The sequence below is a fragment of the Lynx canadensis genome, chromosome B4 (assembly GCF_007474595.2).
Source record: "Lynx canadensis isolate LIC74 chromosome B4, mLynCan4.pri.v2, whole genome shotgun sequence".
Lineage (NCBI taxonomy): Eukaryota > Metazoa > Chordata > Mammalia > Carnivora > Felidae > Lynx > Lynx canadensis.
The window spans coordinates 99,157,231-99,229,319 of NC_044309.1; the positions used below are offsets into that span (position 1 = coordinate 99,157,231).

The window sequence follows — 72,089 nt, forward strand, 5'->3', positions numbered from 1 at the left end:
GAAAGATGAAATGAGCTGCCTAATGTCACATGACTGAGCAGAGTCAGAACTAGAATCCACATCCCTGCTCTTTTCAATATGATGAACACGTGAAGATATTTATTGCAGCAATATTGATAATAGCATATAAACGGGAACTAATGGGGCACCTGGGTGGCTCAATCGGTTGAGCATCTGACTCTTGATTATGGCTCAGGTCATGATCTCATGGTTGGTGGGTTGAGCCCCAAGTCGGGCTACGCACTGACAGCATGGAACCTGCTTGGGATTCTTTCTCCCTTTCTCTCTGCCCCTCCCCCGCTCATGCAAGTGCTCTCTCTCTCTCTCTCTCTCTGTTTCTCAAAATAAATAAATAAACTTTAAAAAGGAAAACATGAACTCACTAGATGACAGTAGGAAAATTGATGAAATAATATATCAAAACAATGGGATACTATGTTGCCATATGACTTTAAATAATAATAATTAGGATGGCAGTTACCATGCTTATTTGTTGAATAAGGAATAGCAATAGCCCTTTATGTGAACCACCTAGTGTTGGGTTCACAACTCTGCGAGACAGGTACTATCATTGTCTGCATTTCACACATGAAAACTGAAGCTGAAATAAATTACTTGCCAAAGGGGACTCAACTAATAAGAACGAGACGATCTGATTCTAAAGCATGGTTTCTCAACTTTGGCACTATTGACATTTTGAGCTAAATAATTCTTTGTTGTGAAGGTGTGTCCTGAGCACTGTGAACACTGATACCCAACCAGTTGTGAAAACCAGAGGGTTTTGAAAACAGTTCTGGAAAACCACCAGTTGTAAACACCAAAAATGTCTCCAAATATTGTCAAATGTCTCCTGGGGAACGAAATCTCCCCAGGTTGAGAGCTTCCACTCTAAAGCATAGGCCTAACCATTATGTTATGTATATACATTTATAAATACACATATATATATACATACATATATAAATATGTGTATTCATACATTCTTCCTATATATCTTCATGCACAGACATAATCATAGATGGGGTTCCCTGAGAAATAGGTTCTGAGACTCTCAGATTTGATTGCAGGAGATTTTGGGGGGAAGAAGGGGAGGGGGGTCAGGGTTCCTGGGAACCTCAGCTGTGAGGGAACAAAGGAAACAAGATTGGGCAGAGGGGAAGTTGAACTGCGGTGCAAAATCACTGTTGAGACCGGCCCCAACAATTCTATGGGGGTGCACCCAGGTGGCTCAGTTGGCTGAGTGTCCAACTCTTGATTTCAGTTCAGGTCATGATCCCAGGGTCTCGGGATAGAGTCCCATGCTGAGAATGGAGCCTGCTTAACATTCCCTCTCTCTTTCCTCTCTCTCTCTCTCTCTCTCTCTCTCTCTCTCCCTCTGCCCCTCCCACCCTGTTCCTGCACACTCTCTCTCAAGAAAAAATTTTAAACATTAAAAGAATAAACACCAAAAACCAATTCTATAGGGAGCTATAGAATTTTCAGAGAAAATTGCCTTCAAGCTAATCACTAGGTACCATTTCTCATCCTCTGGGGGGCTATGGAAAATTCAACACATATTCATTAGCATTCTGGAAGCTAGTTGTTTCATCAAAAGATCTTAGGGAATTACTATCTTCTTTATTAAAAACTCCCAGGTAATTTTTCAAAAAGAATTCCCAACCTTGAAAACGGTCCTTTCCTTCCCAGAATGGCCATGGCCTTCATAACAGCCAAGGCCTTTAGAACTTTTCTCCTAGGGGGACCACACTGTACGCACCACGTAAGGCCGCCAAAAGATGCACAGATCGGTCATCTCCATAGATACTTTATTTGAAATGGAATGCATTTTGAAAATATGAAAAATAAATCACATCTCTCCAAAATCATTTGAGACATATTTATACAAACTATGACCACACTATTGAGTTCACAAATGGGATACTTTCTAAAGCATTTGGTACCTGGTGATGCTTGGTTTTCAGAAGCTGACATCTGCATATTCTAAGACTTTAAGATCGACAGCAGCATGTAACGGACCATCGCGTCCTCTTCTCAAAATAAATACAGTGATCTCGAAGAACCACCTCTTATTAAAATCTTCCTCAAAGCCTAACTGATCACCGACAGGTCGGCTGAAGAGCAGGCTGGGGAAGGTCTCATCTGCTTTTCTGCGGATGTTTCCAGAACCCTTCCGCTGCCCTCACTGGACAATAATGCCCTGGCAGGAAAACCCTGTTGGCTCCTATCCTCCATTCGGCAAATGTCCTGCCAACAAAGTCACAGACCACTTTGTCATCCAATCTCCTGTAAATCTAGATTGGCTGCTCAACACCGCAGATGAAAAAGTCACCCTTCAAATTGTGTCAAGAATTTAGAAAACAGTTCTTTAAAACCCATTCACCAGAATCCCACAATTAATACATCTTAGGTTGCTTTAAGTGAACAGGTATATTTCTCTTGGGAGAATCGCTGATATACTCAATATCAAGCTCTGTAATCCCCAAATTTAAATATGATTCTGCTGCTGAAGGCAGTTTATTGGTAAAGCAAAAGCAAATTAGTTTGACCCAACGAAGAGAGAAGGGATGTTCATAGGCCTGGTTTCACCTACAGAGCTCTGGGATCCATGGGATTGCTGGCTCCAGCTTCACTCAAGCCTCAGACCCTCTTCTCAGCCTGCAAATGATTGGAGCCAAGCTAAAACCAAGTCGCTTTCCCCGGGGAACAGAAAACAAGCCAGTGTGCTCCCACCCACACACTGGCAACAGGCTCGCGGAGCGTCAGATTTAAAGTGAGGGGTCTGTAGGAGAAATACAGCATTAGTACACCAGAGCAGGAAGGAGTTAAAGCAGGCCTTTGGGTTTAAGCCAGATTTCCTCACGGTGTTTACGTGGAAAGGGATCTCCTTTAAGCAATGAGTTGAGGTTGAGTTTTTTGTTGTTGTTTAAACCTCCATTGGAAAAAAAACATGTGAAGTGAAATTATACAGTTAGTTTGGTTTCTGCCATGATGAGAGAATCCCAACTTCCTCTATGACGAAAATGTTCATTTTGAAAGGGTCCTTTATAACCGTTTACTCCCTGACCTCAGCACTCCCTGTAGGGCATACGCAGATACATCTACGTGCATTTCTGCTAAGAAAGTATGTCTAAGGAGCTTCATCGTGAGGCTTAGCCTGCCCAGTATTACTTGTTCTTGGGGAACGACAAGAAAGCAAGTGAAGGAAGCACTGTGTGAGGCAAGAGAAACCACCTCCTGGATACTGGGAGTTACGTATTTATTCCTTCTTTCATTAATTTGTCTCCACAAATAGTTACTGAGCTCGCTGTGTACAAGGCCGCGGTGTCAATCCAAGTTCAAGGACAAAAGTTCAGTTTCCAGATGGGGACATTCCTTTTAGTTTTTCCAACTTTTTACATTGTGTTTATTTAAGGGGTGCATCTTCTATGGACCTGCCCCTTCCCCTTTCCTTGTCTTGGATTGAAAGAATCATTTTTACCTTTTCCCACGAAGGTGATTTGTCAGGCCTCAGAATACCTTAAGTGGTTTGTATCGTTTTCTTAGAGAATATGGTAGAATTCCGCCACTGCAAATCACATTAAGTGATTTGCATTTGTGTTTTGTTTTGGTAAGCGTGCTTTTTTTGTTGTTGTTATTCTGAAAAAATTATTCAGCCACAATCATTTCAAAGTGTCAAACAACAAAAAACATCCTATTCCTCTCCTTCCTAATTTCTGAGGTTTCACAGGTAAATGCTAAGAGGGGTTCAGACTAGAGAGCCACTAAGAGGGCCAACTCAATGTAAATATCACAGCAGACCAAGGAATAAGTGCTGTGGAAAGACAAGATAAGGAACCATGATTCTGGTGGCCCTGTTAACAACCATATCCATTGTGGTGGGGGAGGGGAGGGAGTGCCAGAGGAACCCAGCAGCCGGGAGGGAGCCCAGGCAGATTTTTTTTTCAACAATACTACCTGGCCTATATGTAATCTAACAACGTAACAAATGTCTTTTAAAAGCCCACGTGAATCTCAATGTTTAAAATATTTGGTATGGACTTTACTATTTTTATAGCACAAAACTTGACATAAAAAACTGTGGTTTAATTGGGGGTTATATGATCTGCATGTATTAAAATGACAGTACAAAGAGGCATTCTCTAAAATGCACAGCAGTAGTTTCTCAGAAGCCAAATCACACTTAAGAACTCTTCAGATTTGCTGTCTGAGTTGCCTGTATCCTGTGTATATAAAATCTTTACAGCGTATTTTCACAACCGTGCCTTAGCCACTGAAAGCGAGAGCCCAGTTCAGTTCTGCATGCCATTTGCCTGACTTGTAGTCTTGCCCCACAACTTTTCAGATTCGGGTTGTGATCTCAAAGTTTCATCATTTCAATATTGTGCTAAACAGGAATCTGATCTTGAGACTCCTTTCTAGATGGAAGGAGAATAAAGACATCTCTAGCATAAAATTCTATTTTCATTTCTTGACCACATAACATAGCAATCACCTAATCCTGACCATTCCAATTTGGGTGCTGGAAAAATACTGATCAAGACTTTGCAGAAAAGGTAATGGGAAACAGAGACTGTCAGTAAAGCCATGCAGATAGGAAGTGATTTTCAGCCCCAGGAAGATTTGGTATCAAGTATGCTCTTTTTAAGCTTAAGTAGCATCTGCCCTTGTGAATTCTGACCATCCTTTTGATTTGACACAGAGGAGGGCTTGTTCTACCTTTAAAAGCACATCCTCCCCCCTCCACCCCGCCCCTCAGACTCCTGAACAAGTGGCTGCTAAAACAAGACTGGGTTGTTTTCTCACTGAAAATCCAGTGTTTATCCTGTCCTTCCTTTTTCAATTTCTGAGTTTAGCTAACCTAACTACAAAACATAGAACCCTCAAATTTCTCACAGAGCCATGAAAAGTAAAACAGTGAGTTTCTCTGATCAATGTTATTTTCAGTATGAATACCTAAAAGCAATGACCCCTGGTCCTTTGAAATATTTACAAACTGTATTTTAAGCTATGAGATTCTAGGGTGTATTTCTAGACCCTAGGGTAAAAGGGTCAGAAAATGTGGTTCAAGCGGAGCGTGCAAAGATCTTGGAGAAGGGTAATCTCTCGTGTGGATAAGAGCACAAATGTTCTCTTAAGCAAGCTGAATGGTTTTCTTTCCCCCCACTGTGTTTTTTGAAAGGAAACACCTAAGGCAGTCTTACTCAGAAACCATGGAAATCTCCTTACTAAGCCCTTCAAACGGATGATACAAGCAAAGCTTTTTCTACATTACACCCAGCCCTACCGTACATTCAAGATATGCTCATCCTGCTGTCACCTTGGGTTATGGTTTAAATATTTGGAATTAGATATCACTACTATGAATTTCCTTTTAGAAAAGCAGTTAGATTTTCATAATTACACAATTTTGAACACTTAGCTTTCTTAAACTTCTACAGAAAATATATGTCTAAAGAAAAAATCTCAAAAAAAAATGAAGTAATATCAGAGTTTAATTTCAACCACCTGGCATAACAATGAAAGTGTCAGACCTTCTGAAAATGCCTAGGAATAACGAATGAGTTCTTAATGGTTTTCCCCTCCACCGCCCTTCTACTTTTTTCTTTTCCAGGATTAGAACTTACTAGGGAATAGGTTTTTGAAAATAAAAGTTTCCCTTTTGGAAAACGGCCTACATTCAGAAATGTCTTAAAACAAGCATTAAAAAAACTAATAAATAATCATAAATCAAAATACATTAAAATAAAATTACAGTACATCATCGCTCCTAGAAGGTCCACCATACTGGAAGAGCCTTTCAAAGGTTCATAAATAAAGCCTTCCGGACTGAAACCGTCTCCTGCATTGTGATGAAGAGTATGCAGAAAACTAAGAGGAATCTCAAGTTATCAGTCGGGTGAGGTCCAAACTACTCGATCTCGTGCAGGGCGGGGAGACTTTTGTTTTCGATTCAAGTGAAGACAATAGACAGGTGTTCGTCCCACTTCAAGTCCTCAAAACCTGGAAAGAAATGACAGGCAATGAAGTAAGTGGCTCAGAATCCTCCACGACCCAGTTCTCTTCGGGCCAGTCCGGTGCACAGAGCGTGCTCGGAAAGACACCGGGGTCTCTCCCTCGAGTGTCTCGAGTGCTCCCTCGAGTGCGAGCGAAGCGGCGCACGTGGGAAGCGACGGAGGGAGCCCGCGGCGTGGCTGGGAAGCGCACCACGGACCCCCGCGCGGGCCAGGGTCGGGAGGAGGCCAGTCCGCGAGGCCTCCCAGCCTGGCCCGAGTTCCCCATCCTCCCCTCTCTGCCCGGCCTTTCCAGGCTCCAGCTTGCTTCCCTTCTTTCCGCATCTGGAGAAACTTGTAATAATTTCTCATTTTCCTCTTCAAGCGCAAACCCGTGACTTAGGCTTCCTACTCCTCTGCACAAGACCTACTCCCCCCGCCCGCCCCGAGACCTACTCCTCGGAAAGGCCCTGAGTAGCCCGCGTTGCCGGGACCTTACCTTGTCTGGCCCGGGTGCTGCCCCCTTCAGGCAGAGTTGGAGGTGCTGCGGAGGAGCCGGTGGCCGTGCGGCTGCGAGAGCGGTTGTGAGAGCGGTTGTTGGTGCGAGTGCGGTAGTTGGTGCGGGTGCGGGTGAGGGTGCGGATGCGGATATGGGTGGAGCGGCTGGGGCTTGGGTTGGGGCTGCGGCTGAGATTGTGTCTGGGGCTGAGGCTGAGGCTGGGGCTGAGGCTGAGGCTGGGGCTGGGGCTGGGGCTGGGGTTGGGGTTGGGGCTGCGGCTGCGGGGGCTGTTGCTGGACCAGGTGCTGCTGCTTCTGCCGCGTGGACTTGACCGCCAGGATAGCCTGACGGTTCTTGTACTGCACCATCTGCAGCGTGATCTCGGCGTTCCAGCCCTGGTCCTGCGGGCACCGAAAGTCGATCTCCTTGCCCTCGGCCATCACCACAGTGAAGTACATATACTTGCCCTTGCGCTCCACGCAGTCCACGGTCTTCATGTTGGAAAAGTGCAATTCCTTGAGCTTGACCGGCGGCTCGAGGCTGGCCACGGCGGGCCCTCCGGGTTGGGACGGTTCGGCCGGCCCCTGCCCGGGCTGTTGTTGCTGCTGCTGCTGCTGCTGCTGCTGCTGGTGTTGGAGCTGCTTGGGCGGGATGAGCAGCAGCCCCTCCTCAGTGAGGATGCAGCACTTTTTCTTCCAGAGCTGCAGCAACCCGTCGCTGCGCTTCTCCAACACACCCTCCTTCAGCGCTTTGCAGCCGCTGCTCTCCAACATCCTCCCGGCATAGGGAGGGGCGCCGATCGGCTCGGCCTCTCCACTTCCAGCCGCCCGGGCCGGGGGCAGCAGCAACAGCCGCGCGCCGTCCTCGCCCCAGCGGCTCCCGCGGCCGCCTGCCCGGAGCGCGCAGAGAAGGCTAACGCGCAGGAAGCAGAGCGACGGCGGCGGAGGCGGCTCGGGGTCCGGGCAGGAGGGCAGCCGCGTCCTGATGCGCCACAAGGTCCCGGAGCAGCGAGCCTCCGGGCCTCTGCCGTCCTCTTGCGAGCGCTCACTGAAAGGCACTGGCCGGGCCCCCTCGCGGCGCTTTTGAATGGGCCATCCCCCCCACCCCCGAGTGACACCCAGCGGAAAAGGCGGCTCCTGGCGCCCGCACCGCGGGGGAAAGCCCAGCTCGGAAAGGCGCTCTGCCGCCGGCGCACGCCTCATTAACTTGGGGCCTTTCCAAAGCGGGCCGCGTCCACGCCCCCCGCATCTCTTGCTCCGCCTCCCGCCGCCCACTCTCTTCCGCGCTCGTTCCCTGCGCTGGCTGCAGGGACTCCAGCCCCGGAAACTCCTCGTCTGTGCGTAGGGCGACGGCCCTGGGCGCCCCAGCTGCCCGGCGACGAATGCCGACACCCAGGGGGCGCCGAGAGGCCATCCTACCTTCCCGCCTATCCCGGCCGGCGGGGCTCTGTGCTAACAGCCTCAGAGAATGAACATAGGGCTGCGAGGGTGGGTACGGCTACCAGACAGTGCCTGGAATGCCGAGCTGTCTCGCTGCCCTCGGGGACCAAACCCAGGCATTCGCGATGAGCCCGGAGATCTCGCAAAGCCAGTGTCCGAGGGAGGAGGCTGGGGATAAGGCTCGCGAGCCGCGGAGTCCCGCGGAAGTGTGAGTCCCCCGGACCCTACGTAAACAGCTCAGGGCACAAAGACCCCAGAGGACACGCTGTCTTCACACTCCTATTTGCTCACAGTCATTAACTAGCTCTTCTTGGAGCAGAGAGGGCGATCAAGGCCATAGCGCTACGTATGTCCGGTTTGGAAGGGTTAGAGAAGGGGGACTCACTTCACAGGACGTCTGGCCTTCCTTTTCTCGACCCGGGACCTCCGGCACTAGCCAATCTTTACCCGGGACACAAGCTCTCCGGATTCCTTCTTGACCCATCCGTACGGCCTGCAACACCTCACAAAATTAATTCAACTCCAGTTACAAATCCGGGAAATGTCCAGGGCTGAGACACCTCACACTTTAAGGCACAGCTTAGCGCTCCAAACAGCCGGTTGGCCTCCACGGGTCTCTCTCTTTGGGAACGCCTAACGGGCCAGATCTGTTTTTGCAATCTCACTTATCTGTGACCTGGGGGAGGTAATGCTGTACTCGCCCGTAGCTCCCTCCTACTACACTCATTTTTAAAAAATTCTATAGAAATTCTGGAAAACAAAATAGAGCACAAACCGAAACCAAACCTCTTGGTGGGGAAATTCATCCATTAAGTAAACAGACCCAACTGTGAATCGACCCTGAGGATACAAAGAAGAAACACACGAAGAAATGAGGAATGGACAAACCCCGAGTTGGCCAAAGTAAGAGGAAAAGACTGCTCCTTGTGCCCAAGAAAGACGGGAGGAGTTAGCTCATCAGCTAGTTTCCTATGGCTGAAACAAAGAATTCAACAAGGGAAGAAATGAGAGATGAGCTTGTGGGAGGAAGAGTCAAATCCTTTATGTCATGCGAAAAATTTCCAACTGAATCCCAAAGTAATTGAAAACACAGGATAACTTTTAAACACGGGAGGGTCCTGAATCTTAATGTAAGAAAGTCTTAGCAAATGAGACAATTCCAGCACCGTCCTTAGTCCCACTGAATTGCATTTGGCAGGTTCTCAGCGCCTTCCAATTGTTAATGGAGAAAGGCAAGCATTCGAATCATATAAAGATTTCTAGTAAGATTGTTTAAAAATTAACAATTCCGTGTACCAGTGACAAACCCTGCACCTCACAGCTCGCTTCTCTGCCTGCCTTCGCAGGACAAGTGAACATTCCAGGGAATTTCTACATGACCAGCTGTTCATCTTTTTAACAGAATGCCATTCTTCTGCTCATTTGGGAAGGATAGTGTGCGATTCAGAGTCTCTGAGAGAAGGTGTAGTTGAGGAAGACGGTTCATGTGGAGAAAGGATACAATACAAACCTTGGGTAAAAAACTAAGATGTAATCTTGAAGTGGCAAGCCATTTTCTTAGGAGAAGGGATATTTGGTGTTATCTAACCTTTCGCAGCTAATCAGGATGGGGCAGATGCATTCTGAATTACTTCAAAATGTCTGAAAACCAGCATGGTTTTCAAAAGCACTTACTTTAACTAGATACCTTACCACTCCATTTCCAGCTGGGTATTTCACAATGATTTAGTCAGTCTACAATGTGCCTTCTCTGACCACAGTGCATCGATTATTGGAAATCGCAAGTGTGTAGGAATCTTGGAGCTCAGTGACAACTTTGCTTAGTTTACTTCAAAAGTCACTACCAATTCACAAAATGGCCCCCTTGGCCATTTTTTAAAAAGACCATGAAATAAATTCGCACACACATACAAAAATAAATTACAGGAAATAACTGTAACCCAAATACTGCAACTTTAGCCATAGATATAATGAGACTCTACAACTGTCACAAGTTACTAAAGTTGAGAAAGCACACTAATGAAATCATTGCTTTGGTAACCAATTTGAAATGGCAGATTTAAACTGTCTACATCAGGTTGCACATCAGCCAACACCTGACCCAGTTGATGATTTTCCCCTCTTGGATAGCTCTTCACCTGGCTTCCAGAACATTGCTCTAGTTTCCCTTCTACCTCCCTGGTCACTGTCTCCGGATCCTCTGCAGCTTCCTCCTCTTCCCCCATCTTTTAGTCTTAGAATGCTCCGGAGCACAGTCCCTGCTTCTCCTTATCTCTACTCACTTATTGGTCTCGACCACTCTCATCATTTTCAGTGACATGCCAGACTCCCCAATCTGTATCCAACTACTTGTTGCTAAAGAAGAAAACAAAGGCCACCACACTTAAAAAAAAATAATAATACTAACATGCCAGGCAAGAGAACAAATACTGGTGAACACATTCACGAGAGTTTACTAGAAGGAAGAGTCTAAGGGGATTTTTAGGCTATAGAAAGTAGGGTTCACAGAGCTTTTGCTAATAAAAAAAAAATAGAAAAATCTCTCTCTGGGTAGGATGAAGTCCACCATAGGTTTATATACAACTGGTTAAATTCCTGGATGGAACTGATTCAGCAAGGATCTGGGGTTAAAGCCATGGTGTGTTTTTTAAGTTTGTTTTGTTTCATTTAAAAATTTTTTAATGTTTTATTTAAGACAGACAGAGACAGAGCATGAGTGGGGATGGGGCAGAGAGGGAGGGAGACCCAGAATCAGAAGCAGGCTCCAGGCTCTGAGCTGTCAGCACAGAGCCCAATGCGGGGCTCGAACTCACGAACCGTGAGATCATGACCTGGGCTGAAGTCAGACGCTCAACCGACCGAGCCACCCAGGCGCCCCTATTTTGCTTCATTTAACAGCCTTCAGTTCTGATATGTTCAGGCCATGGTTACTGTAAATTGAAATTTTTTTGTTTTTACTCTTCTGTACAGTATCATTTGGATGTCTAGTAAAGGACTCAAATATATGTCCTCCCAAACTTGTCTCCTCACCCTGATCTGTTCTACCTGCAGCCCTTTTCTCAGCTGATGGCAATTCCACCAGTACAGTGGCTCAGGCCAAAACCCTTGAAGCAGTATTGCCCTTAAAAGTTGAAAGGCCCTTATCCAGAGCCCTGAGCTTTAGACGAGTCAAAATGACATGCGTATCTGGAGTTCATACTCATTTTAGACCAACTCCAGGTACTCAGGATCCCAAATACCCTGCCTAAATGGCCTCAACTATTGCAGAGAATGCATTACATCACCAGTGTGTGTGCACTGGTGTGTTAAAGGGGTGGACAGATTTTGAACATGCAGGCTAGTATATCAAAACAGAGGTGTAGGAGGCCCCTTGCCACACAATTCAGACAGGGATAGGAAGAGAAGGAAGGACTGAGGATCCGCTCTACTCTCAAGTAATGTTGTGGCACTGGACTTTAATAAATCAGACCTGGCTTTTCAGGTGCTTATGTAGATATAATTGTCAAGATATGTGCATTGAATATATTTTCATTCAATGAAGCTTTTAAGTATTTAACCATTTGTGTCTCCATTGCAGTCTCGCCCCAGGACTGCAAATATATAGAAGCGTGCCTCCCTTGTAGTATATCCTTCACTCATGTGGATTGATACTCAATCCACAAATTTAGTCAGGAAATTCCATCAACTAGGCCTTCAAACTATATACCTTGTCCATATCTCTCCACTTCTTTCATTACTGTCTTATAGTTTTCAACAAAGCAGTCAGGGTCATCTCACTTCCTCCAAGTCTGCTCAAGTATCATCTCAATGAGGCCTATACTATCACTCTAAAATTGCCACCACCCCATTCCCCTTTTCTCCACAGTATGTATTACCTCCTAACATCTACTGAATAATTTATTATGCCTATAACTTCAGTTCCCCTTCCTATAGAATGTAAGTTCTTCAATAGAGCAAGGATCATTGTTTTAATGTGTCTCAATCACCTCATACAATTCTTGGCAAATAGGAGCCCAGTATATGTACAATTTAAACTGAATCAGAAGCCCCTATCTGTCCTAAAAAGAAAACCAGGGGTGCCTGGGTGGCTCAGTCGGTTAAGTGTCTGACTTTGGCTGAGGTTGTGATCTCATGGTTCGTGGGTTCCAGCCCCGCATCGGGCTCTGTGCTGATAGCTCAGAACCTGGAGCCTGCTTTGGATTCTGTCTCCCTCTCTTAAGTAAGTAAGTAAGTAAATAAATAAAACATTAAAAAAGAAATATAAAAGGAAAATCAAGCTCTTCAAAGGCTTGTAACGGATTTTTCATAATGCATCCCCTTCAAAAGCTTTCAAACTGTAAAAGACTTTATGGAAAATTTTCCAAAACTTTCCATACCAATATGTACTTGGTATAATCTTTTAAAATGGATAACTACTACACACACTGGGCCTCTCTCTAGAGCTTACATGCTTTTATATTCTATAGGCGCTATCTAGAAGTCCTACAAACTTTTCTGAGCAACATGCAATTTAACATTATGAGAGGTATTTATACAAACTGTCATCCTACTGGTTTCTAATAAGAGTAATCAAAAAGAGGCAAAAATAATGGAACTGAGTTGTAGCAGTTTCTCCTATTTGGCATATAGCCAACTACTTGTTTAAAAGTCCATTAGGGGCGCCTGGGTGGCTCAGTCAGTTAAGCATCTGACTTGGGCTCAGGTCTTGATCTCACAGTTCGTGGGTTCAAGCCCCGCATTGGGCTCTGTGCTGACAGCTTGGAGCCTGGAGCCTGCTGCAGATACTGTGTCTCTCTCTCTGCCCCTTCCCCGCTCACACTCTGTCTCTGTCTCTCAAACATAAACAAACATTTAAAAAATTAAAAAAAAAAAGTCCATTAATCAATATTGACTTAAAGCCATTCAACAGAACTTGGTAATTTAATAACAAAAACTACTTACTTTCACTTACAACTTGATTACAAGGTTATAAAATCTATGAACTTCCTAATTTGCAACACACAGTAGACTCTCAGCAATGATTAAAGATTTGGATACAGCAAAGTTCAAGTATCTTTCAAAAAATAGCTAAAAGTTCAATGATCTATGAAAATGTCTGGTCACTCTAACACCTAAAGGTCTTACACTGTAATTTAACACTTTTTAGCCATTCAGTTCATTTTAAGATACTACTCAGCAGAAATCCTTTCTTGAAGACTCTAATCTCCAAAATGCAGTTGGAAATGTTAAGTATTCTCAATTAGATACAGGACTATCCAGACTTCATGGGTGCATCTGCCTACCTGCCTTTTTCAGCTTCTTAGTTGATGAACTGATGCCTCCTAGCGATCAATTTGTAGAACACAGCTTAGAACAAGTGGGAATTTGAAAAGGGTGTTTGGTGCCCTATATACAAGGGTTTTAAAAACTATTACAACCCATTTATGGTTAAAACATTGCCAATCAGCTGTCTCTGTCCTTTCTGCCAATAGCCCAATTCAGGTTTTTTCTCTCATCTACTCTCGTAATAGCCTAACCACTTGAATCTATACCATTCCTGATGTTACATTGCTACTAGTTCCATTCCTAGAATGATAGAAAACTTTTAATCGCCTCCCACTGTATAGAACATTCCAACTCCTTACCCTGGCATGGAAAGCCAGGCTTTCTCAGACTAAGTCCTACCTGCCTTTACAATTTAGTTTCCTTCCAATCAACCCTACATTAGGTCGTCACTTACTCGTGCCGTCTTACTTCACCAAGTCTTTTCCAACCTTGTCAAGTCCTTTGTTCTCCAAAGCCCAATTCAAATCCCACATCTTAGATTTCTTTAGGCTGAGTTGATTCCTTCCTAATCAGATCCCTGTACTTGTAATCAGTAGCTAACATCTCAAATGAGTGTTTTTAAATTGGACCTAGTAGCACAATGGATCATGCTAGAGGTTGGTGATGGTGCTGATTGACAGCACTGGCACCAAAGGTCTCTAAACGTTAGATCTGGTGGAAATAGATTATTCAAAATAGAGAAGGCAGGCTGAAGACACTATTGACGAGGTCCAACAAATAACTGAGTTCAGGACTAATTTACTTATTTTAGCTTTGAAGCGACGAATGAAAATATGAGTGGGTGACATGGAGCAGGGATCCAGCTCTCCTTTTTACCCTGAATCCAGAACGTAGGGGATATTAAATCTGAGCAGAGAGGGAAGTAGTCCAATGAACTCTAAGAGGATATGATAAACTTGCTTGGGTACTGTAAATACTGTCAGAAAACTGCTACTCCTCAAAAGTATTGATACTCTAGCCTTTAGGGTGGTAGTAGGGAAGCATCAGGTACTCTAATGATTGACAGTGAGAGCACTGGCGAACTTGCTTTAAATTTACTTTAAGCATTGCCCTAGCTGAATAGCATTCAAGTCTCTGCCCTCCATTAGCACCTAATATCCTTTCCGAAGTCTGCTTCTATTCAAAGGAGGTAAACGCTCTTGTTCGCAACTCAAATATTTATCTCAGTCACTTGGACTAGATTCCGAAGATGACTCCTTCTTTTGCAGTCTTCTATTACAACACAGCACATAGTCTGAGAGAATATTCAATTTGACCATCATTGATTATCCATTAAAAAAAAACACATTTAGTAAATGAGCAAAGGCCTTTGTTGGGCATTAGAGGAAAAGACAAGCAGTATAGATAATGCTTTCCAAAAATTGAAGGATGAAGGAAAACCGGTATGATAAACTTGAGTGCTGTAAATGGCAGGGTTACTTTAGAAGAGGAACTCAGGCTATAGGCCAAGACTTGGAGGGCAGAGGTTGTGTCACAGATGACAGGATTGACAGGATAACCGACGGAAGACAGGTGAGTGAAAGGGATAAAATGAATTCTGTGGGGTAGCCAAGCCCCCCAAAACGGAGGTGCTTTTAACTGACAGAACCCAAGAAATCTTTTTATGGCAAGCTTTCACATTGCCATTAAACCTAAAAGCAACCTCATGGTTGGAGGAAAACAAAATTGCTACCCAACTCCTAACTACATGAGAAACTACATTTGAGTTTTTAACAGGTCAGAATCTAGATCATCAATAGTTTTTTTTAATGAGATCCCATTTACACTTCTGCTAAAGTCATTGTCTCAGCCTCATTTGTGTACCCAGTTCCAAAGAAAGCATCATGTGAGATCAAGTGAAAAGCCTCAGATGAAGTATAGGACTCTGGTCAGAACGCAATTCTTTGGACTGTATTCCTAAATGTTAACCTTACCAGGGCCCATTTACCTATGTAGTAGTTACTTGCCTCATGTGCTCAGGATATACATGATCAAACAATCCTTTTCTAAACCTGAAACTCTTTGGTGTATGTGACCAATGTGGCTATCTTAACCTCCCTCCTCCCAATTCCTCACAAACTCAGCTTTGGCTCTAGATGTCCAGGTCTACCCTGTTTACCAGTCTCCCTCTGGAGCTCTAAACCAGGAATCACAGGCTCTTTTTTGAAGATAACTGCCGAAAATCTTTTGCCTACTTTAGCCCCACTGCTGCCTGAAACCTGGACATGATGGATAAGAGCCTCAGAAGCCATTTCAGCCAATAAAACAATAAAACAAACAAAAAAGATGGAAGCCATATGCCAAGGACAGGAAAGCAGAAGCCTGAGAGCTATGAAGCTCTCAAACCAGCCCCAGCGTCTATGTTTACACCTAGGAGAAAACGCTTTTTAACTCTCATTGCATTTGGTTTGTTTGGCCAGCATGTCTATGCAAACCAGGTACATATCTGAATGCTGTTTAAAATTAAGTCTGGATTAATCTCTAAAGTACATATCCTGAAATCTCCAGCTTAATTAAAGTGCTATATAACCACTAGTGCACACATAATACCTGCAAGGAAGCCAGTGAAGGCTTCTCAGTGTGGGTAGGAGCATAGACAGAGGCCAAACAAGTGGACATCAATTACTGGCTCCAAAATAGCCCAATGGTGAGAACTTGTTAAAGTTACTTAACCATCCTCAATCAAGTATAAAGAGTAAATAAAGCATTATTTCTATTATCTTGGTTTTGGATCTTTCAAAAATGATTAAGATTTATGCTATAAAAAGTCGCACCTAGTTTTAAAACAGTATAGCAATGTTCTTCTCTGAACTCCTCATATATTACACCTAACCTTTAGAAATCTATACTTAATAGTCACCTTATACTTGCCATTTAAGGTTACTTTACTCATCAACCTCGACGATTTTATAATTAAGAATAAGCTAATTATGGGGCACCTGGGTGGCTCAGTCGGTTAAGCATCCGACTTTGGCTCAAGTCATGATCTCACAGCTCGTGAGTTTGAGCCCCGTATTGGGCTGTGTGCTCCAGGTCCAAGCCTGGAGGCTGCGAGTTCTGGGTCTCCCCTCCCTCTACGCCTCCCCCACTCACACCCTGTCCCTCTCTCAAAAATTAAAAAAAAAAAAAAATTCTTTTTAAAAGAGCTAATTATGTGTATGTTTGGGAACCTCAATTATCAAGAATAAAGTCAAATGATAAAAGATTCTAATATGATAGAATAAAACATTCTTTCTCCATTAACAGGCATACAGTATTTTAATACAGTAATTTAAACTTTCTAGGTTGCTGGTCATTTTGGAAAACTGTTGTAGCCAACTCTATTTTCAAAACATTAAAAAAAAAAAAAAAACATGGCCATTAAAAGATTTGTTCATTTACTCAAAATCTTATCATTCTTCCAGCAAGGTGTAGAGTCCCCTTCCAGAATTAAACCTGGGTGGATTTGTGACTGATTCTATAACCAATAGCGTACAGAAGTGATGACCTCCCAGAGTAGATCACAAAAAAGATGCAACTCTTGGAACCCAGGTATGGTACTAGAAAGCAGTGATCCAGCCACATCCCAGCTGAGGGCTCATCCAGCATCAACCACCTGCACCTGTGCATGAAGAGCCTTCTGATGATTCCAGTCGCTATCCTTCAAAAGCTGCCCCTAATGTTGCTCAGTACAGCAGACATTAACTATCAAGCAGAGTCAACAAAATGAATCTCAATGTTTAAAGTTTTGAGAGTGGTTTGTTATGCAGTACTAGGTAACTGCAACTACCGATACTCTCCAGGATCTCCTAAAACCCAACCCAACACAACCCAACTTTGTCTATTTTCTCAATATAAGCCACCCAGCATGTAGGAATTTCACTAAAAAGGAACTTGGGAGTATCTTGATTGACTTAGGGAGACTGAACTAATGAGAACCCATCATTATCTTGCTATATGACCTCATACAATAGAATGGCTTGGTATAATGGAAAAGCGTCCTGATAAATCCTACTTGATCTACATGTACAAAAACTTATTGTACACCTACCATCTTCCAGGCCCAGTACTACACGTTGGGAAATTCAACAGTGAGCACGCATCCCTAAATTTCTTAAACTGGGAGAACCAATTCAGAACTGAAGGACAACCACAGTAGGTATTAAATCAATGCAAAGAGACTCTATGTTGAGTAAGATACATGCACAAGACTAGTGCCAGGAAAAAGGTGAAAGAAAAGGTAGCCAAGCAGGGCTGACAGACTGTGCAAATGCAGGTTACATAGGCTGGGCTGTTGATATCGAAGTTAATCCTAAAGGTTGTAGGCCCACTCACCAAGCCAAGTGAACAGCAAGGAGTTTTTGCTTTTAGTTTTGAAACTTACATTGACTAGCTTAACTTAAGTCTAAAATCACATCTGATTTCAAAACAGACACCTGTCTCATTGTCCACCTTTAGGTCCTCTGTTGCAATGTCCAGAGTCCCAGGTAAAAGTCAGGGCTGAACAGTGACAACTTGGGTGTTTTGGAGCATTATCTAAATACTATCAGACTTCATAAATTTTACCCTAGTTTCTGGATGCAGGCCAAGGCAAAAAAATCAGCATATGAAAACAAAATATAGGTAATGAGATTTTTTAAAAACCTAGCTGATTTCAGAAAACAAATTTTCTATTTTAATTTTTACATCGAAAATTTTAAAACGGGGGAATAGGTTTATTGTCTATCATCCAGTCTTAGCCTCCCTGTTCTTTTGTAAACCAAGTAGGGCACTTCTTAGCCAAGAGCCATTTTGCCTTTAGAAAAACAAAACCACATCAACTATTTCTAAAATTAAATGCCAAAAATCAATGTAAAAGGTGATCCCAACTGTAAGTCCTAGATTTTCTTGTTTAGGAAGAAAATTTACTAAATGCTTATTACATACGTATCTATATGTAGACAGACACCGAGCACTCCAAGCACAAACACGTTATTAGTGCTCACCACAATCTTCACAAATCAAAACAATGAAGCTGGCTGAACAGTGATAGATGAACCTCAAAGCCTGTATTTAACCATTCTACTACCCAATTTAAAACTATTTTATTCCTACATTTATTTAAAAATGAGTCACTAGATTAGGGGCTTATAAGGCTTTACTCTAAAGTTAGATCTTTTCCATTTTTATCCATAGTTTCTTATTCCTACAAAGCAACCTCACCTACAATTCTCATTCCTAGGTCCACCTATTTGATGATGGTAGTTACAAATATGGACTGGAGAAAGGGTAGGAAAAAATACTGTGTTGGAATACCTTACAAGTATTCAGTGTGCATTCAGTTTTTAAATCTATTTTCACTGGCCAAAACGAATTTTATTGCACAGTAACATTTCCTGATTTTGATTACTTGTACTGTGATTCTGCAAGAATGTCTTCATACTGAGAAGATAACAGCATTTGGAGGATGTAAAGGACAGGATGTCTACAAACTCTGTCAAATAGTTTAGGAAAAAATGTGTATACATGTGCGTAAGAATATGGAGCTATGCAGCAAAATCAATAAATGGTGATGTAAGAATACACAAGAATTCTTTCAACTATATTTTCAGAGAGTTGCACGATCTATCATGTCTTAGTTTAAACACTACCTTAATGGAAAGGTCATCCTCACTTGGAAGTACTCAACAAGTGGTTTTTAGTGTTTTTAAATCGCTTAAAAGGACTTCTATGGCCCAGTCTTCCATGGCTTGGCCCCTTCTATCTCCATCCATTCTTTCAACACCTTGAATGTGCCCTAGATTATCCTATTTCAGGACCTTCAGTGTATTTCCTCCAGTACCTTCCCCTGAACTGCTCTGTTCAAAGGCTCCTTGTCTCACTACACAAATGAAATCCCAGCTAAAAGCTGTCACGTTAAGTTTTGAGTCTTCTGGTAGAAACTTTACCACTCCATGAAAAATGTGTAAGAGCCACAATTGCTTAACTTCATTATGAATACCAATACCATTAAACTCTTGATATGAGGTCTGTCAACTTCTAGCACTTCCATTTTTGGTCATTTATCTCCATTTCCTTCTTCTTGGCTTAAGTTTAAAATACACGAAGAACTAAAAACTACTTTTAACAAACATCTTCTCCTGAATTTCAAAATAATAAAACAAGCAGTTAAGAAATCTACAAAAGCTACAAATTCTCAATTTCCAAAATGAAAATTAAGCAACTGGATTAATGACTTATTTCCTGCTGGCAATTTATTATTTCTAAATTGTTATGCTCCATTTCTCATCTATTTTACACTTAGTCAATACCTTAATTTTTTAACGGAAAAACCTAAAAGTACAGAATGTCAAATGGAAGAAACACAAGATACAAAGTGTATTGTATTTTTTTAAATATAATTAATACATCAATTAAAAATTTCTCATGGATAAACACTCATCCTTAAAGTAATTTCACACTCCAAAGATGTTTCCATTTCTCACAAGTCACATAAGTGATCCCTAAATTAGCCCAAGAACTTGGCTTTTCCCAAGTTATATTCTGATACCTGGATTTTTAAACCAGTATACAAAATCACCACTATACATCTATAAGTTAGTTAATTTCACCATTATCATTTACATTTACTTTTCAGCTATGAGACTTAGTGCTTTAAGTAGTAAATTACCTAAATTATGAACACATATTTTCAAAACAAAATCCAGTTCACAATTACGAAGTGTGTGTGTGTGTGTGTATACACACACACACACACACACACACACACATATATATATATATATATACACACAGTGCAGAAGATTAAAACAACTAAAGTAGCTTATGATTTCTCTTTCCTAAGGTTCCTATTAAGAACATATGCTTCTTCTAACCTATCCACTTACTCTATACATTTAAAATTAACATTTGGCTTGACTTAGTCAAAAATATAGACTAAAATTTTTATAAGACTAACCCATAAAAATGGACTCAAATTCTAAACCAAGCCCTGAAATCAAGCATTCAAAGGATATCTGAATATTAGTTTAATATTTCTGCATTGTATAAGGTTTTTAAACAATAATTCAAAGTTTTATTTTTATTTTTAATAATGGAAATGGCCTACAACTCAGATAAACCCACCAATTCATACTGTCTGACAAGCAGCAGCAATAAGAACAGTTAATTCAATTATCGTAGGGGCCTTATCATATACCAATCAGTATCATTAACCTATTCACAGAATAATGAAAATGTTTCTATCAAAGCTAGTATCTCCCCCCTTTCAGGTTTGTTATTAAATGAGCTAAAAAGGAAATAGAGGTAGAATCCCATTTTTCTTAAGTATTACTCTGTAAGCCAGTTCCACACTATTAAGAAATACTAATAACTGCTTCAGTGAACTAGAGAAAAGAATTCTGAAAAATTACATGAATTTAACTTTCAGACATCCATGTTAAACTAAAAAACTAAGTGATTTATGAAACTGTTGTTTACTTACCATATTTTGAATGACCATAAAATGACAAAAAAATTTTTCTAAGTATTATATATATATAAGATTTTGCCATTTCTAGACAGGAAAAATAGAACTTCTTGGTAATCAGTGCCTGAGCCAGGGGAAACTATAAACTGAAACTGTAAGGACAAAATTCAAAGTGTCTCAAAAATGTCTGTAGTTAACTAAGGGTAAAAATCTTTCTAGTCGTCCAATAACAAACTCCATTTAGCAAGGCTTGGGAGGTTGCTTTTGAAATAAACAAATTCACAGGTCATCCTGGCCTAAGCACAGCATAGCATACTCTAAACATCTCTACTCTCTGCTCTTCCAAAAAAAGTATATATAAATATATTCATATTTTTAAAAACCACCCAAAATATCACCAGTACATTTTATAAAATTAAATGCAAATTTTATTAAGGATTTCAAATTACATATTTCAAATTTCTAGAATGGAATAGAACCATTTTGGAACTGGAGAGATGGCATAGATGAACACTGATACCCCTTGCAATGCCAACTTTAATGAGAAAACAATTCCTCTGCAAACCACATCCCCTTTATATAACAAGATGAAATCATATCTGCCCCTTCACTTTGGCAATAGCTATTACCTAAAGGAGTGAAAGAAAAAAAAAATAGTGGTTTTGCTACTTAAGTTCATTAAAAATGGGATTCTATCTTTAGATTAAAATTGGCTGAGTTCAGAAAAGGCTGTGATCAGATGAGCTATGGGTACAAAAAAAAATTCAGCAAGGAATGTCTAATTAAAGCAACCAAAAGCATTTTGAAAATAAAGAGGAAAAACACAGGATGTTTTCATGGCATTTTTTTCTCCTACAAACTATTGCAACTGGTTAAGGATTTCCAGTAGTTAATTAAATTCTCAGGAGAGGAATGAATAGTATTATACAAATAACAAAATGTATTCACATTCCAAGATCTTAATACTAGATTTTCAAAAAGGAAGCTCTGTCACCTCTAAAAACAAACTCAATATAGTTTTATTAAGAGCAGGAACTCTAGGCCATCCTCTAGTCATAATCCATTTAATCCACCCTCACTGTCAAAGCTTTTAGGCTTGTCACAAAAAATTAACAGTAATTAGCCTGAGGTATTTTAAATGTGGCTCTGTAAGTCTCAAATTTAATGGCATTTTCCTCCCTAAAAATGGTCTTCTTTCTACTTCAGTCCCATGATCTCTGTAGTATTTCACTACAATATGGTCATAAACTAAAATACCTAAAAGCAATCGTTGGACCTTTTGAAAGAGTTGTTCATCCATCCACTTATATTAAGACAGGAGCCACACAAAGATCTATAAGAGTGTTTGTTGCCTGACCAGATCCAGAATAGAGGTACTTAAACCTTTGTTTTCCAGTTGAATTATCAAACCCTGGTATGAATAAAACGTGAATATTATACTTGTGGTACAAATAGGTTCATATTTTTGAGCTTTTAATGAGATTGAGAAACATTTCATAAAACTTAACTTAATATGCCTTAACATATCTGTGAGGTAGTTAGGTAAACAGTACTACCCATTTTAATACACAGTAAACAGAAGCATGGGTAAATGACATACTCATACTTTAAGCAGTAAGAATTGGAATTAACTATAGAGGCGTGGGGCCTTCTCTCTAGTTCTAACCAAATGAAATAAAATTTTAATCTTTTAATCTTTTTTTTAAAAAAAACATTACATCATTTAAGATTTTCTCTTTCTTTTCTATCCTCTCATATTAGCAGATGTAGTACCTCTCCCAAAGTTGACACTCTCTTCTTCCATAATATGGTAAGCTGGGTACAATGCTTATTAATTCAAGCTAGGCCTCTGTTTCTACCTGAATTAGTACAAAATTAAGACATTATCTTGTGAGAACTAAAATTATATGACATTTTTATTTTAGGCTGCAAAAACAAAAACAAGCAAACAAACAAATAACAACAAAAAAACTTGAAATAGGCTTGTCAAATGATGTAAATTCATCCTTTCCAGGGAAGCGGAAGGTAGACCCTACCATAAAGAAAAGATGCTGAGTTAATGGAGGTTAAATTTAAAAGTACAGTTAAAATAATGAGGCTTAACTTTTGAAAATAGGTTTTATTCACCTCCCTATAGTAACCAATAAGCACACTATGAGTTAGGTTTCTTTACTGTGGTTTCCTTACTAGGTATCTCTAGCTATGTCACCTAGAATACAAAATCCATTAATAATCTAAGTTATCAGTTGTGGTCTTACTGGAAATTCTTAACCATATTTGTCTTGACAAGTTCTGTTTTTTGTTTTTTAAATGATGAATTGTCTTAGTCTAAGTCACTGCATTTCTGCAACAAAGTAATGAAAGGCACAGCTAGTGCAAGCAAACTTAAACCCAATTCAATTACCAGCTGAAAAAATATTTTGGTTCTTCAGGGAAAAAAAATAAGCGAATCAAAAAAACTGTTCTTTTAACAGGGCTGTTCACTTTCATAGCTATAATCTAAATTCTTTGTTACATGATAAAAATTACTCCAGAAGAACCAAACCATGTAGTGATGAATGAACATGCATGAAAGAATTTATGCAATCGATAGAGCTGGCAGAAAAACTACAGTTAAAATGCTAAGTAGAACAAATTGGTCTTTAAAATTATCAGTTCCTTTCCTTTAAAAAAAAGTACTGAGTCTACCAAGAAAATACAAAAACATAAGGCTGTAAGAAAATAATAGTTGTGTTTAGGCTATTACAGTGCAGGTTATCCTCAAGGCCACATACATCCTGCTTCACTGCTGCTTGCACTCTGCTGGGTTTTGATCCTTCTGTTAAAGGAAAACAACAAGTCAATCTATCTTTTTCTACCTGCTTCAGTTAATTTTAAACAGTAATTAAACTATCTTAATTATATTATCTCACTGCGCTACCAAAATTTGTGCCAAATTAAAGAAATAGTATATAGCAATGATGGAAAGTTATTTATTCAAATATCAGCAAGTCACACAAACGCTAAAATAAAGCCCAAATTTTACACTGTAGAATGAATTCCATAAAATAAAACACACTAAGCCATAATCTTAAAAAATAAAATAACCAAGCAATTTATGTTAGTCATATTATCAGTATTTTCCTTCTTATCGATCAATTATTGTTAAATCCTAATTCCATTAATATTAACTTTCAAGAGTAATTCATACCTATTAGAATATTTAAGATTATTTTTAACTACCCCCTCTCTTACCTGCTCACTAAAATATCTTCTGGATATTTTACAGAATTTAGCAAATGAATGAATACATTTAACAGAAACCTTAAGTTTCAAATGAATCCTGATAAGGTACTTTGTATTTTGGGGGAGACAATGGGCTTTACTAGCCCTGATATGACAAATTCTCAATAACAGATTGGGACTCTCAGAAAAAAGGTGGTTGGGAGAATCTAACACAGTATTGCTTCCCTATTCCCAAGCACTTTTGCATTCAGGTTACTTAAAAACTGACCTTTGTTTATAACCTATCCTTTGGAGGAAAAACAACCTAAGAACACTAATAAGTAATTTTAAATGCTTTAAAATTGTGAAGAAAAAAAAAAAAAGCCCAACATAAAGTGCATTAGAAGTAGAATCTTAGGGTTTATTTAGCCTGAAACTATGAAAAATACAAAGTCAGAACCAAAAATAAAAGTTTCTTAGGAAAGGCACACTGGCATATCATGTACTATTGAAATACCAGTGAAGATTAAAAAAAAAAATGTTATGTATGTATGTATGTATGTATGTATGTATGTATATATCTCCAGTCAATAAGACTTACAAAATAAACTTTATATTAAGAAACATCAACTCTTATGTAACTTGCCTTAAATTTAATAGAAAGCAGCACTAATTTTGCTCACCTTTGAGTCATAGTCTGGATCATTTTCCTCATCTCCTTCTTCTTCCCCTTCCTATATTAAAGTTCAAAATGCATCCATGAAGTAGGTACACAGTAGGAAGAAATGGCTCATAATGTATGGAGAAATTTTAATACAAGTTACTCTATAGGTCAAAAGATTTTCATGATTACAGAGTTTGGTGACAATGCAATTTAATTTGAAAGCTTCTAATATGAAAAATTTCCCAACACAACTTGAGACATCCAGAGAGCTTTTATTGAAAAGATTTACTGCAGCCAACGTTGAAAAAGTTTACTGCAGCTTTTGACTTCTTCAAAGAGCTGATAACCCTGCAGCAGAACAGAATTATTTGAAATAAAAAAAATGTTCTGAGTTTTGCAATTTATTTATTGAAACCTTATACATACATTGTTTGGCTGTAGAATTCTAAAACCGTATTTTTTTCCAAAAAGTTTTTATCCCGTATCACAGAATAATGATTATAGCAAAGGAATACATAAGTCACTCAATTCGCTTCTCAATGTGTTAAACAGAATTATTTGCTCATTTGGTAAACATTACCTCATCCGCTTCTTCACCTTCTTCATCATACTAAAAAGGGAAAAAAGGATGAAGTGTGAATGTAGCTAACAAACATTTGAGAGTAGCATTACTTACAGCCATCACTGTCTCCATTAAGATCTAAAAAGAGGAAAATACTTTCCCTAAGGTGACTAATTACAAATTACATAGCTGTAGGAATCAGTTCAGTGCCATTATCTAAATCTGACGATCTAAAAAATTAAAGAACACAGTACAATCGTGGGTGTGGTCAGACAACTATTACTATAAATATTACCTGCCTGTACTTATGTGAACACACTGCACAAAAAGGACTTAAAGCCTACTGGAATGATTGTCATTTAGCAATAAAGATATCCAAAATATTTGAGGGGAGCCTAATTTTACCTTAATTGTTGTTTAATACTCCTTTGGATAAAAATTCTATGTTTCCTAGTATTTTTATGTTAAGTAATAAAAAACATCTTAGGCATGTTTTTTGTTTGGTCAAAGACAAGGGCATTATAGACCTCCAACAATGACCAAACACAATAAAGTTTTACTAATTCGGAGAAGTCTAAGATCCTAGGAGGACATATTTAAAGCAATTCAGGAAAGTTATCTAGAGGACATCAGTAATTAGCCTTTGAATTATTCTGTCTTTTAAAAAATCACAACTATTCATTAAACCTCTCATCAATTGTGACAATCACACCCTCACCAAATTATTTCACTGCAGGATTCAGATTCACTCACATCATCATCATCGTCTTCAATAGCTTCTCCAGTAAAGTATAACACTGATCTTGGGATTATACGCTCACGTAAAAAGTGACCAATTTCAAAGTCTGCAGCAAGGATAGCTTCAGCATCATCATCCTTTAAAAACAAAACAAAAAACAAGCACAAAATTTAATAACTGCTATTTAATTAGGAACATGCAAGACTCTTGAATTTAAATCCTACGAAGCAACACTCAACTTCACTTTTCGTCATTTTAAAATTAGCTTCTGTGTGTGATTCAGTAGTCATCTACATATACGTTAGGTCTACAGATTTTTAATAAAAAGAAAGGTAAGCAATGCAGTGTACATACTCAGAGAAATTTGGGAAATAAAAATTAGAATTGGTTATTGTTTAGTTTTTTTCTGGCTTAAAATTAAAATATAAAAGCAACTTTGTTATGGGACTGTAATTTTCCTTTTAAAATATTAATTACTGGAAACACCCAACGGAATAATACTAAGATACTAAGAATCTAAGGATTTATAACATTAGGTGTATGACACATAATGAAACAACATGGAGAATCACTACACACTTCCTAAAAGTAGTACCCTAACAGGTATATAATGCCAAATGAGAAAGAATCCTACTTAATAAATACAAAGTCAATCCAGGATTTCTATTTAATGACAAAGCACAACACAAAACTGGTGCTGACATTCTTCAAAATTAAAATAATTCCATTAAAGTTCTAAGATACCAAACAATGAGTAAACATTCCATGAATGTTAATTTTGATTCATCAACATAATCCACTATAATGAACATCCAAAAACACACAAAAGGGCCAGTGGACTTTGAAGTAAAGACTTCTAATCACAGGTGGTAGTCTATCTGTAACTACTCAAGATTGTTTTGTTACCATCAATATTTGGAAATAGAAATTAAAAAAAAAAAAAATCACTTGAACACAAACTCCAACCCATTTGCTGACATGAAAATAGCATGAAACTATCTCAATGCTCACAGGTAGGTCTTTCAACCTAAAATTCGGGTGCTGCTTTATAGCCCCCTTTTTTGTCCTATAAAAGGTATTTTGAGCCAAGCCACTTACTACTCTTTTCAGGCAGAAATACTTGCTTTTTACACATCTGGTCCAAACCTTGGCTAAAACCATTCTAATTCGAAAGTATTCAAAATAAAACACACTTTCTAATTCCTTATGTATAAAACTATTTAAACTGAGTTAATTTAAGTTCAAAGATCTGGCCAACAGAAGAGCAAATTCACAACATACTTAGCCTACCCTGCCTGTATAGACCTCTCAGAGGTTGTTCCTCTTTCTAGGCCATACACAGGCACAATCACAGCTCTTGGCATATGGTCACATAATACATGGCCACAGTAAGAAACCGTATTTCCACTGGAATAACACAGAAAGAGTTCTGACCAGAATGGTTAGGAGTTTAGTAAACAGTACAAATGGTTTAATACCTTCTAGTTTCAATAAGAAAACTACAATCTTTTTTTAAAAAAATTTTTTTTTCAACGTTTATTTTTGGGACAGAGAGAGACAGAGCATGAACGGGGGAGGGGCAGAGAGAGAGGGAGACACAGAATCGGAAACAGGCTCCAGGCTCCGAGCCATCAGCCCAGAGCCTGACGCGGGGCTCGAACTCCCGGACCGCGAGATCGTGACCTGGCTGAAGTCGGACGCTTAACCGACTGCGCCACCCAGGCGCCCCAAGAAAACTACAATCTTAACAACTTGAATCCCCTACACAATATTTGCAAGTCTCAAAAGAAAAGAAAGCCTTTAGCCTTTCCATTTTTCAGTGGAAGCACTATAAGCATTTTGAATGAAATAATTTCAGATGCATAATGGTCTTTTCCATGCACTGCAAGCCTCAGAACAAAATTCAAGCAGCAACTATCCAACTCCCCACGTTTGAGAACCAATTCTCTAATTTCATATGTAATTAACAATTCAATAAATAAATAACAATTTAACTTACCAGGTCTCCACTCTCAGGAACTGCAAAATTGAGAAAAGAAATTCAAGTGAGTAAGAAATTAAAGAAAGCTTGTAATAAAACAACCATCAATACCCAAACTAAAACACTGTTTACCTTCAGGAGGGGCAAAAAAATTAAAGAAAGAGTCGTTGGAAACTGTTTTGGTCACAGTACGAACTGTCCCACGTCCCTTGTGTTTCTGCTTCTTCTTAATGGTTTTCAAAGTGACATTCTTTCCTTTTTTCCAATCTATCTGGCACCTTGCAAAACAAAGGAGAAAAAAAAAATCTATCACAATTAACATATTACATTTAATTGATAGAAGAGCTATGATTTATCTAATTAAATATTATATTTAATTACAAATTTTAGAGGGGAAAAACTGGCTCAAATGTTTTTAGTAGCATATAAAGAGAAAATTTTATTTCAACAAATTTTTTCAATAAGATATTGACAATTAGCACAAATTCACAGTACAATAAATTTAAACATGCACTCCTTTGGACAACTATCTGCAATACCGAAAGCCAAGGAGAATTCTAGGAAAATAGGTAAGCTCTTCCCAGAAAACATTTTACTGAAATGTTTAGTGATAAACTATGTATGTCTCTATGTATCACACACACACTAGGAAATACCAAGCATCACAAATTCTAAGTAAAATAAAGAGATAAATTCTGTGAAAGTAGTAAAATTAAACTCACCCTGTACAACCCATAATTTCTGGTCCATCAAAAGAAAAGGGATCAGAGTCATCTGGTTCTGACCTCATCCTGTATGTCTTTGTCAACACTTCATTTGTGAAATATTCATTGGGTTCAAAGTGAAATTCTAAGACAAAACTCTTAAAAAAAAATAAAAAAATAAAAACTAATGAAATTCCTACATCGTAAATATCAGTGCTTTAGTAAATAAAACTTAATCTGTTGATTTGTATAAACATATAAACTTCTAGGTGATAATACTTTTCCCACTCTGGGAAAGGGTCAGATAAACCCCAAATTCTGTTTAAAAAGCAAAACAAGGTACAAAATAAAACTGGATAAAACCTAGTTCAGCTTATAACTTCTATTTAGTAACATGTTTACAAAACAGGTTAAAACAGCTGAATAAACTGACCAAATACTCCCTCCTTCCATCCCCACGAAGAGGACTTTAAATCTTACTCTAACCTGAATTTGACAGATGAAAAAGCCCAACTGTACCACACACAATAAAATAATCTATAGCCTGTAGTAGCTCTGCCCATACTTCACATAATCCTGTTGGTTTTGGGGGAAGTGAGGGCCCCCTTCTGTTTTATGTAATTCTCAGACACATGCCATTTATCTTCATTCATTTATTATTTGAAACAGAGACAGAGAGAGAGAGAAACCGTGCACATGAGACCAAGTGGAAAAGAGAAGCAGAGGGCGGGGGAGGGAGAGAGAGAAAGAGAGACAGAAGACAAGGAGAATGGGGTAGAGGGGGAGATAGAAATAATCCCAAACAGGATCCATGCTCAGCTCAGAGCCCAACGTGGCGCTCAATCCTACAACCCTGGGATCATGACCTGAGCCAAAATCAAGAGTCAGATGCTCAACTAACTGAACCACCCAGATGTCCCCCAGACACATGCCTTTTAATGTGAAGTATTTTTTTAAATTCTGTTACCTTGCTATTATTTTTTACCTACTTTTAATCTTGTATCAAAGATTTACGAGATTTCAACAATAGTTTTGTGATCAGAGGGAGGAAAAGAAATAAACGCTGCATTTCAATTATCAACATCCAAACATTTATTTTCTACCAACAATTAAGAGTACCAAGTATAAGTTTTAACTTCTTTCTCACCCCCATCTCTAAGCTTTGAGTACCACCTCTTTTCAGAAACTTCCGTATATCTACCTATAAACATCTAATGTTACAAGACTGAAACTATTTCAAAGTTCTTTTACCATGGGCTGGCCAGCATCTGAGAACTTCACTTTAATATCTTTTAAGTGCTTCAGAATAGGTTCATCATGTTCCTGCAAATTAGGAAAATATTAAAATGAATATCTAACATGGCATTTTAGGATTAGTGTTGTTACTGGACAAAAACACTTAGCTAACTAAGACATTTATAGGGAGGTTTTACATAACAGTTGTGAACCATTAAGACCTACTCTTCAGATTATGGCTTATACTAAAGCTAGTTTACTTACAAGCTCTACTTATTTCTACTGCCATTGGTAGAAAAAAAGTGACTCGACAGAAAACTACATCATCATCATCATCATCATCATCATCATCAGACTGAATGGGCTAAAGAATACAAAACCAAGTCTTAGGCATGTTTGCTTTAAAAACGCTTCCTTTTCCAGCAGCTTCTTTTTCCTTTCATTCTGCTGGGTCCTTTTCTACTTCGCCAAAGTAGAAATGAAGTAGTCATTGTTCCAAGATTTCTTTTTCTTGACATTAACTTCCAACAATCACACTACATGGCAACAAATACTACACCACGCAGGTGGTAGTGGCTCAAGAAATGCTTCTGATTAAGACAGGAAAAGTTTCCCAGAGAAGGAGACATTTAGGTTGGTTTCCCAGAAAAAGTGACAACTGTAAGAGTTAAAGATCTGTAGGTTATTCTTTTAAAATGCAAGTGTTCCTTGGAATATTTGTTTCAGGCTGAGAAAGTCATTTTGGGTAAGACAAATGGAATTTTAAGTCTCCTCCTTCCTATCTCCAATACCAAGCACCTAAACACAGAAGGCACAAGACTGTAACAAAACATTGCTCAATGATAAACAATTGTCAAAGGGACCATTTCATTATCTAATTTTTGAAAATGAATTAAAATTTATTTGATTACATTCATCAAAGACACATTTCCCTTCTACAGATAACACAGGTTTCAGAAGACCACAACCATTCCATAAAGGTCAATAACGGAGAGACTAGTGTCATCACAGCCATTTACACTTCAAAAGTAAACTGGTGTTATCATAAATAAAATTACCTGAACCATATCACTGAGCAAGTCAACATTCTTAAAAACAGTCAACCAGAATTCAGGAATTCCCTTGGGGTCTTCTTTTTCTTCATCTTTTTTCTCATCTTCAACCTTGGCTTTTTCTTTCAGCTCCTCCTTGATAAATGACAGCATACATTACTGAATACCTAGATCAGACCTCTGATAAAATATTACCCATCCCCTTAACTTACATCCAGTGGTGAAGTACAGAAACCAAAATATCTTCAATCACCAATTGTAACTTTCAATCAAATTATAAGTTCTGGTCCAATTGTATAAACACTGCTGTTTACCATACCAAACCTTACTTCTATAAATATTGCTAATTACCATACTCCTCCAAAAAAGAGAACCACTAGGAGAGAACCTTATTATAAACCATAGGGAAATAGTTTTAGAGAAAAAAATTTTAAAGCTTCAGGGGATAAGTAAATAAATAAATACCTTACCCAATGCCTCACCCCTTGGTGTTCTTGACCAAAACACTATATATGCTTTATCAACCAACATTAAAACAGCAATGTTGGAGAAACAGGGTCATGTAACAGAACACTGCATTTGTGTCACAACCCTGCCATTTATTAGCTGTAGGCAAGTCACTTAGAAGCTTCCATTTCAGGGGTGCCTGGGAGGTTCCTCTTGATTTCAGCTCAGGTCATGATCTCGCGGTCATCGGATAAGCCCTGTGTGGAGCCTGCGTGGGAATTCTCTCTCTCTCCCCCCCCACCTTCCCCTCCCCGCACATGCGTGCACACGCTCTCTCTCAAAATAAACATATAAACTTAAAAAAAAAAAAAAAGCCTCCATTTCATCACTTGAAAAGAACAATCCTTTGCATGTCATCATGAAGTTCAAAGGAAAATTTTATATGAATCTATAAAACTTAAATACTATAAAAACGTAAGGGAAAAATGAATTTTGTATCCAGATAAATTTGGGTACAGATGGTGCCAGGTCTAACAGTGGCTCATCTGCACTCACTATCCATCTTACAATAAAATATTTTCAAGGGATAAAAACACAAAGTTGGTACCAACCGAAATTTCATCCTCCTCATCTGGTTTCCATTCACATTCCTCTTCTGTAGGTTCATAAATTGCATTAATGATCTCAAATCGCTAAAATGATTTAAAAAGAAAAGCTTACATAAAAACACTGATATCCAAGGCAGAAACTAGCTGTTTCTTGTTAAAGACGCTTATAGTTTTAATGAATGCATACCACAACCTGAATTGCTATAACTGATTTCCCAAATACCTCTTAATAACCATCTGGCTGAGAGGCCTAAAGACTTAACCACCTGCAAGTTTGTTTATATTTCCAGAGCTTTATTATAATGTCATATTTCAGATAAATAATAGAAAGCATTACCTTATCAAATAGAGGCTGATAGAGAACAGCATACTTTCTTTCAAGATCATGAACTTCCTCATAGAATTTGGCTTCTATCTGTGCACATTTAACTTGAAGGTTTTTGAGAGCATTCACTCGTCTCTTAACTACCCTAGGCAAGCTGAAAGGTTGGAATGCACCAGTTACACAGCATCATAGTAAAATACAAGTCATACTTCTATCATATTGAAAATATAGCATAAAAGTCAGTGAATGATAGTTTCCTATTTGAAGCAAAAGGTATACTCAAAGTAACTAAAATAAATACATGGACTTCTTGACTGAAATATTTCAAAAACGAACATTTAAATAGATACAGTAAGTTGATAAGAGAATGTAAATCGTATCAACCCTAAATCTTTCATTATAATCAAGTTCAGCAGTAGACTTGTCAATGCTGGCATCTACGCTGTAAAACAGACTATTTTTTAAGTTCAAAAGTCATGGGCTGATCATCTTAACTCTGAGAATAATGACGGTAACCTTGATTTTAAAAAGAAAAAAAAAGTATGTGTATCTCACCCATACCAGCTATTTTTAGGGAAAAGGAGAACATATGTATATTAGAAAAAAGGATGGTATCCTACACTATTATTTCTTATTTTAGTCTCTGTATTTAATTTGGAATTTGAAATTTTATTAAAAATATGACTGTTATGTTCCATGAAGGGACTTTTAGTAAGATATAATTCATATATCATACAATTTACTATGGGGTGGGTATAAGCCTCCCGAAGTATGATTAAACTTAGGAATCCCCTACCACTCAAAACATTTCACTCAAAATTTATCTAACTTCAGGGAATCTGTACAAAAGATCCAGAATCCAGATTAGAATTTCCTGCCATAGGCAGATTGTTGTAACTCAAACAATTCTCTTACTTAACCACTATTTTAGTTATGATAATCAGAAGTAGAAAACAAATTATCTACAGATACCATTTTTTTATTTCTTACAATTAAAAGTAAAAAGCTTAATGTTTAGTCAAGGTAGTGAAATAGCATGGTGTGCTGCCCACCCCCACAGCCTATCTTAAAGAAATAAGAAATTAAAAAAAAAATTCAACCCTAGAAACTTTAGAACTAAGAAGGAAACAACTATTTCAGGCACTTGCACGCACACACAGCATGGGCAACTTCTGAGACTAACAACTGCACAGGGTGAACTGCAACCTAGAAAAAGGAGGAAATGGCCAGAATGGGTAGCAGTGAGGACAGGCTAGAAGAAAGCTTTTTAAATTCTGCACTTTCCTTACATCAGTCAGTGCCTGTCCCCTTCACCCTTCAGAGCCCAGTGCCAACATTTTTAGGAGCTGATAAAAGCTGGACTGGCTGAAAGCTTACAAGCAGCACTCATTCCTCCACCCCTCCACTCCAGGTACTCTTCCCAAAGCAGCCAAAAACAATTGCCTAGAATTGACAGCCAACTTTTGAGTCTAAGTTAACTGGAGCTCTCCTTAGGTTCATCCCATCCCCTCACCTCAAACTCCATGGGACTATCACAAACCAAAGCTTGATCTTTAATAATGATTACCGAGGAGTAACTGTTATCAGCCAACGAGCCTAAGCTCTAAGTCCGAATAACTAAACACTTGAGGAGTACAATCTCTAATGAAAGAATGAAATATTTATCATCTGAAGCCGTATTATTAGACAGAACAATGTAAATGTATTTAAGGAAATGAGGGAAGAAACAAGACCAAGAAATCTAAAAGTGGAAATATTAAGTATGAAAAATATAGTAGCTAAATTATATAACCAACAAATAGGATAAACTGGATAGGTTCAAGTGAAAGAAGTCCATTAAAGTTGAAAAGGTCTCCAGAAGGCAGCAGGAAAGACATACAGTTATGATTTGTACGACAAAAGTAACAACAGCTAAAAGACAGAAGGGAGGTGGATAGCTCAAGAAATGAATAATAAATTTCTCAGAGTCAAAGTAATATGAACTCCTCACTCTCACCCCTAAACAGGTTAATGAAATTTATGAATATCAAAGACCAAAGAAAATTCTAAATGTATTCAATGAAAAAGCAAATAACATATGAAGAAAAAGGAATCAGACCGACATCAGGCTTCAAAAGAAAACACCATATACAAGAAATGCATTTTTAAGATATTTAAGAATTCTGAACTTACAATTTTATAAACCAAACTATTATTCAGATATAAAACAAAATAAAAACTTTTTATGAGGCTTATCAGGCTTCAGGAAATATGCCACAGATACTCGTTACATTCATTAAAAAGTAATTTTTGAAAAAGTTAAAAAAAAAAACTCGGGAACACTAAGATATGGGCAGCCAAATATCTTGGTAAATTTTACTGATGTTTTGATGAACAAAAAGAGGACTAGAAGATGTATATTTATAAACAATACAGACATTGGTAAATTTAAGAAATCAATAGGGGTATTAGGTTTTGAGCCTCTTTACCATAATAACAAAAAGTAGAATGCAGTAACTTTGAAGCCAGCAGAAGACAACCAGAATTATTTAATGGAAAGCAGAAAAGGAGGCAAAAAGAAAGTACGATAAATTATAAAATAAAATAATAGCAATTAAGTCCAAAAACAATACCACCTTCAAGAAATGCAAAGAGTTTGAAACCACTAACAATGAAGCGAGCAAACTTTCTTACTAGAGATAAGATACAAGGATGGAAAAAGACATGCCAGGCAAAGGAAGGAAGGAAGGAAGAAAGAGAAAGAAAGCAAGCTGGAATAGCTATCTTAATATCAGACAAAACTGAATTCATAACAACAACAACAACAAAAATAACACAAAATACAAAAGAGGACATTTTAGTCTTGTAAACTAGAACATAAGGACAAGATGTATACGTCACAAACATATAGCTAATAATACAGCTTCAAAATATACTAATCCACAACCAATAGAGATTAAATAGAAAATTTTAACACATCCTTCCCAGAAACTGTTAGTTCAGGCAGATAATCAATAAGCAGAAATAGAGAACTTGAACAACACAATTAATAAATTTGCACTACTAATTCCAGCATATAGATCTTCACTCTACATTCATAGAACATTTATTAAAACAAAGTATTAAGACCATAAAAGATAGATTTAAAAAAAAAAATCAATTCAAGCATTCAATTCAAGAAACTGGAAAGAGGAAAAGAAGAAATTCAAATAAGAAGGGTTCTCAAACCCCTAAGGCCAAAGTCCATTTTTAGAAGAGTTCTACCAACTGTTCAACGAACAGTTAATTCCTATCTTATTCAAATTGCTTTGAAAACAGGGAAAAAAGTAAAAGCAGCTGTGTCTATTTCATTAAGCAATCGAAATCTTCACTCTAAAACCAGGGCTTGGAATTACCATCCCATTGAAAGTTTCTGTATTGTACATACATACATATGTACATACACACACAAGTTCAATTCACTAATGAATAACGACCTTACATAAAATTATTAAACTAAACTCAACAGTGTAGGTTTATTCCAAGAAAGTAAGGTAAGTTCAGTATCTGAAATATATTTCCAAACTGTATTTAATATGACTTAATAGATTCAAAGAAAAAGTCAAAAGACCATCTGAATACAGAAAAAAAGGTCACAAAAAATCTTACGTAGACACCAAATGTAATGGAGAGATTTTATATCCATTCCAGACTGGAAATAAGACAAAGATGCTCATGTTTAATGCTAACATTTAACACAGTACTGCAAGTCCTGGCCAATACTGTAATGAAAGAAAAATAAACGTGGTGTGACATAACACAAAAGATTAGAGCGAAAACTGCCATTACTTGCAGACAAGATCTTTTGCCTATGGGAGGAGAACAAAGAACAAAGAACAAATTACTACCAAAGTGTAGCAAGATTTCTGGATACAAGATCAACAGCAAATAAATAAATAAAAATAAATCAATAGCACTCTTCTTGACATCAACAGCTAACATGGAGATACAATAAAAGATACTATATTCACAAAAGCAACACAACTAAAGCACACAGGAATTAACCAAGAATAGACTTTGAAAAAAAAATTTAGAGTAAGAGAATATGATCTTAATAAATACAAAGATGTGGATGAGACAACGTAACATTAAAAGGATAATTCCCTACCATGTTAATATGTACACTCAATGTAACTCTTATCAAAAATTTTAGTGTGTTGAGAGGGGCTGTTTTCTGTTGTTTTATGAAAATCCTTAGAAACTTACTAGCAACCATATGTGGGATGAAGGTCTACATACCGTTAAGCCAATCTTAAGAGTGTGTTCCATAGGGAATGAGGGGGAGGGGAAAGGGTGGAAGAAGATACTACAGGGAGAAAGGTTAAATCGTCACCCTGCTAGATATTAAAACATACTAAAAAGCCATATTAATTAAAACCGGTATTAATTAAAACAGAAGAGTGCTGTTCAAAGATAAACACAGATGTTTATAAGAAACTCGTATGTAATAAAGGTGGTATCACAAATAAATGGGCGAAAAATCAACTGTTCATGGTGAAGTGTGATAAAAACAAGCTCATCAAAACAAAACAAAAAAACAAAAAAACCTGAATGCCTAGCTAAATACAAAGGTGAACTCTAGAGGGATTATTGAAGACCTAAAGATGAAAGGCAAAACTAGTCAATAGGAACTACAGAAGGAACTAGGAAGGACTTGCTAAAACTTGAAAAGAATGAGCCACAGGTCAAAACCTTAAAATATAAAAATTAAGGATTTCTGTTTAATGGAGAATGCTAAGGATAAAGTTAATAGAAATGACACGAAAGATTTACAAGTCTAAAACTGATGACAGATTAACACCTAGAATACACAGAAACTCCTGGAAAAGACAGTAAACCCCAATAGGAAAATGGACAGAGGGAACAACAAATGAGCAACCTAAAAAGCTCACAATCATGAAAAAAAGCTCAAAACTCAGTAGACAACAGAAAATACAAACAAAACAAAATATGCCCGTACCTCTTCGATTGGTAAAAAACAAAACACCCATAAAGGTGAATGATACCAACTGCTGGCAGGGACACAAGGATAGAGCAACCTTCAATGCACTGGCTCTAGAAAGCAAGCTAGAAGTATTTAAAGTTTGCATACCTCATATAACAATCCCTATGAGGTAAGTACATAACCCAAAATAATTCTTACACAGTTCTTTAGGAGGGCATGCACAAAGATGACCATTACAATGGAATTTGTGTTGATGGAACTTGGAGGCAATCTAGATATCCATCAAAGAATAAGCGTATAATAGAACATGGTGGACACAAATCACCGCAAGTGACAACATTTAGAAGCTAGAAACTACTGACTAGAGATTACATACAGAAAGCAATGTGGATGGATCCTAAAACCATAAAGCCAAGTATAAAAAAACAATTATAAGCAAAATAAGATATATGTGCTATTGTTAATGATTTATAGGACCAGTGAAATAAATAAGAAATCATTATTTCTTATAATCCTGTGCACTTCTAGCAAACCTCCAAACAAATCTCAGAAATGGTTAAGATCAGTGTATTTCCTGTGGAGAAGAGTCAAACTTTGAAAAGACCAACTCTAAATTGGTGGTACTCGGCAAAATTTTAAACTCCCAATAATCCTATAATAGATACTAACAGACATCAGCTTTCCACTATTACTAATGTAAGTCCTAGATGGTCTTAAAAATAGGTACACTTGCAATGTTGATTATAGAAGGATAAATAAGGACTATGGAAAAGAAGAACTTGTACCTTTCAATGTATCCTGTTGGTGTTTCTACCAGACCATCAAGTCTTTCTTGAAGGGCTGCAAGAATCTGAGGATTTTGCATCATCTGAACAGTCAGCTGACGCGCTTTAAAAAAAAAAAAAAAAAAAAAGAAAAAAAAAGGGCATCGAAAGAAGGATTTTATGAAAATGTATTATGCTATTTTAATAGGACAATCCAATCATGAAGTTTTCCTGACTAGCCCATAAATCATTGGTCTGAACAGAGATGGGCAGCAAGCGGAGGAAAATCCACTCTAGGAAAAGTTCAGATTCCTAATGATCTAATACATCACCATCTCTCAAGGCCATTGCTACAACTCCTGTGAATAATATCCTTTCTCTTCCTACTACATTGTGTTTCACACACCTTCCGTTTTTGAGAAGCTCAAAGCTTCATCCGGATGCCTATCTATGACTGTAGATAATGCTTTGAAGCAGACAACACAATTAGAAAATTGCAAATACAGTTTCAATCCTGGGACAAAGACTGTGGAGCGAGTAACCTAAATGTTTTGTTTGATGCTTAATAGTATAGTGTGCTTGTGTATGTCTGAATAGAGAATGTTAACAGTTGAAACAATCAAGGTTGTTACTAAAGCCAAACAAAACATGATTCATTCATGGTGTCTAAAATCATACTTAAACCAAAAATACCAGATTTAGGTGAAACAAGTTATTTTGCTATATCCTCTCTTCTTCAAAAACAGACATTACACAAAATTGATATTAGCCTTCCCAGTTGTGTTTTTAAAGGTCAATTCCTAATACTAATTTGATTATTGGATGATGTCCAGTTGTGATAACCAACATGCCTTTAGAAATGTCAATACGGGCCACTAAGGATACAGACCTATATATCTTTCGAGAAAATGTTGTAAGATGAAAGCTGAAACTAACGTGCAGTGGTCTTTTCACAATTAACCTCCATCTGGCTTAACAATGAAAAGTTGAGTCATCTGGTACTTCAATATTCTTGGCCCATACCCACAGGGCATAACCTGCAGGCATAACCTCCACTACCATTGCTACTCCTCTTCCTTCTAGAATTACTTGCTCAAGAAAACTGTGATTGATTTTTGTTTACATTTAATACTTATCTCTTTTTTGGTTGTTTGGTTGAAATGGGTTTAAAAAAGACTGACATACAACTATAGGTTTTCTACTATTAAATACTGAACATTTTCAAATCACTCTAAGCTAGTGTTGTTTTTTTAGAAGTACCACCAAAAACAACCTGTAACATTTCTAAATTCAGACAAAACTCCTGGGCAGCTGTCTGACACAGTTAGGCCATGTCACTGCAGCAGCAAGAGGGTACACAGTGACTTCTGATGGGTCACTAACTGTATCTATACCTTCCCCTCCCTTACTACCATTCCATCTCAACCCCTCTCTTCCCCTCCTTTCTTCCCCACCCGAATATACACATACAAACTGTTATTGAACTAGAGGTATGGGCTATGTGGGTAAGGCAAACAAGGATCCAAAAGGGAACAGTATTTGTTAGTACCCTCTAGAAGACATGTGCCAGCAATCACTGGCTCCTGAAGTAATTTAAAATAATACCTTTGATTTTTGTTTCTTCACCAGTTTCTTCTTCTTCTACTTCTTCAACATCATCCAAATCTTGATCAAGTTCAGACTGTTCTTTGCTACAATATCATAGTATCACACCAAGGTTCAAATGTACCAATTACCAAAAAATAAATAAAAAATTATAGAAAAACTTCAATTTATTTTCTAGGTTAATATGCCTCTTTCAAAAATATGAAATAGGAAATTCAAAAGGTAATTCAGTTCTCTAACTTCATATGTAAACAAGCACAAACTGGAAGTACATAAAATTTCATTTAAAAGCACATGGTCAAATATAAAGTTTGTATTGCACACTTTTTTTTAAGATTTTACTTTTAAGTAATCTCTACACCCATCCTGGGGTTCGAACTCACAACCTGAGATCAAAAGTTGCATGCTCTACCAACTGGGCCAGTGAGGCACCCCTCTATTTCAAGCTTTAAAAATGTGGTTTAGTAGGTTTTGGTACAGGCAATGAGAGGTCAGGAAGTATGTGCTCTCTACCCAATATCCACTGATATCACTCTGAATAACAGCACCCTGATTTTATAGGACACGGCAATACACCAAGCTTTAAAATCCTACATTTCTCAGCCTACCTCTTAGCTAGGTGGGTTATGTGGCTCTGTTTGGGCAATGAGTTAAAAAGTCGTATAGAACTTTAAGTAAGCCTCCTACATAGGATGGTAGACAGCTGGGAGGCCTCATCTTGCTGCCTCCCTAGAATAGGGATGTGATGACTAGAGTTCCAAAGCCATGTTGGACCATGAGGCATCCTAGAGACAGAATAAAAGTCAACAGAATGAGGGAATTTAGAAGAATAAGGAACTGGATCCTTGACGGCTATGGAGCAATCACATCAGCCTGTACTCATGATCTTTGGACTTTCCTCCTTTTTCTTTACTTCACAGTAGAGATGGGCAAAAAGTTAAAGAGAAGACCCGAGTCTACTGCATGCTTGGAGCAAAGCCAGGAGGATGGCACCATTGAAAGAAAAGGAAAAAGTAGGAAGATAAAATTCTCCCCATTTCATCTTAAAAACCTAGTTTTTGAACATGCAATTTCAACAGGAATTAAAAAGGGAAATAAGGATATCTAAGTTAATGTATAGGTCTTCATATAATTCCTTGTGTGATTTTACATTTTAATATCTGGTTTAGAGATTTAGTTACTTTCATGTTTAGAAAGAGCATTTGGAAAATTTTTTCATATAGAGACAAATATAGAAAAGGTCAACTGTGTTCTGCCAGCAAGATTTATGTTCCTGTAACTAAGGAAAAAATTCCAGCCTTCTCATCAAATATACAGATTATTCTGAAATTATCTTTTATTATAAACTTAAACATACTCAGACTTAAGATCACTAAAGACCACAAAACTATTCCTCCAGTGTGATTTTATTAATTTACTGAACATCTACATTTTAAGGCTTTAAAACAGGGGTCCACAAACATGGGTCAAATACAGCCCATTATTTTTGTAAATAAAACGTTACCAGAACACAACCACATTAATTCGTTTACGCATGGTCTATGGCTGCTTTCACGCTACAACAGCAGAGTTGAGTAACTACAACTAGACCATATGGACCAAGGGGCCTAAATATTTATAAATTAGGTCCTTTGCAGAGAAAGTTTGCTGACGCCTGCTTTAATTCTCCTTTCCTCCCATCCTCCTAGAGCTCACAAGCATCCAAAATTAAATAAGGGGATGGTGGGGTATCAAGCTGTCACAACCAATTTCTTTTTTTTTTTTTAAGTTTAAAACAGAATGAGGGTTGCAAGGTTAAGATGGCAGACTGCACATACTCCTCTGATCTTAATCCTCCCCAAATCCCTACTACAATTATGATAAAGGGGTTTAAAAAAAAAAACAAAAAAACATTGAAGGACAAGGAGACAAGAGCAGCAACTTCACTGAGAAATGAAATCCTTAAGTTAGCAATAGGAAAAGCTGAAAACCAGCCCAAACACAGAATCTTAAAAAGGACACTTCTAGAACTAGAGCTGGGAGACTGACAGTGGAGGAAATAGGGAGAACTAAACAAAAACAGGTAAGTAGTTAAATCCCCAGATCCTCCCCTTCTATCTAGCAGAAGCATGGCAGTTTCTTCTCTGGAAAGGGTTAAACTGAGAGCTCAGCGTCCAAAACCACAGGTACAGCTAAGAGTATCTCAGATATAGGACTGTATCACTCTAGAATGCTGAATGTAGCAACCCTTCCCTAGCAACCTTTCCCTAATTTGGGTTCCACAACACTGAAAGCCAGATCTTTACCCAGACACTCTTCACTGGGGTATCTGACCAGCCCAGAAATAAAAACAAAACAAACAAACAAAAAAAACCACATCATTCTGATAATGCGGATTCTTACAACAAACGCCTACCCTGATGATCTTACATTACAATCTAAATTAAAAGCCTCCCCCACTCCAAGAGTCAAATTTTCCAAACAACTTTTTTTTAAACCTCCCTCAGTTGCATGTTCTCCCCACCCCAATCTTAGCAGACAATCAAGTATTACCTCCTATTTGAGAAAGGCTCTAACATGGAGACAAAAACAAATAGGGGAAAGAAAAATTTAAGAGTAAAAATACTATAAAGAGGAAAAACATCCAGAGAAAAGATATGACAATCCAGAAAAAAGATATTACAATCAATGAAATAGGAACAAGATGTTATAAAAACAGGAACAGAGAGCAGAGACACTCCTGAAAACTAAAATAACAGAAATTTAGAAACTCAATTCAAGAGTTGAAAGATAAAGTTTCTTCAGCTTTGCCCAGAAAGAAGAGCAAAGAGATAAAGATGGAAAATAAGACAAAAGATAATTAGAAGAAGCAGTTCAACAATACAACATAATAGAAGCTCCAGAAAGAGAAAACAGAAACAAGACAATCAACAAAGTAAGTCGAGAATATTCCCCAGAACTGAAAGCCATCAAGTTGCCAGACTGAAAGGGTCCACCAGTGAATGCCTAACACGAGAAATTAAAAAAATAGATATATCAATGTGAAAATTTCAGAACTCTGAAGCCAACATAGCTTCCAGAAATAAATATGTATGTATATATTTAAGACAAAAAGTGTCACGTTACAATGATCAAGAATTGACTTTGAACTTCAACACAGCAATACTGGAAGCAAAGTAACAATGGAGCAATGCCTTCAAATTTCTGAAGAAACAGGATTCTCGAATCAGAATTCTATACTCAAACTATCAAAGGTAAGGATAAAATAGTTATTTTCAGTCATGTCAGATCTCAAAATAATTTACTTCCTTTGTACTTGTCCAAGAAAGTACTAAAGAACCAAAAGAAAACAACATGGGATACAGCAAACAGCAAACCTGAGAGAAGGAACCAAAGGAAAGGAACAAAACCCCAGGAAGATAATAAAATAGATCCACAATGACAACTGTATAACCAAGGTTAAGCAATTCAAATTGGAGCAGGGCAATACAGGAGGGCAATCACTTTGAAAGCCATTATCACTAAAATACCTGCTGCCATTCTTTTTATGTGTGGAAGGACTGGCCAGATTCTTAAATGTACTTGAATCTGATGCCCTTGTGCTAAATTTTCTGCCTTCCTACCTCCATGATCTGCTGCCTGCACCTTGTGGATATATCGTCACAGCATATGTCCTCCATCCAGAAGTGTACAGTTTTAATCCATTGCTAAGTTATGGGAAATCATAAGCAACAAATAGTGCAGTTCACCCATTCTCCCTTACCATATTTCTCCAAGATACCCATCCACACTAGAACCCTGACAGAAGCCAACTTCATTAAACCTGTTTCTAGAGTGCATGGCCTTGCCCAATGAAGTCTTGAGGAAACCTGAAGCCAGAGCATGACCCAGATAATCTTTTTGCTTTTTGTTTTCCTACCTTGGAAACTTCAACTAGTAGTAGTAATATTGCTTTTCTCTTGCAGCTAAGTTTGTGACTGCTTTTCAGATTTTCAAAATTAAACACTGATTAAGAATGTGTAGGTGTTAAAAATTAAACTGGTTAAGAATGCATAGGTGTTAAAAATCTAAAGAAAAACAAAGAAATGAATTAGACAAAAGCCAAGACAGTATTTACATGTCTGGAAAGGTGGGAGGATGCAATTGAGAAGATAGATACTGGGTTTCTTCTAATAGTAATGTTGTACTTTTAAAAACTTGAATGTAAATATCTTATTATTCTTAAACTCTATGCATACATTTTATAAACTTTTTATCTTATATTTATGATACATTACACTGTAAAGTAAAATCTCTGGGAAATACATGCATGGTAAAAATGAATTTCGTAAGTATTTCTGATTCATTATTGTGCTCAGCGCTTTCCTAAGAATAAACACTAGCAAATGGTTTACCGTATTTATGACAATGATTATATATACTCTATTTTGTCTTAGATATGCCATACCCCACTTTTATAATAGCAGATATTACCATACATTTGCATAATGTTATTAATACTGCTGTTAACCATACCACAGTACAAAGTGAAGCCTATCTCTGGAAAAGGAGAAAAAAAACAACAACAAAAAACCAATTATCTGGCACTTACTTGTCAATGTCTGCCATGTTGTAAGAACTCCAAGTATCTATGGAGAGAAAGGTCAATGTTAACAACAATACCAACAACAAAATATATATATGTATATATATACATATGCCAAAATCTGCCACCTATTGTACTCCTTATGCCCTCCTGGAGATCTCTTTTAAAAGTTTAATAATTCTTGTATCAAATGTCAGCCCTTTAAACAACTTAATGGCAGTTGTAAAGTCCTGAGTCCCAACCTATATCAAGTAAACCTTCCCCATCCCTTCAAATGCACCTCATGTCTTATCACTGATAACCACCATACCCCCAAGGCTATCCTGGATATACTGGCATATTGTCAACAAACTCTTGGTTACCTAATGTCAACACTGTTAGAACTAATCAGGGCATATCCTAAATTCTTTCTTACTATAGATAAGTACTGTATTAACTTAGAGAATATGGGTTTTAGACAAATAAAACTTAAGGTAAAATGTATTATATTCAGGCAGAAAAATGGCTGAATGCCAGAGGTAATGCACAAATTACAAAAAAATAATCTAAACCAAGCTTAGGATCCCACATTAAAATCAAGTTTTTAATCTTTTAAAAATCAAACCACAGACTTTAACTCTCAAAATGCTACAAGACGTGATTCCTCATATCAGCATGTTTTATATGCTTATTACTTACAGAGTTAAGAAGAGTTATTGATTTTAGCAGTCAAGTGTTAATATCTGGAGTAATATTACTGATCTAATATTCAGAGTTTAAACAAATTATGAAGAAAATATTTCTTCCTAATAATGTATCCTACTCTATTTTTTGTTTTAAATAATTTCTACTAGCATTAATAATTTCTCTAGTGATGCTGGGTAATTAGCCAACATTAACAAAATACTTAGCAAACAATAATGAAGAAATACTAATTCAAAAAGAAAAATATAGAATATTAGTCAAAGAAATACAAGTGGGATTCTAGTTTGTCTATCAAATCAAGGATTTTCTTTTAATGCAGGGAAAATGGTGGCGAATATATGCATTTTTTTTATGTTTATTTTTTTTTAATTTTTTTTTTCAACGTTTTTTTTTTTTTTTATTTTTGGGACAGAGAGAGACAGAGCATGAACGGGGGAGGGGCAGAGAGAGAGGGAGACACAGAATCGGAAACAGGCTCCAGGCTCCGAGCCATCAGCCCAGAGCCTGACGCGGGGCTCGAACTCACGGACCGCGAGATCGTGACCTGGCTGAAGTCGGACGCTTAACCGACTGCGCCACCCAGGCGCCCCTTTTATGTTTATTTTTGAGAGAGCAAACGAGCAAGCGAGACACCAGGCTCAAACTCATGAACTACAAGTTCATGACCTGAACTGGAGGCTTAACCAACTGAGCCACTCAGGAGCCCCGTGAATATGCATTCTTAAATGTGGCTAGTGTTACCATGAACTATTTTCTTTCTGGAGAGTAATTTGGCCATAGGAATATAAAAAACCTTAAAATATTCATCTCCAGCCTTAATTTGAGACCCTAACATGAAAAAAAACCTTATGAACCTAAGGGCCTGTGCTTTTCATGCTGGCCTAGAAGGTTCTTCCACAACTTCGGTTAACACATCTTTTGGCTCTTAGCTCAAAGTTTTATGCTTCAGAGAGACTTCTCCAACCTGTACATTCTGGCTAAATAACTTCTTGGTTGTACAGACTCCTATAAAGCTCTATTTCTTTCGATCATAAAATGCCTTGGAGCGCCTGGGTGGTATCCAACTTTGGCTCAGGTTATGATCTCACGGTTTGTGAGTTCGAGCCCCGTGTCTGTGCTGACAGCTCAGAGCCTGGAGCCTGCTTCAGATTCTATGTCTCCCTTCTCTCTGCCCCTCCCATGCTTATGCTCTGTCTCCCTCAGTTTCTCAATAATAAACATTAAAAAATAATTTTTTTAAAATAAGATGTCTCAAGTTTGTAATTACAGATTAGTGTTATTATTTGACTAACGTCTATCTCTCCCAACTAACCAGTGCACAAGATTCGCATTTAAGGGATTATATGTGCTTTTGCCAATCACTGCATCCTTCAAGACAGCAAGCACATACAGCTTACAGGCACAGCAGCTGCAATCACTTACCTCATCAAAAATAAACTTAGTATTAGCATGGAATGTGCATACAATGAAACGCTCTGCAGCCAAACTGAAGCAGATATGAGCTGATATGGAAAGAGCATAGGGTGTATGGCAAAATCCAACCTGGACAGGAATATATATATGTGTGTGTGTGTCTGCACATGTATTTATATGAATATGCATACTCTTGCACATAGTTTATGAATAAAACATTTCTGTAAAGATCTACCAGAAACCTAAGAGTAGTTACCTATTAAGACCAGGAGAAAATAAGAACTTATGTTTCATTCTCCATTACTTGCTTTTCCCATATACAAATACATTTTGCTAAAATTTTTGAACTTGCTGGGTTGAATATATAGCCTAATAAATCCAGCAATTATCAAGAATATGAAACTCCTCAAAACTTCTAAATTCAAATTTGTGTAACATTTTAACATGTACTCAGAAGAATGGCTACACTGCTTTGTGGAGTTACATTTAGAATTGTAACTCTTAAAATGAAATTCTTTTGATTCTTTATTAAAGATGATTCAAGACAGAACAGGATGGCATTTACTTCTTCGGAGAGGCCTTCTCCAATCTGCCCACTCTAGCTAAATTAGATTTCTTGGTTGTACACATTCTTGTTTTTTAAAGCAGGCCTAATTTTGTACTCAGACCATTTGGGTTGACACCAGCTTCGTGAAAATCTAGCTCAGGCAAACAACTTCTGGTCTTATTCACCATCTCCAAAAAAACAGGAAAAAAAAAATTGTTCCTTCACTGAACTGCTCTTATCAAGATGCAAATTCATAAATGACTTGTGTTTGGTATCCACTAAACACTCAATAAACACAAGCTACTTTTGAATTCTGTCCAGTTTTAATTATCTTAGCACAGGGTCAGTATTCTGCAAAATTAACTGCGGAGATGATTGTTAAAACATACAGACTGACCAGTGAATGCACCGTGGTAATGTAAGATGTTAACATTAAGGAAAACTGGGTAAGGGGCATATAGGAACTCTCGGGAGTATCTCTACAACTTTTTTGTAAATCTAAAATTACAAATAAGTTCATTTAAAAGAAAAAAGATTGATTCCCATGCCCAGATTCTGAACCAACAGGTCTGAGACCGTGGACCCAAAAATCTGCATTATAAACAAGAAACCCAGCTTCTGAGGCAGGTGGTTCTCAGATAATCAGATCACATTGAAGAACACAGGTTTCAGTCAATACCTACATTAGTTTTTTCACTGCACTCAATATTAATCAATGAGAATTTTATTTATCAGACATAAAATTGCTCTCTAACAGATCTGAAGAATTTCCATTTCTAGTAGTGACAAGCTATATTTTGCAGACCAACTCTACCAATAAAAAATAATTGAAAGTACAGAATAAGTATCTACTGAAATCTTAAAATCAAGGAAAATTCCAATAAGACAGCAAGGAATTACTAACCCCAAACTAAAAGCAAAATGATAATCAGAAAAAGACCCTGAGAACAAATGCCAATCTCAAATTTGAATTTCAGTTTTAACTACTGACAGGTGAAATCAAAAGCCCTACACCTATTCAAGATGGGAAGAAACCTTTATAGTAACCCTCCATATCAAGCAGATGCCCAAAAGTGCTGCATTATCAGGGATAATAAACCAGTTCTCTTGGACAAAAGCCCAGATTCACTTTATCAGTTTGGTCCCAAAACCTCAAGCCCTGAGCCTAAAGCGGTCTCTGCCTGATAGTGTTCCTAAGCACCCACATATCCAAATGTTAAGTGAAAGGCACCTTCATCCTAGACCTCAAATAATTCATACAAGTTTTCAAGAGCAGTAAGGGCAAGAGAAAAGAATACAACAGAAATCTGTCCTTATAAAGACCTAAATGTTGTCAAAAGGACTGTAAACAAACTTATAACCATCATAGACAAATAACTAGGCTCAGTATCTGCAAAGAACGGCCATCTATTAAACATGATATGGCAAATTTGGCAAAGAACTAAATAGAACTTCTAGAAATAGAAATAATGGAAATCAAACTAAACGGACAGATTTATCATCACTTATCATCAGAGAAATACAAATCAAAACCACAATGAGATACCACCTCACACCTGTCAGAATGGCTAAAATTAACAACTCAGGAAATAATTGCTGGTGATGATGAGGAAAGGGAAACCCTCTTGCACTGTTAGTGGGAATGCAAACTGGCACAGCCACTTTGGAAACCAGTATGGAGGATCCTCAAAAAGTTAAAAAATAGAACTACCCTACGACCTAGCAACTGCACTACTAGGTATTTATCCAAAGGATAAATACTGATTTGAAGGGGTACATGCACCCCAGTGTTTACAGCAGCACTATCAACAGCCAAATTATGGAAAGAGCCCATATGTCCATCGACTGATGAATGGATAAAGAAGGTGTGTGTATACACACACACACACACACACACACACACACACACACAATGGAATATTACTCAGCCATCAAAAAGAACGACATCTTGCAATTTGCAATGTGGATGGAGCTAGAGTGTACTATGCTAAGGAAAATAAATAAATCAGAGAAAAATACTATATGATTTCATTCATATGTGGAATTTAAGAAATAAGAAGTATAAACATAGGGGAAGGGAAGGAAAAATAAAACAAGATAAAACAGAGAGGGAGGCAAACCATAAGAGACTCTTAACTATAGGGAACAAACTGAGGATTGCTGGAGGGAGAGTGAACTAAATGGGTGATGGACATTAAGGAGGGTACTTGTGAGGAGCACTGTGTGTTACATATAACTGATGAATCACTAAATTCTTCCCCTGAATACTACTACACTACACTATATGTTAACTTGAATTTAAATAAAATCTTGGGGAAAAAAATGGGGGGGAGGGGGAACAGGTTTATCAGTAGACAAAACCAAGCTAGAAAGATAATTGAGGGAAGCAAGCTTAGAAGAAATCTTCCAAAATATGGCAGACACTAAAGGATACAAAATACTGATGTTAAATGATATTTGAGAATACAATAAAGTCTAACAAATATTTAATACAAGCTCTAGGAGTAGAGAATGCAGAAAATATTTGAAAAAATTAATAGGCAAGAATTTTCCAGAACTGATCAAAGACAGCCCTACAAATCCCAATCAGGATACATAAAAAAGAAACCCACACTTAGATATGTGAAAAAGCAAGACATTAAAGACAAAGGAGTCTTTTAGTCACCACAAAAGCACAAAGAGAAAACATTCAGATTAATTTTAAACCCACAAAAAGACAGCTGTCTTCTCTTCAATAGACACCAAAAGACAACAGAATCCTCAATTTGCTGAAAACAGCCAAGGATCTTAGAATATTATACCCAACTAAAACATCCTCTAAGAATGAAAGTGAAACAGATACTTTCTGGAAAAAACACCTCTAGCACTTTCACTAAGAACACTCTGTTAAGTATATTCTTCAGGCAGAAGGCAAGTGATCCCAAACATGTAATTTGCAAGAAGAAATAAGGAGTAAAAAGGATGATTGCATTTACCTAAATAAACATTTTCAAATACCACCACTGCCTAGTGTGTTAAAAATGAAAACCATCACAACACTAAGTTGGGGTGGGGAGAGGGTGGGGGTAATGGATTAAAGTATTCTTACGTCCCTCAGCAGGCATGCTATAATTTCCGGGATGACTTACAAAAAATTAGAAAACAAACATGCAATTTCCAAAGTAGAAGAAAAATAATTTAAATTTATAAGTGTATTTTTATACCAACCTAAAAGAAAAAAAAAGATAGTCTGGACAAACGGAAAGCACATAAAAAATATTTAAACCTAAACATCATAATAATGTTCAATGTAAATCAACTAAAACTCCCATTAAAAATTGTCAGGGAGGATTTAAGAAAATCCAACTACATCCCGTTTATAAGAAACACATCTATAACATAGGATATAGAGCTGCCAAGTAAAATATAATCCTAACCAAAAGGAAGCTGGTATCACTGCATTAACATCAAGAAAAATAAACTTCAAGGAATAGCATTACTAGAAATGAAAAGGTCACTCTAACAAAAGATTGAATGAATTCACTACCCAATATATGTAGTATTTGGAAGATCTCAATTGAAAGACATAGCTCATGATATCGTGACTGAAGGCAAATCTTAACCTGAGAACTTGTACACAAAGAAAATCTTCCACTGAACAAAGAGGGAAAACAAGTGAGTGAATTAGACCACTAACTGATCATTTTGTGGTCTTGTAGTAGCTAGACGTCCAGAGACGTGTTATCAAATAACTTCTCACCATTCCAGAAAACTGGATTCTAAATTAAGTCCTCTTTACTTTCAGTAAGAGAGCTAACCTTTATGAAGCCTACTCTGTAAGGGATTATTACAGGCTCCCCTTTACCTGCAGGTAGAATACTAAGCAACTTGCTCAGCAACAAATGTGACTCCCGAAACCCGTGCCCAGTCCACTATTCCAAAAACCAAAGTGCCTGCTCTATCAAAGCCTACGTTACATAGATTATACAGTAATATACTAGTTGTTGTTCCTTTACAGAAAATGACTACTTCATGTGGAAACAGCCAATCACTAAAGATTACAAATGTCTGAAAGCAAGAGTTGAAGGGAACTGGTAATATCCCAAAGATAAGATTTCCCTTTACCTGAGACCTCACATCTCCCTCCAAATACACTTTAAACAAATCTATATTTAAGACACTGTTGTCCTATTAATACTATTTTTAGTGGTCCAGAGGCTCAATAACTTTATTTGACTCCAACACAATCTTATAGTTTGAGTACCATATTCTTTAGGCTCAGTTTTTCAATTCTGGGACGTCAACAGCCGACTTAGAACGGACTTGTCTTTGAGACCCAAGCAAAAAGGACTTCTATTTGAGAACACCGCATACCTTCTGTCCAAGGGAGCTCATTATCTAGAGTATCATCTGATCCAACAGCAGAGAAACATACCTGGGCTGGACTAAAAACTTGCTAAAAATTCACCCAGCATTAATAAAACCAATTTATTTACATGGTGGGGGGAAATACACACACACACACACACACACACACACACACGGCAGACAAAAAGCTTAGGAGCCATCACTTTACTATATGAAAACAAATTTCATGTTGGATGACTCCATGACCATAAATACTGTAGCTTTTCTACTGGAGCAGAGTGGAACTTCAGCAAGTGTGCTTTATGAATTCCAAGCTGATATATAGCTAACAGTTTAAATCAAGGGAACCCACTTTAAAAACCAATACAAAAGCCTCATAAGTCATCACTGCTCGGTTATGTAACCTTGGATAAGATCTTTGACTGCTCTGTACTTCAGTTTCCACATTAAAATGTTGATACTACCTACCTCTAGGATCATTAAATTAGTTAATAATACACAGAGTAATTTGTGCTGTTACATTATTTATCCCTGTTGTGTTCTTCTGTACCCTCTTTACCTTAGAAAATTAAACGTAATAGGTAATTAAATGTAATTAATAAGCTCTTCAAAATTACAGCCCCCTTCCCCAATAAAAGTCAAAATGTACAAATTTCTGAACAAGTAAAAATGTATCAAAGTGTGTAGCAGTAAAAGTGCAGTGTTGGTAACCAAAAGTACAGGGACCACTTTCTATGGCAAGTGCAATAATGTGATCTAGTGGTCTCATATCAATGTACTAAATAACTTACAAGGATGGGCAAAAGCAACAACGTTCACCTTCTAACCCCTACTCTGCCCAAGGAGAACTTCTTATGCAGATGAAATTAGTATGAAATGGTGCTTAATATTACTATTAAACAGGTCTTCCATAAAAAGAATGTTATAAATACCATCCCCCACTTTTTCTTTGTAGCCTTCATCACAATTCAACATTGTATATCTATGATTCTTTTTCTCATGTGTTAAGATATTATGCCCACATAGATGCTAAAATATTTACTCTAGGAATCAAATAAAAACAATTACAGCTTTGATCAGACTTGAGAATCTGAATAGACTGATCATCAGTTTTCAAAACTGATCAGGATTCATCCTAATCTTATTTTCATTAACATTTCAAATTTATAACCAAAAAATGAGCAAAGTCTTAGTTCATTTTGACTTCTTCATACCTTAAAGTCAAATAGATTTTGCCTCTTTTAGCCCCTTTTCCTACAAAAGATCTGTTTTTTACATTTTTTTAATGTTTATTTTTGGGGGGGGGGGGGGAGACAGCGTGCGAGCAGGGGAGGCACAGAGAGATGGAGACACAGAATCCGAAGCAGGCTCCAGGCTCTGAGCTGTCAGTACAGAGCCCGACGCAGGGCTTGAACTCATGAACCACGAGATCATGAGACCTGAGCCAAAGTCAATTAACCGACTGAGCCACCCAGGTGCCCCCCAAAGGGCTGTTTTTAATGTAATGTGGGGAGTTGAGAATCCAATCAGTTACCTGGACACAATAATGAGTAATAGCATTTTGGATTAAGTTAATTCTGGACAAGTGTTGGGTTTGAGTTGTTTTTTTTAATCTCTAGAGAACAAGAACAGTCATGTGCCACATTTAGCATTAGCTTAATATTGTCAATAAGTCCAATATCAAAAATAAGTATTTTGCGGGAGGGTGGGTGATGGGTATTGAGGAGGGCACCTTTTGGGATGAGCACTGGGTGTTGTATGGAAACCAATTTGACAATAAATTTCATATATTAAAAAAAATAAGTATTTTGCAACAGATAAAATTACATATTTTTCAAACTGATACGAATTTAAAATTACATTTATCAAATTAACACAATGTTGACCTGATATTATAATCCATAAAGTCAAGCTTTCATAACAAATGTTTAGTTCCATCTATCCTCCAAAAGACCAGTCGTACTAGAAGTAAATTGCCCATTTTAATTTTGACCATTAATTTGAACTCTTAATTTTAAAAAAATTGTTATTTTATGAATTTGAACAACTTCAAACAAGCATGAGACTTAGTCCCAGATGGTAACTGGAAAGCTTATTTACCTCCCAATAGTTTGAAACAAGTTACTCTATAGGTAAGGTTTCCCCCCTTATCCAAAGGTACAATGTTACTACTTCCTAAGTAAAATAAGAACAAGAGTGTTAATGTAACCTGACAAGAGAACAGGACTTAAATATTAATCTTAAAAGGTATTTTGATGCTAGTTTCAAAAAACAGCAAATTTTGTTTTGTAGCTCTTCTGAAACCAGGCAAAGTGTTACGAGCTTTTAAAGTGCAGTCATTACAGAACTAGTTACTAATCATTTATCAGGCAGTGATGATCTAAACTAGGGGCTTCTTGAGCCGGATTCATTCTTTATGTACTCTGAAAGCCTAGATCTCCCAGACAGACCGCATTCCCCGCCTCCTTTCACTGCCTCCATTTATGGGAAGTAGAGGCATAGACAAGACAGCAAGCTACTAACTTGGCCCATTTAAGTTTACATTAATGCCTCCTTTCCACCCCATACTTCCTCCACCTCCCCATACACCTTAAAAACAACACAGCTAGATAAGTAACCTATTTTGGGAACTTCAATAAAGGAACTAATTTGTAAGAATGCAAAAGAAGTCCTAACAGAATTAAGAAGAGTGCAAGCCAAATCGTTTATTTCCATCTTAGAACCGTTTACAGGATTAGATTAATTAGGATAAATTTTCCCCTAATATGAAACCGTGGTCAAGACACCCGTCCAAATTCTAAGTGTACTGGAGGTACACACACACACACAAAATTTTTGATGATAACAGTTACCATGAACCCCATACAGGCGTTAATTCTTTAAGATCCTAGCAGTGAAGGCCCTACTTCATCATCCATCACCTACCACACCAATAAAAAGATAAAGACCAAAGATCAGCAGGTAGAAGTTTGAAAGCCAAGGGCTGCCGGACTTATTTACTCACTATTAGTTCCCACATCCCACCACCTCCCGACAGCTCTCCGGAAAGTAAGGACAAGCCACCCGGGGGTCTCCAATCGAGCCCAGGCGGCGGCCACGTGTCGAGGGAAGCCGCCCGGGGTTTCCCCTCCCAGCACTGTCGCCGCCTCCAGTGGGCGGAGAGCCCAGCAGCCTCGCAGCCTCCCCGCCCCCTCCGGGCCTCGTCCCTTCACATCCCCTCCCTCCCATCGGAATTCGCAGCCTCCGCCGTTCTTTCCATCCCCCAGCGGCCTCCCTCCGGGGATTATTTTTGAGGAAGCGGGGGAGTCGCGGAGGCGGTGGGCTCAGCACTCGAACCCGGCGGGCACGCCGGCCGTCGCCCGGCCCCCAGCGGCACGGCCGCCGCTCAGAGCGCCTGAGCGAGACCGCGGCCTCGCTCCCGTCCGCGCGGAGAAGCCGGTGGGGCTCAGGGGGCCGCGGCGCAGCCAAGCACGGCCCTCGGGCTTCCCAGGCCGCACCGACCCCCGCGCCTCCCCGGCCGCCCCCGAGCGTAGCGCCGGCCGCTCCGGAGGCCCTCGCGGGCTACGGGCTACCGAACTCTGCGGACCGCTCGGGCTCCGGCCTCACGGGACGACCCGGGAGGCCCCAGAGGCCAGCGGCCCCCCGCGGTCGGCTCCGCGTCCCTCCCCTCCGCGCAGGCCGCCGGACCACTTCTGCGCCCCCCCTTTCCCTTTCAGGCCCCCATCCGTTACCGGTGGTTAGCACGGGGAGCCAGGCGGCCGGAGCTGCGCAGGCAGTGACTCAGGGCGGCGGCGGGAGGAGCAGGAGGCGGCGCCGCGAGCAGATGGCGCTAAAAAAGACCCGAGAGCCCGCCGCTCGCGCTCATATACAATTAGCGTCAGCACGTAGGGCCCGCTCCGCCGCCCCCCCAGGCCTCGCCGTCTCTTAGCAACGCGGGCGGGGGGCGGGCCCAGGGCGGGTTGCCTAGCAACAGAGCTGTCCTTCTTCCCCGACGACCTCCGCACCCTCCGCGGCTCGCTCGGGGTCCCCGGCTGCCCGCCTCCGCCCCCTGCCGCGCGCCGCGCCATCTCTTTTCTACCCGCCGCGCTGGGGAAGAACCCGCAACGCCTTCGGCTGCTGGGAAGGGCCGCGACCCGCACGCTAGCCCCTGGCGCACCTCGCTTTCCTCGGCCCGTTGCAGGGCCAGCTGCCGCCCGCCCGCCCCTGGCCCGGCCTGATTCTCGCATCTCCCCGGTCCCCGGCAACCATTTTCTCTCCCCGCTCTTTTTTTTTTTTCCCCTCTAAGAACAAGAGTTCTTTCCTCCTGACCACCTTGGCGGCGTCTTCTGCCCGTTTTGCTTCTCCTAAGTCGGCGGGTCTCAGTGGCTTCTGAGGCTGCCTCCTCATCCCTACGCCTCCATCCTTTTCCCTAACGTGCGGCACGTTAGGTAGCTCGTTCTTGTGACGGATGAAAATGGCATTATTTGTTTACTGTCCGTGTCCGTATGCTTTATAATGAGGACACTGTTGTTTCATCTTGCTGAAAAAAGTAAATTTGATGTAAATCCTCAGGCCTGTGAAACATCATGGCTGTTTTTCAATTGGTGCTGGATTGACTAACGTTAATTCTTAAACCAGTGGTTCTCAAAAGTGTGCTCCCCAGACCCTTTCGAGGGGGGAAGTCAAAAGTATTTCCATAATCGAAAACGTTATTTTCCTTTTGCGTTCTCATTCTCTCATAAGTGTCCAGTGGAGTTTTCCAGAAAGTACATGACATGTGACATGGAAACATTGAAAAAGGAAGCAGATAATAAAATCCAGTCACCTGCAGTTAAATCAGACATTAAGGAGGTTTGCAAAAAACCGAAAACAATGCCCCTCCATTTTTTTGTTTTGTAACGTAGTTGCTTTATATATAAAATGTTCTTTCATGCTCATATTTAACTGGTTTATTGTTTTTAGATGAAATAATGAATACTTTTAAAGTTTCTTAATTTCTGATATGATAAATATCAGTATCTAGGATGCACAGAATAGTTATTTGGGGTCCCCAGGTTTTAGCCTATAAAGGGGTCATGAGATCAAAAAGTTTGGGAACCTCTAAATGCTTCATTCCTTTACATTTCAAACTGCCTGGAGTCATCTATTGTAATGTTTACGTTTAGCAACTGTGTCTATTCCATTTTAGAGGGTACAGTTTTTCTTCTTGGCATCCCCAGCCTCATTAAAATTACTTGCCTTTCTCACTCTGTGCTACACATGCCTCGGTTTACCCTTTCATTTTGGTTCTTCATATGCGATCCTTTTTGTTTTTTCTCAATCTTCTTTCTTCATAAAGATCCTATTCAACAATGATGTAAGGTTAACAAGTATTATAATAATATCAGTAATGACTCCTCATGAAGAATCCACAATACATAAACTAGGTAGACCAGGGCCCAATATGTACATATACTTGGCTCTAATTTCAATGGAAGCCTCAAGAGCATTGCATTCCAATCGAAGCTATGCACGATGCAAGGTAATTAGCTTATTGAAAATGAACTAGATAACTTTCACCTCCGTTCCTTAAATCTTTGTGGTGGTAGAACTTCTGAGAGCAAATTGAGAAGTTAGCTGGTTTTCCATCCTGCTCCAGGAAGCCCCACCAATTTCTGTCACTGGTCTAAGGCTCCTAATTTCTGATGCTTCACTTCTCACCCCACTTTATATTCTTTCCCCTTTTCTCCAGCCACCTCCTCCAGCTCTTCCTCCAGCTTTTTCCTTCCCTTCTTCCAGTGTATCTTAGCCTAAGAAATGAAACACTATTATATTGCTAATAATGCATGCCTTTTAACATGATCTTTTGAACCCTAGTTTGTAAATCTAAAACTCTACCATTTAAGTCAAGTGAAGGTCAATCATTTATACATTCATTCAACAAATATGTTAGAAACAACTTGAGACTGGAAATTCAGCATTGCAGAAGAAAGACAAGGTTCTTGGTTTTACTGAACTTATGTTCTAGTGAGGTAGGGCAAGTAACAGACAAGAAATGAAATAATTTTAGATATAAGTAAGTAAAAGAGCTATGAAGAAAATAAAATGAGACAAAGGGGTAGAAGGTGACTGACTTGTAGATACCGTTGAACTTTTCACATTGACTCCTCTTAGACTCCCAAAACACGTAATGCATTTAACTCATCTAATTTAATTACAATAAATGGTGGCCCTGGTCACTGATCTTGAACCACGCTAAATCTTTCATTTAAAGTTCCTTGTTATGGGGTGCCTGGGTGGCTCAGTTGGTTGAGCATCTGACTTTGGATTGGGTCATGGTCTTGCAGTCTGTGAGTTCGAGCCCCACTTTGGGCTCTGTGCTGACAGCTCAGAACCTGGAGCTTGCTTCAGGTTGTGTGCTCCCTCTCTCTCTGCCCCTCCCCCACTCATGCTTTGTCTCTCTCTGTCAAAAATAAATAAACATTTAAAAAAATAATAAAGTTCCTTTTTACTGTATTCCCCATTATTTTCATTTGGTAGAGTTTTGCATCATTGTAGCCCAGTGGTTTAGAAGAAGTGCGGCTTTGGAGTCAAATAGCCCAATTTTCATCTCGATTTTGTTGTGAAAGTTTAAACAACATGTAAGTTGCTTAACATGATATTTGACAGAGTTAACACCCAATAAAAGTTAACCATCATAAACTTCTTACTGAGCTTTCATTTTGTTTTTATTTTATTTAAAGGTTGAGAGAACTCCCCTGAAGCTCCCTCTAATAATATCTGACACTATTTCTGTGAAATATTTTATCAAAAGCTATCTTATCACAAATCTTAAAACACGTTTTCCTGAACTGAAATAATCCACACGAATTGCCACAAAAGTACTATACTCCACATTTTTAAATATTGGATACAGACACTATAGAAATCAACCTGAAAAACCGATGACAGAGATAATTTCTTAAATGTGTTTATGTCTGTATTTCAACCCCTAAATAATGGAAAAGTGCACAAGCTTGAAAGACAGGCATAGGTTCAACCCAACATTCTGTGACCTTGCAAAAGTATTTACACTCTCTGACCCCTAGGCTTCTCCGTCTGTAAAATGCATTAATAATTCTATTTTTTAAAGTTTATTTATTTTTGAGAGAGAGAGAGAACAAGCAGAGGAAGGGCAGAGACAGAGGCAGAGAATCCCAAACAGGCTCTGTACCTCCAGTGCAGAGCCCGATGCAGGGCTAGAACTCACAAACTGTGAGATCATGACCTGAGCTGAAATCAATAGTCAGATGCTTAGCCGACTAAGCCATCCAGACACCCTATAAAGTGCAATAATAATTCTAATAAAATCAGGGGCATCTGGGTGGCTCAGTCAGTTAAGCGTCTAACGTTGGCTCAGGTCATGATCTCACGGTCCATGATTTCAAGCCCCACATCAGGCTCTGTGCTGCCAGCTCAGAGCCTGGAGCCTGCTTCAGATTCTGTGTGTCTCTCTCTTTCTGCACCTCCCTTGCTCATGCTTTGTCTTTCTCTCTCTCTCTCTCAAAAATAAGTATTTACAAATAATAATAATTCTAACAAAATCAGCCTCTTCATTAGCATGAGATAGAGAAATATATGTAAGTCCCCAGAGCAACAACTTGTACTTTAAGTACTCAATGAACATTTATTGTCACTAATTAATCAGTATGTAAAGTGTCTAATGGCACCAATAATAATTAGCATGTAAAAACTGCACAATATATATATAAATAACTTATTTTAGTTTTGAATCTGGGTCGTTTTTCTTTTTCATTTTTCCCCCAAAATTATTCTATAAATACAACATAAAATCGATCAAAATTCCAGTGGAGAATTTTGGACAAATTGTCTTAAATTTTTCTATCTCCTTCCAAAAAAAGATGAATAAATTTTCATTTGAAAATATATTTTGCTATCATTTCTAATTGAAGATTATATAAAAATGACCGTAAATTCACATGCAATTGTACAAAATAACACAGAAAGATTTATGTAAATGTCATCCCGTTTACCACAACGGTAACAATAATTCACAATCTTACTCAGATTTCCCCAGTTTCACCTGGATCCACTTGTGTGTGTTTCTGCCCTTAGCTCTATACAATGTTACAGTGTGTAAGTATGTGTATCTATTATCACAGGCAAAATACAGAATAGCTCAGTCACCACAAACATGGATCTCTTATGTTGCCCTTTGATGATAGTTTTTTTCCTAATTTATGTGACAAATATGGTTCTACCTTCTCAGATTTTACTTTTTTCCCCCACCTGCTTTGCAAATAGACAAATTAGGCAGAAAATAGGCCATTCCTTTGTGTGGGTCTTCAATAGTTTTTACCTTAACTATTTGCAATAGCTTTGCAATTGGGCTCCCTAATACTGATCTCTCATTCTTCTCTGATTCACATTGCCCGAGTTATGGTTCCAAATACAAGTCCAATCTAATCTACTTTGTCATAAACCCTGCAATGGCTCTTTGATGTCTACATGACAAAATAATGCCAACAAAGCCCATCTTAATCTGAATCCATCCTATTTTTCTAGCCATACCTCCCGCTACCCACTGTCATGAACCCCATACATTATGACTTTGAATTACTCACAAGACCCTCAACATGCCAAGTGTTTTTATACCTTCTGCTCTTCTCTTCGACTTTTCTTTCAAAATCAAGCCCAAGTGTTTATCTTGGGGAACCTTCCCTAACTCACCAAGGCAGATCTGGTTGCACATTCTTGTTTGTTTTCAGACAGCTTTTTTGTATGTATGTTCCCATGTTACCTTCTTCCCCAACACACACTATACTAGATAATTAGTTTCTATAGGGCAGTGTCCTTGTTTGTGTATAATGACTAGAAGGACAAAGGCCTTCAATAAATATTTGTTTGATAGAATGAAGTGAAAGAAAGGAAAGAAGCAAAGAAGAAAGCATGTGAAGGAGGGAGAAAGGAAAGAAAAAAGTCATTGAAATCAAACTGGAAATCATAATACTTTATTAAGTGATCTTTTTTTGAAGAAAATTGTATCAATTCTACATTTATGATAGGGTCCATGTAAGAAAATTTGAATCTAGTCTATGCAAGAAGATTTTTGGATATGGTTTAGGTGTTGCGTGGATATTTGTTGAGATACTATTTTTCCTTATCTATAAAACAACTTGTTAGTAAAAATAGGAAATATTGAAATTTTTGAGATCATAATGAATAAAGAAAATAAATTATATGGTATTGTTTGGAGATAATGGTGGTGTCCATTATTGGGAGACTAGTGAAATGTGGTGGATGTATATCATAGAGTATTAGGCAGCAAAATGTCAAATGTAATATGGCAACAGGGATAGATCTGTGAAATGCAGTGCTTGCGGAATAAAACTACAATTAGGTACTATTACACACCTCTTAGAATTGCTCAAATTAAAACAAATGGTACAAAATGCCAGTAAAGATGTGGAATAATAAAAACTCTCAGTCATTGCTGGTATGCATACAAAATGGTACAGGCAAGGTACCAGCATGGCTCAGTCAGTTAAATGTCTAGATTCAGCTCAGGTCATGATCTCACAACTCATGGGTTCCAGTCCCGTTTTGGGCTCTGTGCTGACAGCTCAGAACCTTCGGACTCTGTGTCTCCCTTTCTCTCTGCTCCTCTCCTGCTCATGTTCTGTCTCTCTCTCTCTCTCAAAAATAAATAAACATTAAAAAGAAATGGTACAGTCATCTTGGAAGACAGGTTGGAAATCCCGTATAAAGTTAGATATACACTTACCATTTGATCCAGCAATTTCACTCCTGGGTATTTACCCAAGTGAATTGAAAACTTATGTACACACACACACATGCACACACATGGAGGTGAATATTTACAGCAACTTTATTCCTAACTGCCAAAAACTGGAAGCAATGAAGGTAGTTTCCACAGATGAACAAATAAACAAACAATGTACAATGGAATACTACTCAGAAATAAGAAGGAACAAGCTAGTAATTTACTCGACAACATGGATGAATCTCAAATACATTTCTGCTAAGTGAAAGAAGCCATATTTAAAAGGTTATATAGGATATGATTCCATTTATATGACACACGGGAGAAGTGACATTACAGGGATAGAAAACATATAAGTGGTTGCCGGGGGTTGAGGAGGCGTGAAGAATTGATTCCGAAGGTGCTACGCAGGAGGAGATTTTTTTACGGGAATGGAACTGCTCGGTCCTCTTTTAGTCGTGAATACTTACAGGCTTTACACATTTCTCAAAATCTATTTACTGGGTTCAAATTTTTAAAGATCAACCAAGATGTTGAGGGTGAGGGATCCTAGGACGGTATTCAGACTGACTAAACTAACTGTATTACAAATACATAATATAGTACCATTAACAGTACAGGTAAAAAAGGAGCTGACTTTGAGAAAACAGAAGTTTGACTAAATAAGGCTAAATAAAGGCAAAAACAGCTGTACATAAACACTGTATTCTGTTTGGTGAATTTGTTTCTTAGAGAGGTAATTAGTAGAAATTCCAAAACTAATTTATCTGTATATGAGGTGTTTGTATTCATTCGCCAGGGGTGCGGTAACCAAGTACAAAACCCGGCGCCAAAGCAACAGAAATTTTACTGTCTTACAGTTTTGGAGACTAGACGTCTGAAACCAAGGGTTTGACAGAGTTGGTCCCTTCTGAGTGCCGTGAGGGAAGGATCTGCTCTGTTCCAGGCCTTTCTCTTTGGCTCATAGATGGCCTTTTTCTACCAGGAGCTCCACATTGTGTTCCCTCTATGCATATGTTTGGGACCAAATTCCCCCTTTTTTATAAGGACGCCAGTCATATTGGATTAGGGCTCTTCCTAATGACCTCATTTTACCTTGCCTTCTCTTACCTCTATAAAGATTACCTCCCAGTATGAGGTACTGGGGGCTAGGACTTCAACATATAAACTTTAGGAGGACACAACTCAACTTGTACTTATTAGGGTCAAACAAATACGTAAATAATTGTAGATGAGGGGAGTTAGGTCTGTCATTATCAGAGAAAAAGATCATAAATAAGCAAGTACAGAAGGCTAATATGAGCCCTGTGGTGGTGGACTGGGGCCAGAGATATTAGTATGAGTTCATGTTTATAGACAGATACATACATACATACATGCATAGACAGACAAAAAGATGTGTGCATAGTAGGTTTAGTATATATGCATGTATTTCCTAGCTCTGTCCATTTAGAGGGTCTAGAAGCATTCTAGTAGCAATAAACATGCCCATCACCCAGATTTTGATTTCTAAATACCATTTTTTCCAAGAGAAGGAGATATAGCTGATTCTAGGACTAGGGAGGGAAAATACAAGATAAGTCTGGAACATCCTTACACCATTATAAGTTTGAATAAACATAAAATAAAAGTGATGGGGGCATATCAGAAGGACACAGGAGTCAATCTGAAAGAGTTCCCAATGGCCCAAGCTGGAACAATTCAGCACCAAATTAATGATAGTATTGGATTATAACTCAAAGAATAAAATAAACATCCATGAGTCCATAATGATACAGAAACTATTGAATGAAAAGTAAATAGTGGAGAAGGGACAAATCTTCCTTACAGAAGAATTCCAAAGAATCCATGTAGATACTTCCCACTCCAGGAGGTGAAGATTAATTCTCTCCCCCTTGGTTATGGATTGGCTTTAATGACTCACTTCCAAAGAAGAATAAAGAAAGGGAAAAATTTTAACTTTATAGTAGAGAAACATGACAAATATCACCTTAACTAAAACGATCAAGGTTAACATCATCAGTTATAAGTCGTGTTAATATCAAGAACTCCCTGATGGGATGAAGTAGGAATTCGTATTAAACACATTGTAGGGGGTGGGGTGGGGGAGGGGTAGAAGGGAATGAGAATGAAGTATAGAAGTAAAAGGGGACCAATTTCTTGATCTAGAAAGGTCGTATCAGGGACTTAGGAGGAGTTGCAAGATAAGTTTAAAAAAGAAGAAAAGAAGAAGTGGAATGTGGTAATGCATCTTTTGCCAATACTGGACATTCAGCATCTTTCATTTCTCAATATTCTATCTCTGCAAAATCAGATTGTGATTCATATTTTGGAAAGTTAGTTCTTAAAGCTAGAAGAAGCAACGAGCAGTGAAATTAGATTTGTCGTCAGTTGTAGCAGAGTAAATTTGAGCAATTACAGGATATTAGAGATAAAGTATTGAAATAAATTTAAAGTCAACAGTAACAATAATAGTAATCACTAATATTTATTAAATACCTTCTTTGTGTCACACACTGTCCTATAACGTTTTACAAATACTAGCTCACTTAATCCTCACAACAACCCTATGAGATACTACTATAATTATCCCCACATTGTAGGTGAGGAAATTGAGGTCCAGAGAGATCTGGGTCCTGCCCTAGCCCACACAGCCCATCAATGGCAGAGTCTGGATTTACATTTGTGGAACCTGGCACCAGAGCTGAGCCTGTAACGATCTCTTTTCTAGTTAAACGAATAAGATGTCCCAGAATTCAAGGAATTCACTCCAAGAGAAACAGACATGTAAACAAGCAGTTACAACTCAATGTAAGTGCTAATAATGGAGAAGTAGGTATTAGAAAAGATGTCACAGAAGTGACACTGAAACCAAATCTTGAAGAGGAAGTAAGGATTTGCTGTGTGATAAGAGCAGGACAGCATTTCTGGCAAGAGAAAAACCATATCGAAAAAGTTTTGGTCTAGTTGTTCAAGGTCATGTGAGAAATACAGTGGGGAATACAAAACCACTCAATGACTTCCACCTTTGAGCATGGGTTTCATATACAGAAAAATTCTAGCCAAATCTTGTCATGTGTTGGTACCAAGTATTTGTCAGTTCAGTTTGGGTGTATCACTCTCACATATGTGAGGCGTCAAACTAAACCTCTATTATTCCAGAAACGTGACATCTTAGTAATGAAGAAGCCACATTTACATAGTTTCACATGATCAAGGTTGTATTCTTTTTTTTTTTTTTAATGTTTATTTATCTATTTGAAGAGGGAAAGAGAAAGAGCATGAGCAGGGGAGGAACAGAGAGAAAGGGAGAGAGAGAGAGAATCCCAAGTGTGCTCCATGCCAGCACAGAGCCCAACATGGGGCTCAAACCTATGGACTGTGAGATCACGACCTGAGCCAAAAACAAGAGTCAGATGCTCAACTGATTGAGCCACCCAGGCACCCCAAGATTGTATTCTTTATTGGTCATGAGCCAGATTAAATCTATTTTCCAAAATCTTATCAAACAATCTCTTTTAAAAACAATTTCAAAAAGGGGCGCCTGGGTGACTCAGTCCATTGAGCATCCGAGTTTGGCTCAGATCATGATCTCACGGTTCTTGGGTTCAAGCCCCACATCGGGCTTTGTGTTGACAGCTCAGAGCCTGGAGCCTGCTTCAGAGTCTGTGTCTCCTTCTCTCTCTGCCCCTCCCCTGCTCATGCTCTGTCTCACTCTTTCTCTCAAAAATAAATAAATGTAAAAAAAAAAAAACCTATTTTTTTAAACAATTTCAAAAAAATATGTCACAAAAATCCAAGAGAGAGTAACAAACAGTAGGGGCTGAGGCAGCAAGCACTATGACTTAGTATGTGTTGGGCATTGTTCTCAGTTGCCTCCATGTTTCAGCTCATTTACCTCTCACCACCACCCTGTGAAGTAGCTACTTATTATCACTATTTTATAGATGAGGTCACTGGGATACAGAGAGGTTAAGTAACTTACACAATGTTGCAATTAGTTTAGTAACTGGTGGAGCCAGCATTCAATAAACTCATGTAACCCCAGCCTGAACAGAAAAGAGTGATGCTATTTCTGTAATTCATTTCTCGACTCAACAAATGGTCTCCAACCCCGCTGCCAGGCCAGGAATGGATTGTGTGAAGTCAGCCAGGTGTAGGACTGCAAGGAGTGGTAGGGACTGTGGACAACAGGAGACCATAGGCTTCGTTTAAAGCAGGCAGCTACTCCTCAGCTCCAGCCAGTTGTTGTCACGTGACTTCGGTATTATCAGATTTTCCAGTTTTCTAAGAGAAACTGACTTTGCATGAAATCTTCCAATTTGGGTGGAAGACGGCATGAAGTGAGTTCAGTTCTGGACGTGCTGTCTTTGAGATGGTTGTGAGATGACCTCAGCAGCCAGAGCCCTGAATATGCAGTTCAGGAGAACAATTTCGGGGGCAAGTATGGATCTAGAAATCTTCAACACAAAGTTCAGATGAGGATGGCCGCGGAAAAGGTAGGAAGAAAATAAGGGAGCCAGGAACTCCAGCATTTAAAAAAGTTGGCAGAAGATGAGGCAGAGGAGACTAGTATCTGAGATGCCAAAGGAAGAAGGTGAATCAGGCAATATCTCCCAGTCTAATCTTGTTAAGGGTCCGTGTACTGATTTCCCTGGGGGGAGGGATCCCAGACACCGGTCAGAAGAGATATGATTACCAAGGTCAAAGCATAACTTTTAAAAACTCTAATTTAAAAGGCAGAAGTATTTTGCTTCCATGCTCTCCAATTTCTGTGATATTTTATTAGAGCAATCATTACAGTTCTGTGTCTTCAGGGGTTCTTTCCTTTATCTGGTTTGCTCTTAAGACATTCGGAGACTTCTGAAATGCTTACCAAATTTCACCGGAACCACCAATAACAAAAAACTGTGATTTTTGTGGGAAAGCGACACCCATTTAGATTTAACAATTACATAAAAGCATTTTTCACACCTACAAGTTAAAACTTGGTTCACACGTCACGAATTATTTATAACTTCTCTCAGGCATGATTTTACAGTGAATTTAGGACCACTTTGTCTATGAACAAGGAAAGTAAAGGAACCTATCGACCTGTTGGGTTTCCAGGGAGCCAATAAATAAAACCTATTTTCCCTGCCTGAGTTAGAACCAACTGAAAGAGAAATGGAGAAGGCAAGCAAGTGGAGATGAAGATAGTTCCCTTCTTACGAGAAGGTAGGCTGGAGAACATAGTTTTCTACCTACAGTGGACAGGCTTTGCTCACACTTCACCTGTGACTACCACAGGCCTCACTGGCCTTGAAGGCCCTCTGTACCCTTAGCGAGGCAGAACTCAGACCTGGACAGACAAGGTCTGAAAAACAGGGAGCCCGGGAGGAGACTGGGCTCTGCTTGCCCAGTTCTTCCTCCCAAACTCCTCAGTCAGATACATCACTCCTTCTGCCCTGGGATAAACAACCCAAAGGAAAGAGTAAAGCAGGTTTTCTTGGTGGAGTTTCTTCCACACTGGAGCCTGAGGCCAGAGAAATGGAGGCCCTTGTAATACTCCTTACTGCCTTATGTCCTTTCAAGTTCAGCCTACAAGGCATCTCCTATTCTCACATAGCTAGCAAATGACTAAACCTGAACTCAGACCCAGATCATATGATTTCAGAACAGTGACCTTCATATACCCTTGGGAGACTATGTCCCCAGGGTCTGTGGTTAAATATTATTCCATTTAATAATCCCATTTAAATTCATTGGATGGGCAGTTAGGAAAGAGGCAATAATGAAATAGCCAAAAAAGGCAGCATATGGGGATCCAGGAGACCTGGAATATGATTGCAACAAAGTTACCAACTGGTTGCTTGGCCATGGTCAAGTCACTAAGTTCTTTACAGCCTAGATTTTTCATCTGTAAAACCAGTTCGGCAAGTCCTGCCTTTCTACCAACGTAGAGGAGCAAATAAGATATTTCATAAGAGTCCTTTGAACAGCATCATGCTATATTAAAAGATATAGTAGTTGCTTCGGATAAAGTTACTATTTCAATAATATTAAGTAAAATAGGAAACCAGACTCTTTTTCTGAATGTTTACATTTAAAAAGCAAATGCTAGGGGCACCTGGGTGGCTCAGTTGGTTAAGCATCTGACTCTTGATTTTAGCTCAGGTCATGATCTCAAGGTTGTGGAAGCAAGCCCGGCCTCCGGATTCTCTGTCTCCCTCTCTCTCTTTCCCTCTTTCCGCCAATAAATAAATAACCTTTAAAAAATAAATAAATAAATCATAAAAAAATGAAAAGCAGATGCTATAGAGTCAGGCAGCAGTAGATTTAAATGCCAGAGTCCTCCATATGCTATCTGAGTAACCTGGAGAACTAATTTAATCTTTCTGAATCTTGAAGGGGATCAGAATATATTACCCCATCATATTCCACTTTGGCATAAGGATTATTTTGAACCAAAGACAACTGAAAGCCAACAGATATCAGAAGAACTATCTGCCTTTCCCTTGTTCCCTCATACACCAGGACATAACTTTCCCTTTGAGGAAGGTCCCCCTCCTGTACCAAGGAAAGAAGAGTGACTCCTACCATCAAAGATATCAGAGATGGGGAGTCAATACCAAGATGAGCTTGCATAAACAGACTTTCCTAAAATAGCCTCTATCTCCATTATTTCCCCCATATATTCCCTGGTCACTTCCCCGCAGTTTATCATCCCTTGAAGTCCAAATTCTCTTTCCTTAGTTAAGAAGAGTATAAAAGTTCCTGAGTATAACTGTTTGAGTTTTGCTTGTTTTCTGTAAGCTCCTGTGCATGTAGCATTAATAAAAATTGTCTGCCTTTTCACCTGTTAATCTGTCTTTTGTTAGTTTAATTCACAGGCCATCATGCACTGAATCTACGAGAGCAGAGGAAAAGTTTTTCATCCCCAACAAAAGTTTTTCCTCTTCTTCTGGATATGTGAATGCTTATATCTTTTTTACCTAATAGGGTTTTGTGCAGATTATATAAAGGGCCTGTCACACAATTTTCTCAATAAGTGTTAGTTTTCTTCCTTTTTCTTGTTCTACTCTGAGATTGACCTTATCTACGACAGAATTTGCCTTTTTATCGAGTGAATTTTATGTGTATAAACCATTTAACTGAACCATTAAAAAGGTAGTTTTTTGAGTAGCCCCTTTTTTTTATTGTTGGACTGATGACTAAATAAACATGATTCCATGACTCAGCCTTGTCGAAGAAATTAGCAACCATCCTTGAAACCCCTTAGTAGCTGTCCTTAGTACCTGAATTTTAAAACACTAGTTATTTTTAATTTTTTTTACTGTTTGTTTATTTTTGAGAGAGAGAAAGACAGAGCATGAGTGGGGAGCGGCAGAAAGAAGAGGGAGACACAGAATCTGAAGCAGGCTGCAAGCTCTGAGGTGTCAGCACAGAGCTCATGTGGGGGTTGAACCCAAGAACCATGAGATCATGACCTGAGCCAAAGTCAGATGCTTAACTGACTGAGTACCCAGTCACCCCTAAAACACTAGCTCTTACCGAAATAATTTATCTACGTATTAAGAAGTCTGCTTCTGTTACTTTCTCGCATCAGCACATAAATATATGTTCATCATTAATTTAGTCACTCAATTAGCAAAGTTCTGTTAAGCAATTGCTGGATCTAGATGCTGAATTTTGTAATGTTGGGAACATGATTTTGTGATCTAGTTGGAATAGTTCAGGATATATCCCAAATAAACATAATAAAAGGAAGAATGTACTATAACAAGGAACAATAACCCCTGAAAGTTATATAACCTCATGCCTTAATTTTCTAATCAGTAGAACAGGAATAACAATTTTGATCCCACAGGACTGTTAAAATCATTATATAAGTTGAAATTAGAAGAGTGATCCCCACATTCACAGCCCAGTCAGCCTGGGAAGGAGAATATCCCTTGGTGGAGACTATTATTTACCCACTAAAATCCATTCTTCTTTCCTTCCGAGGTAGATGGCTGCCTTCCTAGACTAAATTCCTTAGCCTTCTGCACCTTGAGGTGTGACTGTGTTACTAAGTTCTTGCCAGTAGCACATAAGCAAGACTAACGTGCTGCCACTGGGCTGTGAATGATATGCCTTCTCCGGGTTTGCATGGTGCTTCCGGTTAGAGAGCCTGGTTTGGCGGCTAAGGGTCTTCAAGAATGTAGCTGAGGACGTGCCCCAGGGGGCGATGGAAAAACCTAACAGCCACCTTGCTGACTTGGACCACCCTCTTCATAAGGGTCACGTGACAAAGAAATAAACTCGTTCTCCAAGCTGCTGCGGCGTGGGGTCTCTATCACCGCAGTTTGGCATCATCTGAACCAGTACAACCTGGTCTAAGGTTACAGCTGAGCCCCTAGAAATTCTCAGATGTGTTTCTGTATAACTAAGAGTACGGCCATAAGAAGTAAATGGCTCAGTATTGAATCTGCTTGTTATTTCTGGCAGGCCTAAGCAGATAAAATGGGAAGCTGAGAGGTAAAGGGATGCCCTAAAGAAATTAGTACAACTCTTTAAGCTATCATGAAGCATTCATTCCAAAGTAAGGAAGGCAGCATTGCAAATTTTGGGACAATTAAGAAAAAAATGTTTCTATTCCTCCGTACGAATTTATCGGATGTTACAGTCTGGTAACTAATTTGCTAATATATTCCCTTCGTGTATTTGTGTGTATATACGGGGGCAGGGCAGCAGTATTTGTGATTTGCGTGTGTTTGTGCATGCACATGTATATGAGAGAGACAGAAACACAAACACAGAGGCACAGAGACACAGTAAGACCAAGACAGAAAGAGAGACAGAAAAAAAAGATAGAAAAAGAGAGGAGAGACAGAGAGACAGAGGGACTCCGGATCCAATAGTTACTTTCTAGATCATTGGACAGAAAAGTAAAGAGGAGGATCTAGAACTCATTCCAGTGGGAAACCTCGCAAGGTATCAGATTTGAAGCGTACACACATATTCTGGCTGTCCCACAGAACTTGGATTGCTGGGTGATGCTCTGGGGATACCACTGAAGGCTGTTTGCGTCCCTCTGAAATTTAGGTGTTGAAACCTAACCCCTACTGTGATGATGTTTGGAGGTGGGGCTTTTGGGAGGTGATTAGGTCATGAGGGTGGAGCTCTCAAGAAGGAGATTAATGCCCTTAGAAAAGAGACCTCAGAGAGATCCCTCACCCCCTCTGCCCTGTTAGAACACAGAAGCAAAATGGCACTCTATCAATCAGGAAGCTAGTCCTCATCAGGCATTAAATCTGTTGGCACCTTGTCTTGGACTTCTCAGTCTCCAGAACTGTGAGACATGACTGTTTGCTACTTAGGTTCCATGGCATATGATATTTTTGTCATAGCAGCCTAAACAGACTAAGACAGACACCAACCTCACCCTACAGACATACAACAGTTCTGTGGGACTTGCAGTGAGCAAATTTACCATTGACAGCCGGAGGCAATGCCTGAATGCTACTCTATAGTAAATAACTCAAATGACTCAGGAGAAGGATTAAAGGATAACCCTGGGGCAGGCTGTGTGGATAAAGAATGAGTATGCAGTGGGGCACCTGGGGGGGGGGGCCAGTCAGTTGAACCATCGAGCTTGGACTCTTGATCTTGGCTCAGGTCATGATCTCCTGGTTCATGGGATCAAGCCCTGAGTCAGGCTCTGCACCGACAGCACAGAACCTGCTTGGGATTCTCTCTCTCCCTTTCTCTCTAGCCTTCCTGCTCGTTCTCTCTCTCCCTCTCTCTCTCAAAATAAATAAATAAACATTAAAAGGAATGTGTATGCAGATAGATAAAGCTCAGAAGAGGGAAATCGGATGAGAAATTAGAGATACGTGTAGAGTCTAGAACTGCCCCATCCAATGCAGTAGCTACTATTTACATGTTACTGAGCACCAAAATTTGGCTAGTCCGAATTAAGATGTGCTGTAAATGTGAAAATACACATCAGATTCCAAAGACAACACAAAGAAAGAATTGAAGATATGTTATTAATATTTTTCATGCTAATTATCTGTTGAAATGATAATGTTTTGGCTATATCGGGTTGAATAAAATACATTATTAAAATTAATTTCTCCTGTTTCTTTTTACTTTTTTAAATGAGACTATTAGAAACTTTAAAATCCCATTTGTGGTTTGCATTGCATTTCTATTGGACAGTATTGCTCTAGACTGGGGGTCAGCAAATGTTAGCTCACAGGCCAAACCCAGCCCAAAGCCTGTTTTTGTCAATAAAGTTTTATTGGAACACAGCCAAGTCTATTTGTTTGCATATCATTTATGGCTGTTTTCTTTGAAATAGCAGAGTTGAATTGTTGTAAAAGAAACAAACTATTCAAAGCCTAAACTACTTACTACCCGGCCATTTACAGAAAAAGTTCTCCAGCCTCTGGTCTAGACCACAGGAAAAGTTATATTTAGCATACAGTTTAAAATTATTTTCTCTCGGGGCACCTGGGTGGCTCAGTCGGTTGGGTGTCTGACTTTTGATTTTGGTTCAGGTCATGATCCCACAGTTTGTGGGTTTGAGCCCCACATCGGGCTCTGAGCTGACAATGTGGAGACTGCTTGGGATTCTCTCTCTCCACTCTCTCCTCACCTACCCCACTTGCTCTCTCTCTCAAAATAAATGAATAAACTTTTAAAAATGTATTTAAAATTTTTTTAAATTATTTTTTCTTAGGGGGCGACTGGGAGGCTCAGTCAGTTAAGCATCAGCTCAGGTCTTGATCTCACAGCTCGTGTGCTCCAGCCCCTCATCGGGCTTTGTGCTGGCACTGTAGAGCCTGCTTGAGATTCTGTCTCCCTCTCTCTCTCTCTCTGCCCCCCTGCTCACTCACTCTCTCTCTCTCAAAATAAATAAGTAAACTTAAAAAAATATTCTGACTCCTATAATTTTAGTAACTCCAAGTTTAAGTAAAACCTGAAGAAACTATATAGGCTGCAATGAGATGTAGGGAAAAATAAAGTGAAGACAATAGAAAATGTGATTTCCACCCCCTATTCATCCTTCTGCAGGCATGTGCACAGAGGCAGCTGTACCCTATCAAGGAATGTTAGGTAGAGATCAAGATCAAAGTGTGTGTGTGTGTGTGTGTGTGTGTGCTCTGTTTGAACTGAAAACGATAGGGAGTGACCCCACAGTAACAAAGAGTTCAAAAGAAAACCCCAAAAGCAAACTTTCTATTCTTTGTAGCAGAGGGCCCAGCGTGGCTTGTCATCAGGGGTGGGGTGACAGATGAACATTGCACACAG

General features: G+C 38.7%; 2 protein-coding genes across 7 annotated transcripts; both read right to left on the bottom strand.

Annotated features, from left to right (window-relative positions):
- Positions 1-1,788: 1,788 nt before the first annotated feature.
- Positions 1,789-7,775, bottom strand: PHLDA1 (pleckstrin homology like domain family A member 1). Its single transcript, XM_030323271.1, has 2 exons — positions 6,490-7,775; positions 1,789-6,000 (listed from the first exon to the last, which is right to left on the bottom strand). The coding sequence occupies exon 1, from the start codon at positions 7,689-7,691 to the stop codon at positions 6,516-6,518; it is 1,176 nt and encodes a 391-aa protein (XP_030179131.1). The 5' UTR covers positions 7,692-7,775; the 3' UTR covers positions 1,789-6,000; positions 6,490-6,515.
- A 13,288-nt stretch (positions 7,776-21,063) lies between these two features.
- Positions 21,064-54,906, bottom strand: NAP1L1 (nucleosome assembly protein 1 like 1). Of its 6 annotated transcripts, none has more exons than XM_030323275.1 (16): positions 54,799-54,906; positions 44,083-44,119; positions 39,513-39,598; positions 37,929-38,031; positions 32,193-32,334; positions 31,859-31,939; positions 30,807-30,932; positions 29,764-29,835; positions 28,531-28,670; positions 27,941-28,086; positions 27,827-27,846; positions 25,842-25,964; positions 25,107-25,136; positions 24,546-24,596; positions 23,405-23,476; positions 21,064-22,690 (listed from the first exon to the last, which is right to left on the bottom strand). In XM_030323275.1, exons 2-15 carry the CDS (start codon positions 44,097-44,099, stop codon positions 23,441-23,443), a joined length of 1,173 nt encoding a protein of 390 aa, XP_030179135.1. In that variant the 5' UTR covers positions 44,100-44,119; positions 54,799-54,906; the 3' UTR covers positions 21,064-22,690; positions 23,405-23,440. The 6 variants fall into 6 exon arrangements, with proteins under 6 accessions (XP_030179135.1, XP_030179132.1, XP_030179133.1 ...); XM_030323272.1 differs by having other exon boundaries at positions 30,807-30,935; positions 54,799-54,905; XM_030323273.1 differs by lacking the exon at positions 54,799-54,906 and adding an exon at positions 54,072-54,089 and having other exon boundaries at positions 30,807-30,935.
- Between the last annotated feature and the right edge of the window lie 17,183 nt (positions 54,907-72,089).

What these genes read in the sequence shown, in the direction of transcription:
- PHLDA1 (XM_030323271.1), bottom strand. Translation starts at nt 7,691, where the DNA reads ATGAGGCGTGCGCCGGCGGCAGAGCGCCTTTCCGAGCTGGGCTTTCCC.
- NAP1L1 (XM_030323272.1), bottom strand. An exon ending in TGCTCAGTGATATGGTTCAG is followed by an intron (nt 29,836 to 30,806) that starts GTAATTTTATTT and finishes CCTAATTTGCAG; the next exon opens with GAACATGATGAACCTATTCT. An exon ending in GAAATTATGGGTTGTACAGG is followed by an intron (nt 28,087 to 28,530) that starts GTGAGTTTAATT and finishes TTGTTTTGCAAG; the next exon opens with GTGCCAGATAGATTGGAAAA.